The 72,089-nt window shown below is 35.6% G+C and overlaps 1 protein-coding gene and 2 pseudogenes across 1 annotated transcript; 1 reads left to right on the top strand and 2 right to left on the bottom strand.

Moving 5' to 3' along the window:
* The first annotated feature begins 16,809 nt into the window (after nucleotides 1-16,809).
* On the top strand, nucleotides 16,810-17,757 carry LOC119541997 (olfactory receptor 6C6-like). Its single transcript, XM_037846447.1, has one exon. The coding sequence runs from the start codon at nucleotides 16,813-16,815 to the stop codon at nucleotides 17,755-17,757; it is 945 nt and encodes a 314-aa protein (XP_037702375.1). The 5' UTR covers nucleotides 16,810-16,812.
* Nucleotides 17,758-42,331: 24,574 nt separating this feature from the next.
* On the bottom strand, nucleotides 42,332-51,691 carry LOC119542731 (annotated as a pseudogene).
* Nucleotides 51,692-60,091: 8,400 nt separating this feature from the next.
* LOC119542730 lies at nucleotides 60,092-61,066 on the bottom strand (annotated as a pseudogene).
* Nucleotides 61,067-72,089: the final 11,023 nt, after the last annotated feature.

Here is a 72,089-nt window from a genome sequence, read left to right as displayed (position 1 = left end):
ATCACACTAGGTATCTGCTAATTCACTGTTCCATTTAAGTCAAAGTTATCTTTGTAAAAATTTTAAGTTCTTTCTTTCTTCTCCCCATTTTGACTTGAAAGGTAGGATGAACTATGACTGATAATATCTAAATAAGGTGAATTCTGTTTAAATGTTCTAAATAAAGGGAAATAAGTATTATTTGAAATATATTTTCTATGTATGCTTAATAAATTATTGAAATAAATGTTTATAACATACAATTTGCTAGTGCCAATTTTCAATGCTTATTCAAAAATCTGTACCTCCTCAAAAGATTTTTAAAATCTATTAAAATATGGAAATATTGAGTTGTATTTCTTAATAATATAAATGGTACTCTCTAAGATATTGGTAGTAATTATTTTAACTCACTACAGTACTTCATGTTTGTTTATCATATTTCCTTTAATTATAATTTTTTCTGGTTCCAAATATATCAGTCATCTCATAATCAATTGCATTTAATCTCATCATTTGGAAATCTCTTCGAAATATACTTAATATTGTCCCAAGTCTAAATGAATCAGAGAAAGAAATGTAGCTATAGGAAAAAACAAAGCAAAACACAATTATTTTCTGACTTGATCTTAATTTGGGTTTCTGATTCGTAAAATCTTAAACAGTACTTCTTCCTCATTGTGCAGATCACATTAAATAATTCTGTCTTCTTAATATAAGTATCAGGGTGATTTTGAAAACTAGGAATAAAAAATTTAATTAAATCCTTTTGTCAGTCAACTTATATAGAAGTGATACTGAATACACATTTATGATCCTAATTCTATTATTTTGGCACTCAACCTCAAAGTTCTTAAATCTATAAGTAAGACTTTTTGTTTATAGATGAAAAATTCCATTATTCTTTTTAACAAATTGCCAAATAGATGCATTATGTCCATTAGACTATTTCCTTGTACATTGGACTGTGGTAAGAGAGAGAGCTTTTTTCTTCATTTGAATGAACATGTTGAAGTGCTATTCCGGCATTCATTGATTTATGTCAAAATTAATTTTCAGTTTGCATGCAATTTTTAGATGTAGGATATCTGTAAATTGCTTACCTTATTCTGTTTATTGTTCCAATAGGTTATTAATATGCATGTCAAATGAATAATATTATTATTATATATAATAATATTTCTGTAGCTGTGGAAAACACATAGATGTTATATATATTCAAAATGTTGATTAGGGTAAATTTCAATATCAGAAGTTGGGATATTTTTGTTCTATTCCTTGACTACATAAAGCATTTATTTAATATGCCTATCTGCAGTGCCATCTTCATCCCCCAGTGTTATTCTACTCCCAATGGGAAAAAAAACTCTCTGGGTGTCAAACTATTTTTGCTATTTTCATATGACTTCATGACAAAATTAAATGTTGGTTTCTTAAGAATCTGCAGAATAGATACTCACTATTTTTACTTTTCAAAATTTCCTGAAGAAGTACAGTTGCATATAGTAAAAAAGTTGCCAGGATATTCTTTATACTCATTTCTGTATAATCCTGAAGCGTTGAGAACTGCATCTCTAGAAAGATAGAAAATAGATGACAACTCAGATGCCAATGGTAATTACCTGAATTGTACTTGGAGAATTGCCTTCATTTTGATCTAGATATTTATAAACTGTAAGTAACTTACCATATGCAGTTCATATTGTTATCTTTTTTCTCTTAAGAGCATTTTGTTAAAACAAGAATAAAAAAATAAGTGATGATTACCACTTTTATAATACTATAAAATATTTTTTGAATGCAAAATTTAATTTCAATGCTTTTCTTGAGAAAGGTTGAAAGCAGAGGTGCAATCTGGAAATTGTATGCTGCTGTTAATATTTCTCACTTTCACTCACACTCAGTAAAATCATAGGAAACAAATACTATGCCTAATTCAATTAAAATGCTTTTTCATACCAGCTGAGACTTTTTTCTTTTTATCCTTAAGTATTTAAACCTACAAAAATATCATCATTCATAAAAATTCTAAATGAAAATATGATATCCTCAGAGAACACTTGACAAAAGCTTTCAGATGAAAGGAACCCAAATTTTGTAAGAATTACTGTTTCCAATTGTATAATAAAAAAAGCTACAGTTTTATCATTTTGCTTGTAAGAAACCCAAGGGGATTAATTGGAAAAAAAAAGGAAAAAGATAAAGAAATCTCTGGAGACTGGTGTTTTGGAAGTCCAATTATGTACAAAAGAAAAAAGAAAACAAAAGCCACTGTGAATTGCTTTAAATACAAATCTAAAGGGACATTCTCCCAAAAGAGAAATAAAAAGCATTTAAATTCTATGTGGGATGCCAATAAGAATTTCAGGTAGTCCACGACCTTAGTGATATATGAGCAATCCCACTGATAAGAGAATTTACCCCAAACAGGACTCTTTCTCTTCCTTCCATTAAGGAATTATCAGGATTCCATTAACTTGATTGCTGCCCACTCAAGTAAGTAGGAGACAATACATAAATGGTTCCCATTTAATTTTACTTTGAAACAATCTCAACTTAAAGAAAAGTTACATGTATACAGCAAGAGACATTTTTTTTCCAGAACCATATAATTTCCAATCTCCTGCCCAGTACAAGTAGTGTGTAATGCCACAACAAACAGAACATTTAGTACATAACCACAATACAACCATCAATATCAGGTCATTAACATCGATGTATTGCCAGGTTTTGCTAATTGTTCAAAAATTTTATGGGGGATTGGCACTCTGGAATGTCATATCGTACCATCTTGGTTATGACTTTTGCAGTTTTAATGACTCTACTCAGCAGTTTATACATTCTACTTGTTATTACTTATGGTTACCTATCATCCATATATCACGAAATACAATATCATGAGATCACATTCTTCAGAGAGTTTATCTGTGTCTATATTTGAGTACTATTAAGAGGATTGGCATTTGCAATGGCTGAGTAGCTGAGTTCTAATCACAGGCCTCTATAAAATAAATTTTGAATTGCTGGTGTTTAAATTACATGGGAAGTATGGAATCTACTTCCAAATATGTCTAATTGTGGAGTTGCAATAGAAATTTTAAGAGAAGATTTTTTTTTTCTAGCCACATCTAAGGTGAAAGTAAACCAGTGTCTACAAATTTTCTCTTTGGTGCAGATTTTTATATTTTTATTAGGCCTTTGAGGAAAGTAACTTTTCCCTGTACCAGCTTAATATATCTTTATGAAACACATCCAAGCACTATGTTTGGCACAACAATTTTGCTATTTTATGAGGCCTGGTTAAGTCACATACCTTGGCCAACACTTGTTTCATGTCATTTCCTTGCAGTAATTTGTGCCAGGATTAATTGGCACTTTCTATCTTTCACATATTACCAATTTCTCTTTGTTGTCCATCTGCACAGCCATTCATCTACCATTTTTAAAAAATTTCTTTCAGCACTTTTAGGCCTTTTGTATATAGGACAAAGACATTTGACTACCATATATACTTCTCCTTCCTTATTTTATTAAGGCTGGATATTACTGGCACTATAAATATGTATATATTGTCATTGCTTTCCTGTGTCTGGGTGTTATTTTCCTGTGCCTGCTATAACAACTTATCACTAACTGGGTGAGTTGAAACAAGAGAAATTAATTCTCTTATAGTTCAGGAAGTGAGAAGTCTGAAATCACTTTTTTATGAGCCAAAACCAAGGAGTGTCTGGGTGTTATTTTCCTGTGCCTGCTATAACAACTTATCACTAACTGGGTGAGTTGAAACAAGAGAAATTAATTCTCTTATAGTTCAGGAAGTGAGAAGTCTGAAATCACTTTTTTATGAGCCAAAACCAAGGAGTCAGCACATGTTGCACTCCTCCCAGAGGCTTTAGAGGAGAATCCACTACTTGGTTCATCTAGCTTCTCATGGATGCTGGCATTCCTTGGTTTTTGGTTGCATCATTCAATCTCTGCCTACATCGTCACATTGCCTTTGCCAATTCTGTGTCAAATCTCCCTTTGTCTCTGTTTTATGAGGACACCTGTAATTGTATTTAAGGTCCACCTAGATAATCCAGGATAATCACTTCTTGACAAGATCCTTAATTTAATAACATCTGCAAATACGTATTTTTTCCAAATATGGTAACATTTGCCATTTCCAAGGATAGGACCCTGATAACAGGGGCAATTATCTGCCTACCATAGTCATTTGAACAACTTTCAAATATACTACTTCATCCCTAACTAATCTTTAGAAGCTGTATTATCCTCAATATTCATACTACATTTACTAATTAGTGTGCTAACAGGAAATTGATTAATTTGGTGATTAGGATCATGGGAGGATATGAAATTCAAATTCTTTTGGACATTAGCTATGGGAATCACAATATTTTAAAGCAATGTACTCTTATTCATAGCATCAAAATTGTTTTCTTTAATTTTCCAAGTTTATTTCCTTATCTTTATATTCCTTAGAAAATTGTGTGATAAATAAAGTGAAAAATTAAATTATACTATGTAATGACTACTGCTAAGTGCTAAGCACCATACAACTATTATCTCATAATAAACTAAAAACAATTCCCTAATAGAACAAAACTCTTTCTATCTCCTTATAGGAAACTAGAAAATGAATACTGAAATGAATAACTAATTTGGCTATTACTTTACTTTTAAATAGTACAGATGTGGGATTGGATATAGAATTCTCAATATTCTTTTTGAGAAATTTGGTTATATTCATTAATTTTTCAACTATTTAATAGATTTTGTGAAAATGAACAAATATCATGACTATGAAAAGTTAGGGAACAAAGTTGTTTCCACAAAATTATAGGAAATTTCTTTTGGGGTACATCTGCTACCCAGATGGCTATACATAAACCAGGCAAAGTTTATTTTTCACCAAAGCAAATTAATATCTTAAGAATATAGATTTTCTTCCAAATAAGCAAAAGAAAAAAAATGGAATGCTAGATATCCTCTTCAAAATTTAGTGTATTTTAAATTTAATTTATTATGTTTAAAACTAATTGATGATAATTGTAAAAATGTTACTGGATACACTGATTAATGTAGAAAACTTTGACCCTGTTTATTTTGAATACAAATCTATTAGATTCAAATGTTCTATTCATGTGAAATCTGCATCTCTGTCATGAAAATAACTGCTGAGAAGCCAAAGCTTTTCTGGTATGCAAAATGAACTATAAACACATAACATGGGAATAAAGAAACAAAAGGAAGTACAAACTGGCATGTTTATGATTTATAATTTATGTGAATATTTATAATGAATTTCAAACATGAGCATAATCCATTTGTTTAATAAATATGGGAAATTTCCAATTTTCATTTCTTCTACTCTATTCTTTGTCAATTCTTCTATTCACTATATTTGTTTCCTTGAACATTTTAAATTTCTTTTAAAATCTGTTGACACTACAATTTTCATATAACACATGAATATATTTCATATATTCATAATATATTTAATATATATTTACTAATATAATATATGAAGATAATCTATTTTCATATAATATATTATTTTTCAATAATATAATAATACTATTATTTCAATATGAGAAGAATCTGTAGTTTTGTCCTACTTTCATTTCTGTTGTTAGTTAGTTGGCCTTCTTTATTTTCTTTTCCCTTGATCATTGTTCCTAAATTGTTATAAAATTTATTAGTCTTTCCAAAGATTCAATTTAAGCTTGTTTATTTGTAACTCTCTGACAAAAAGAAGAAAAAAGGGAAGATTCTGGGAAGATGGTAGATTACAAAGCTCTGGGAATCAGTCCCTTCATGAAAGCAGCCATTGATTTGACAGGAATTGTCAGAATCAACTATTTTGAAATTCCTGGGTCTACTGGAATAGTGTGCAGCATCCAGAGAAGAAATGGAAGAAGAGGCTAATGAATTGCAGGAAATGTTAGTGCTATTATCACCCAGCCTCCCAACCCCATGGCAAGCAGCAGAGGGTCCTGCAGCCCAGGTTTCTGTATTTGGCAAATTATTTTTCAAAAATGAAGGCTAAATTAAGATACTTACAGATAAATAAATCTAAAAGAATTCTTTATCAGAAGACATTCCCCAGAGGAAATGCTGAAGGAAGTCTTTTCAGCAGAAATAAAAGGTTACTAAAAAGTAACTTGAAGCCATAAGGCAAAATAAAGAGCATTTGTAAATGTGGCTACATGGGTAAACAGAAAATCCTCCATTATTTTATATTTGATCTGTAATAGCTATTTCTTCCCAAACAAATTGACAGACAAGTGTATAAAATAATATTTAAAATTTATGTTAATGTGCATAGAATGTACAATGATTTAAACTAAGATAATAAGAATATAAAGGGAGAGGGATGGAGATATACAGGAGTGGAGTTTTATACCACTGAAACTACATTATTGGTACTAGTCAAACTAGATTGTTACTCATTTAATATGTTAATTGTAATTATAAAGGAAACCACTAAGAAAATAACTAGAAAATAGAGAGAAAAGGAAGTCAAATTAGTAATTGAAAAAAAGGAAGTAAATTAAAAAGGCAGTAATTGAGTAATTTAGGAACATAAAACATAAAAAACATACAGAAAACAAATGGCATAAGTAAGTCCTTCCTTCTAAAGTGAAACATAACCTACAGGGTGAGAGAAAATAATTCCAAACTATGCATCTAATAAGAGCTTAATATACAGTATGTAAACTCCTACAACTCAACTACCAAAAGAAAAACTACCCAAATAAAAAATGGGCCAAGGATTTGAATAGATATTTCCCCAATGAAGATATCCAAATGTCCAGTGGTATATGAAAATATGCTTGATGTAATTAGCCATTAGACAATTAAAACTTTAAAGCACAATGAGATATTATTATTTCATACCCACTAAGATGATGGTTATTATAAAAACTGAAAATAACAAGTACTGGAGAAGTTGCAGAGAAACAGGAAACTCATAATTTGTAGATGTGAGTATAGAATGGTACAGCCACTGTGGAAAACAGTTTGTGGTTCCTCAGAGAGTTAATCATGGTATTACCATATAACCCAGCAATTCAACTCCTAGATATATACCCAAAGTAGTGGTAAGCAGGGACTCAGACAGATGTTTGTAGACAAGTGTCCATCACAGCCTCATTCATAATAGCCAAAGGAAGAAACCCAAGCATCCTTCAACAGATGAATGGATAAAAAAATGTGGTATACACAGACAATAGAATATTATTTAATCATCAGCGGAGGTAAAGTGATGGCACATGCTACAACATGAATAAATCTTGAAAGCATCAAGTTGAGTGAAATAACCCAGATGCAAAAGGGCAAATATTATATGACTTCCTTTATATGAAATACTTAGAATAAGCAAATTCTTAGAGACATAGAGAAGAATGATGGCTACCAGGGGTGCGAGGAGGGTGGGTGGGGACTCATTGCTAAATGAGTATGAGTTTTGGTCTGGGATAATGAAAATAGTCTAGAAATAGATAATGGTGAAAGTTGCACAGTATTGTCACCACTTTAATATCAAACAAGTGCCCACATAAAATGGTTAAAATAATTTTTACATTATGTATAATTTACTGAAATTTAAAATAAAGTATTAAAAAACAAGCAGGGGAACAAAATGACATATTTGAAAATGCAATTAGGAAAATTGAAATCCTAAAAAAATAAAGAAGGCTGCAACCACCAAGTTGAAAATGCCCATTAGTGTCAAGTTCACATGGAATATTTACAAAATTGACCAAAAACTGAGAATAAGGTAACTTCAAACAAACTCCACAGGATTAAATACTTACTGACTATGTTCTTTAACAACAATGTAATTAAGCAAGAAGTAATAACAGCCAAATAAGTAGAAAGTTATTAAATTGTTAGAAATACAGCAATATATTTCTAAGTAGACGATTAATCAAATAAAGAGTCACATAAGACATTAGAGAAAAAATTGAACTATGTGATACTAAAAATGTAGCTTATCAAAATTATGAGTTGCTTGCTAAAGCTGTGTTTGCAGAACATTTGTATTATTAATGTAAATATTAGAAATGACAAAAGCTAAAATCATGTATCAAATCAGTGCTGCCCAATCGAACTTTTGGTAGGGAAGGAAATAACTGTCTTGTCCAATAATATAGCCACTGCCCACAAAAAGTAGTTGAGCACCTGAAATGAGGCTATTGCAAATAAGGAACTGATTATTTAATTTTAATTATTTATTTAAATTTATTTAGCTACTTGTGACTGGTGGCTAATGCATGTCCAGTGCATATATAAATAATCTTATCAACAGCCTACTCAAAAGAGACAAATTGCATCCAAATAATTTCGATGGACAGATTATTGAGGTATAATTTAAGTACAATAAAATTTATTCTTTGAGGGTATATAATGTATGAGCTTTGGCAAAAAAAAATCAAGATATAAAATGTTTTGTCATCACCCTAAAGTGTTCCCTCATCACACTTTGTAGTCAGTCCCTTCTCTTTGCCTTCAACCCTGGAACAGCTGATAAAATTTCAGTTTCCAAAGTTCAGTTTTTTTCCCCCAGAAATATATAAGTGAGGAAGCAGGGCAAGATGGCAATGTAGGGAGGTGTAGAACTTAGTTAGTCCTCTGGAGCAACTAGTAAATAATCAGGAAAAACTAGTAAATAGTCTGGAAGAACTATTTCAGGGACTTTTGTGACTTAACACACATTGTACACCACTCTGAAATGGGCGGAATGGCTGAAATCTTAGCATAGAACTGTAAGTGTAGCCCCTGCATGGCTGGTGCCTCTCTCCCACTAGCATGGCAGGCTAAGTTGGAACATTTCCCTGTGGGAAAAAGAAGCAATCTCTACTAGGAGCAAGGGAAGATAGCTCAACTAAGCTCCAATTACAGTTTTATTAACAAATTTGGACTATTGAATACAAGCTATGAGCATAGATAAACCCAGAGTAAGCAGGAAAGGAAACTTGAGGTCTCTCCCAATTGAGACAAAGTGGGGTTTCTGACTCAACCTCAGTCACTGGCAGGGACAGAGTCCTGAGAATGAAAGGCACCACACCACTTTAAACCAGTGGAGAGCTTTGGGCTGACAATCACCACCTGCTGGGCAGGATAGAAAAAAACACAGAGTTTGGAGGTCTCACAGAAAAGTCTGACAACCTCTAGGTCTCATCCTTATGGAAAAGTGATAATGGTAACCCCCTCATCCCAAAACCTGGGCCTGTCTTGTCTGAGAAAATCTGATTGGAGTAATCAAGGAAACCAGATGGCTAGACAACAAAAAATTACAAGTCACATTAGGAAATATGTGATGAAGATATGGCCCAGTCAAAGGGACAAATTTACACTTCAAATGAGATACAGGAGTGGAAACAAATAATTAAAGATGTTCAAATAAATATGCTAAATCAACTCAAAACTCAAATCAATGAGTTGAGGTGAAATATGGCAAAAAAGATGAAGGATTAAAGAAGATATCAGGTGAATTTATGAAAGAACTTGAAAGTTTGAAAAAACAATCGGCAGAAATTAAGGGAATGAAAGGCACACTAGAAGAGATGAAAAATACAATGAAGACATACAACAACAGACTTGAAGAGGCTGAAGAAAGGATTCATGAACTAGAGGGCAAGACATCTGAAACCCTACACACAAAAGAAGAGATGGGGCAAAGAGTGGGAAAATATGAGCAGTGTCTCAAAGAATTGAAAGACAACATGTGCATGAATATGTGAGTCATGGGTGAACCAGGAGAAAAGAAGAAAAAAGGAGCAGAGAGAATAAAGGAGGAAATAATCACTGAAAATTTCCCATCTCTTATGAAAGACATTAAATTACAAATCCAGGAAGTGCAGCATGCCCCAAACAGAATAAATTTGAATAGACCTACTCCAAGACACTTAAAATCAGAGTATCAAATGTCAAAGACAAAGAGAGAATTCTGAAAGCAGCATGAGAAAGGTGATCCATCACATACGAGGGAAGCTCAATAAGACTATGTACAGATTTCTCAGTGGAAACTATAGAGGTCAGAAGGAAGTGGCATGATATATTCAGCATACTGAAAGAGATAAACTGCCAACCGAGAATTCTATATCTGGCAAAACTGTCCTTCCAAAATCAGGGAGAGTTTAAAATATTTTCAGACAAACAGACACTGAGAGTATTTGTGAAAAAGATACCTGCTCTACAAGAAAAAACTAAAGGGATCGCTAGAGGCAGATAGGAAAAGTCAAGAAAGAGGGGTTTGGAGAAGATTGTAGAAATGAAGGGCAAAAATAGAAAAAAAAAAGGAATATAAAATAAGATATGACATATAAAATTCAAAACACAAATGGTAGAGAGTAAACATTTGGAGTGAAAATAGCCAGAAACAAAAGTAGAAATACTGTGTGGTCTCACTAACATGAACTAAAATTAATGACTGGACCATGAGAGTTAAAGTTGAGAACACAGGTTATAGGACATAGAAAGAGGGTAGAGATTGGGTATTTGAGCTGAAGGAGTATAGAATATTCAACAGGATTGATTGTATAGATCCAGAAATGGATAGCACAATACTGTGTGATGGTAGCACAATATTGTAAGTACTCTGAACAAAGATGAGTGTGAGTACCAGTGAAAGAGGAAGGCTAGGGGCATTTATGATACCAAAAAGAAAGATAGAGGATAAAGACTAGGACTGTGTAACTTTAGTGAAACCTACAGTGGTCAATAATGGTGATTAAGTGTACTAATATAAGAATGTTTTTACATGAGGGAGAACAAATGAATGTCAATTTTGCAAGGTGCTGAAAACTGGATGGTATAGGATAAAAAAGAAAATAAAATCAATGCAAACTAGAGTCTACAGTTAACAGTAACATTGTAATATGCAAATATTACAAAGGCAATAATCAAAAGCTAACTGTCTATATTAGGGACATAAAAGTGAGGGGTATGGGATTCTTGGTGTTGTTAGTTTTTCTTCTATCATTTTTTTCTTCATTATTTTTTCTCCTTTTCCTCTTTGTGTAAGAAATGGAAGTGCTCTCATATACATTATGGTGGTGAATGCATAACTATGTGATTATACTGGGAATCATGGATTGTTTACTTAGGATGGATTATATGGTATGTAAATAAAACTAATTAAAAATAAGCAGAGAGAGACATGTGCTGGAGAAAATGTTGTGAGTGGAATGTGACTATTCACTGTGGGCGAGGAAGTAGAATGATGCTGCCCATCTGGAGGGCAGAGTGGTGGTTCCAAAAGAAGCTAAGAATGGGGTTGCCATATGGTCTTGCAACCCTTTTATTGGGTATATACTTGGAAGAATTGAGAGTAGGGACATGAATGGACACTTGCATTCTGGTGTTTATAGTAGCAATATTCATGAATTTTCAATGGATAGAGGTGGCCTAAAGGCAAATGGACTGATAAATGGAATGGTGATCTGTGGTGTATACATGCAATAGAATATTGAGGGGCAGCAAGAAGGAATGAAGTCACGACATATGCAACTAGGTGAACAGACCTTGAGGGTGGTATATGGAGTGAAATAAGCCAGAAATGAAAAGACAAATATTATAACCCCTCACTAATATGTACTATTGTGTGCAAACTCTGAGAATTGGATCTGAGAGCATATGATATCAGGGGAAGCTTACTGTAAATTTTCCTAAATTGTAAGGTCCTATAGCAGTCATGTCTATTCCTGAGTTGTAATGCTAATTTCTAAACTCTGAGATGCTGAGCTGTTGGTGTATAACCTGGTCTGTCCCTGGAACTTTGGGTATTAGTGTGATACCTGAAACTCAGAGCCTGAGTTCAGCAGCTATGAATGTCAGCATTACCTGACATAGCAGCTGTTAAAGAAGCTGAAAAAGAGATCAGTATGAACGAAATGGACTTGGTTAGGTCTAAGGTAAATCAGACTAAAGGGTAAAGGATGCTACTGACTGTGTCTTAAAACCTCAACTTCTGTGTTAAACCAAAGAAAGAGATGTTTATTTTGTGCAAAATCTATATTTTCTGTAGCATGCTATGTAAGTTCACTTGAATGGTCAGTTTACTCAAACACCATAATTACATGGAGCTTTGAACAGGGAGTGAGATCTGGTTGGTTTGTACAGGTTAGCATGAAGCCCTAATACATCCCAGTGTAATTTGGGCAGAGAATAAAAAGTATTTGCAAAGCCCCCTTGAGGGAATGGGGGGAAATGTGGAAATTTTAAACTTCCCCACCTGGGGAATTCCTGATATTCTCACAAGCATTGGTAACTGTGGAGAGCCGTCTCCCGGGACGGGCATAGCGCATGCGCTGTAAACCTGCTCCAAAGTCCCCCCGCCCATCGAATGAGCCAAGATGGCGCCCATATCCTGCTTCCGCTTATGACGTGCACACTCACTATTCCTATCTGCCAATTGAGTGCATATGCGCGGCGCTAGATCATTGGTTATGAGTAGAGTACTTAAGAGTTTGCCCAAGCGAACCTCGGGGAGACAGCCCACTAGGAGCCGTACCTGACGGCCACATCGAGGCTGCTCTCCCGCGAGGCACTCTGCCCCGCGTGGAAACCTGTAACAGAGAATGCTTATCTAGCTTCAGTAAAAGACTTGCTCTCGCAACCGCCGTGTGGCTCGAGTCGTGACTTCCAGCCAGGTCAGTTTGCGTGGTCTGCATCTCTCTCTCTCTCTCATCCCTTGTTTCTCCCCTCGCCGGCCGGGGAACAGGGGTCGAGCGGGGCGGCGCCGGACAGGTAACTACCAGTTTAGTAGACCAAACCCTCGATCTTGGAGCTTGCCCTTAGGAAACTTGTTACTGCAAAGGAGAAGCTAAGCCTATTTATAATGGTGCCCAAGTTTCACCCCCAGAGAACCTGTTTCATTGCTCAAATATAGCCTCTCTCTCTAAGCCTCTCTCTCCACCTCTCTAAGGTAGGTGGATTGCTGCCCTCCCCCACACATGGGACATGATTCCCAGGGATGTAAATCTCCCTGGCAACATGGAACATCACTCCTGGGGATGAGCCTGGACCTGGCATTTAAGATTGAGAAAGACTTCTGGACCGAAAGCAGGAAGAAAAATGAAACAAGATGAAGTTTTGGTGGCTGAAGCTTTCCAAATAGAGTTGAGAGGTCATTCTGGAGGTTATTCTTAATGAATTACATAGATATCCCTTTTAGTTTTTAGTGTAAAGGAAATACCAGAAATTTTGAACAGTAATCCAGTATCCTTGATTCTTGAAGATGACATAATAACTATATAACTATATATATATATATATATATATATATATATATATATATATAAAATTATATATATATAACTATATAGCTTATACGGTGTAACCATGTGATTACGAAAACCATGTGGCTCACACTCCCTTTATCCAGTGTATGGAGAGATAAGTAGAAAAATGGGGACAAAAATTAAATGAAAACAGTTCTGGAGGAGGGGTATGGGATATTTTGGATGTTCTTCTTTAGTTTTATTTTTATTTTTATTCCTATTTTTGTTTTTTGGAGTAATGAAAATATTCAAAAATTGTGTTGATGAATGTGCAACTGTATGATGATACTGTGAACAACTGCACAATTTGGATGATTGCATGATATGTGAATATATCTCAATAAAATTGCACTAAATATATATATATATTTATATATATAAGTGGAATCAAACAATTAGTGGTCTTTTTTATCTGTGTTCTTGCACTGGACAAAGTGCTTTTAAGATTCATTTGTACTTTTTACATATCAGTAGTTTATTCTATTTTACTACCGAGTGTTATTCCACTATGTGTACATTCCACAAATTTGTTAACCTATTCACCACCTGAATGATTGGTGTTGTTTACAATTGGGGACATTATCATAAAATTTTATTTAACAGATACAACTCAGTGCACTTGAAGAATCAAAGTTTCCACCAATAAACCATTCAGAGTCTCACTTTAAAATGGTTTACAATAAAGTCTAAAATAGATTCTAATGATAATTTGAAGCAAGTCAGTGGTTCTTGGTGCAAATTAGCTGAGAAATTTGTGTTGCTTTCCTGGTGGTGAAACTCCTAATGTTAGTGTTACACAATTTACTGACTTCTCTAAGTCATTTATGTTACTCCTTGTGGATGCTTTCACTTCAGCATTTATTTAAAGTGGATTACAGTGGTATACTTTATTGCAAATAATTAGTACTTTTGGAGCAGCGGTCCCTGAGAAGATTTTTTCTTTCTCTTATTACAATAAATTCCCTTGAGTGTATAGTAAGTGGAGAATGATAAAATTGTAGCATTTGGAAGTGTACAATTGGAATTGCCATATTTATATACTTGGAAGAGTTGCTTACCTTTGATCAGATGATTTCTTTTATTCCAACATTTTTATTTATTTTAAATATATATATCAATATCTAGATTTTGAATGATAGCAATCACAGTTGCAACACATTTCATGGAGGTGATTAAGAACAAAATTTCACAGAATGGAAACTATCTGGCATGGAAGATAGCTGTCCTTTAAAATTACTGACCTGAGTCTCAACTGCATAGTGAGTATGGACTTGAGGGAAGTGGAAAATCTATACAGAAGCACTATACAAACACATTGCCTCTTCCCATAAAAATCATTGCTAATAAATACCCCTATGGTAATAATAAAGTTTCATCTTACAAGTGAATAACACCGTCAATTACGTTAGTACACATCTCTTCCATGCATAAAATGGGGAAGACTCTGTACAATAGATACCAAGAAGGTAATTTTAATGTTATTTCAAAATCAGATTTTAAGGCAGAATACCAGGAATTCAAATCAAGGGAGTTTAATTTGACTACTGACTTTTCATGTTTCATAATTTTAAAGTGATTTTAAAGTGATGTATTAGTAGGTGCTACCATGTATTTTATTCATATAGTACTGCATTTTTGTTTCATTTTCTCAGATGCTGTTTATAAACTAGTTGCTTCATTGAATTTATTGATGTGGATAAAATAGTAAGCAAATTTTCTCTGGAATTGAGATAATATCCCTCTAGAACAGACTGTTAGAACCATATGGTAACAGAAATTGGTTGACTAACTCCTAGAAGTCTCCTTTTCAGATCAGGAGTAGAACAAAATTGGAAGTCTTGAGACAACAAGGGTTGAAATATATATTTATATATTTATACAATAAAAGCTTATGACAACTTGCTTCTGATGTCTGCAACTCTTTAGTAGTTATGAAAAATATTAAAATATTAAAACTATTCACTAATATCTGCTTTAAAAATCACATTAATCATATAAAATCTTATTGCTTTTTGTTCTAAATGAGAAAAAATAATACAAGTAAATGTTAGAAACATTAACAAGGGAAATGCAAAAGAATAAAGATGAGATTATTGGATTTTTCAGAAAATATCGTTAATTATCTATTTCATTTAAAATTCTGCAGATAACACATATAAGAAATAAGATTGGCATGTCCACCATAACAGCGGGATAGGGAAACATGAGGTATAGAGTAGAGAATTCAAATACATGGAAAGGATAAAAATTGGCATTGTTTCTTGGATATTCAGTAATCTTATAAAGAATATAGAGGAAATGAAATGTGCCAAAATTATGTAGCCACTTATAGGAATAAATTTCAAAATAGTTAATTGAAAGTAAGATAAAATATACTGTATTAAAAACATTTGCTTGTTTGTTTCTGTCATGTTTTGCTCTGTATTATTTGTCCTATATTCTGGAAAACAACTGTCTATTTGCATATTGACAATCAAGAAAATTGGTAATAGTTATGGTATACTCTCAGTGATGAGAACGTTTAAAAACTATTGAAATTAGGATTTTTAACTAGTTATTGAAACTCAGTAGTGTTTCAGTCATTGGCCAGCACAAGAATTATAATACCACCCTAAACCTTGGTTTTGAAAAATTGATCTAACAATCATCCTAAGAAGACAAATCAAATTAATGCTGCTTACACAGCTATAATAATAATAATGGAAACTGGCATTAAAATAACCTGAATCTGATCAAAAAAAGAGAACAGGTAAAATAGAATATTTTTTCTATGACTTTGTTAGTTTTCTTCTTTAGTTATTTTGATTTAGAATGTTTCTCAAAAAAGATTACATTGTAATAAGTTTTAAAGGCACTTATTAAATAAATAAATAACAATAAGCAAACATATTTATGTACATGAATATATGCATATAGAAAAATAATTGCTATGAAAGTTTTAAAAAGTTTTTATTCTTGTGAATTAAAATAAATTAGCAACTTTTATATAAAGAAATAGATTTAGAGGAGTGGGTTAAAATGAAAAACATATAGATGTCTAGATATATTATAAACGAAGAAACTATTGAGATTAATTCTGAACAAAGTATCAAAAATGAAACTCTAAATGTTTATAGGTAAAAATAAAATTTATTAAAGTCAACTTTCTCTAAACATACATAGAAAATGCATTTTAAATAATTACTATGCTTCTATCTAGAGTATATATGCAGAGTAATGTTCACTTGGAAATGATTTGTTAAAAGGCATATTGAAAAAAGAAATCAGGTTCTGTGGAATAGTTAAGAGGACCATTATAAGAAGAAGTAAGGATTTGGAAGGGATTTTCCATTGACCAATGGCAAGTATTTTTGTCACCTGCAATTTCAAACTGGAGAAAACATTTGAAAATGGGTATGTTTGAGAATATATATCTTTCTATGTTTTAGGTAAATATATTTGTGTGTGTGTGTGTGTGTGTGTCTGTGTGTGTGGTTGTATATAAATATTTATCATTTTCTTCTCCTTTTTTCAGTATAGATTTGATAAGGATCACAGAAGAGAAATGAAGAACAAATCAGTGGAAATGCAGTTCATTCTGGTAGGTTTGACAGATGACCCACACCTACAAATTGTGATTTTCTTGTTTCTCTTTCTCAACTACACATTGAGCCTGATGGGAAATTTACTGATTATCCTTCTCACCCTGTTGGATCCCCGTCTCAAGACTCCTATGTATTTCTTCCTCCGAAATTTCTCTTTTTTGGAAATCATATTCACAACAGTGTGTATTCCCAGATTCCTGATGACCATTGTGACTAGAGACAAAACCATTTCTTATAATAATTGTGCAGCTCAATTATTTTTTGTCCTTTTACTGGGAGTTACAGAGTTTTACCTTCTGGCTGCCATGTCTTACGACCGCTATGTGGCCATCTGCAAACCGCTGCATTACCCAATCATCATGAACAGCAAGGCTTGCTACCAACTTGTACTCAGCTCTTGGGTAACTGGATTCCTAATCATCTTTCCCCCAATGGTCATGGGACTCAGACTGGATTTCTGTGCTTCCAGAGTCATTGATCACTTTGTGTGTGAAACTTCTCCTGTCCTACAGATATCCTGCACAGATACACATGTTCTAGAATTGATGGCTTTTATCCTAGCTGTGGTGACACTTGTGGTCACATTGCTGTTAGTGATTCTCTCTTACACTTACATCATTAAGACTATTCTGAAATTCCCCTCTGCACAGCAAAGGACTAAAGCTTTTTCCACATGTACTTCCCACATGATTGTTGTCTCCTTGACTTATGGTAGCTGTATCTTCATTTATATTAAACCATCTGCAAAAGAAAGAGTGACTGAATCCAAAGGTGTAGCTTTGCTCTATACCTCAGTTGCCCCTTTACTAAACCCATTCATTTACACTCTAAGGAATCAGCAGGTCAAAGAAGCCTTCAAGGATGTTGTACAAAATATTGTGAATTTTTCAAAAAAATTATTTTAAAAATATGATACAAATTACAACCTTACAGTGAAAACTGAAAACAAATTCATATTTTGTTCTGATTCTGTTTATGTAGCTCATTTGTCTCATACATGAGATTCTTTCAAAGAAGTTTTATAACTCACTTCCAACCTTATGTTCTACTCTTCTTTGTTTAAAAAAAAAAAAAAAATCCACCCTGTTGCAGTAAACTTACTTGCTTCAAATTTTTTAATCCAAATTTTATGTGTCATCTCCTGAAGGCACATTAGTTTCCAGAACCATGATTTAGATGAAAATGTGTTCTGTAAATTTAATATGCTGCATGTAATTTGCCATTTAATTTGCCATATGTTTGTTAAATATCTAGCTTACTCCACATATGGCATGAGGTTCAGTCCTTGCTTTTAACTACTTGGCTTTGCCAAAAGGAGACAAAAACATAAAGCATATGTTGCCATACATTGTGTGTTCTGGTTTGCTAGAACTGGCATTCTGCAAAATACAACAAATGGATTAGCGTTTATAAGGGAATTTATTAGGTTACAAATTTACAGTTCTATGGCCATAAAAGTGCCCAAACTAAGGCATCAACAGGAAGATACCTTAACTGCAGAAAAGCTGATGACATCTGGAACACGTCTATCAGCTGGGAAGTCACGTGGTTGGCATCTGCTGGTCTTTGCTCCCAGGTTGTATTTCAAAGTGGCTTTCTCCAAAGTGTCTCTGGCCTTCTGTCTCTCTTAGCTTCTCTCAGCTGTCTGTTTGGTTCTCCTGGGGTGTTCTTCTCTATCCATCTAGGAATCCTCTCTTGGCTTTTCTGGGGTAAACTCTGGGTTTCATCTCAGCATATCCAAACATCTTTCTGTCTGCATCTCCAAGCATCTGGGTCAGTGTCAGCTCTTACCTTCTCTCCAAAATGTCTCTCTCAGCTTCTCCTCTCCATGACATCCCTTAAAGTACTCCAGTGAACTAATCAAGACTCTCCCTGATTGGGTAGGCTAACACCTCCATGGAAATGATCTAATCAAAAGTTGTCACCTACAGTTGGGTGGGTCAGCTGTCCATGAAAACAACCTAATCAAAAGGTACCACCCTAATCCAAAGTCTAGAAAGTCTGACCCTACAAAACCACATTAAAGAACATGGACTTTATGGGGGCCATAATAGATTCAAACCAGCACAGTGTGTAATTAGGGCTGTAACAAAGGTCTACAAAAATATTATGTAATAGAAAAGAGATTTCTTTTAAGAAATTTTGGAAATCAGAGAGGCCTTCTAAGATAAATTAATAATTATAATGAGGTTAATAATATTCATAAGGAAACAAGACTGACATAGAAACATAAGTAAATCACACAAATGTGTTACATGGAGACAGGCTTATGGAATGATTCTATGCCTGTGGGTATTAAAACAAGGTTTTGAGACATGCAGCCATAGAGTTAGTAAAGGTTTTTGTCCATACACGTTGTGTGACACTGTACAGATTACTCAAAATTTTCATGCCACAGTTTCTGCTTATGTAAAGTAAAATAATATAATCCTGATATCATAGTTCAGTCAATTGGTTTAATGCTGTTAGAACTGTTTACCATTCAGAAAGGAATAAATCTTATTGAGTGGTTCAAGACTTTGATGCAAGTAATGTTTGATGTGTTTGGCAGATTGAAATTTGTACCCAATTTAGACACACTCTTGGTCTTGATCCTCATTTCTCTGGGTGTGAACCCATTGTAAATAGTATCTCTTGCAGAAGTTGTTTCAGTCGATGTGTGGCCCACCTGAATGAGGTTGTGTCTTAATCCAGATTAATGGGAGTCCTTTCAAGCAGAAGAAATTCAGTCACAGAGAGGGAAAGCAATTGAGACAAGTGGAAACTAGAAGTCAACAAAAACTGAAAAGAAAGGCAAGGACATCATCCTGTGACAAAAAAGCCAAAGAAGCCAAAAGTTGCTGTCCAGTCAGAATACTACTGACCCTGGAGGGAGCAAGAAAGTCTTCTAGTCTCAGAAACCATGTGCAATAAATTCCTGTTGTTTAAGCGAAAACCAGTGTGTGGTGTTTATGACTGCAGCTTAACAAAACTAATACAATGTTTGTGTAAAAGTAGAAGGGCCAATAAGTCTGGAGAGGTTTTAGTGCTGAAAATGAGGGGATATGTGTGCCAGAAAAGTATTTTGGGCTTTGGCATACTATCAGTAATTTCCACAGCTTTTTGTTTATAAGAATCACCTAGATAGTTTTATAAATATATTTCAATTTATCATTCCTCTTGCTTCCAAGTCAATGAGTATGGTGTACAAACAATGAATCCCATGTTTAAGATACAGCTAAGTTTATTTTAAGGTACTGCTCATTACCTGGCATTTCCAACAAAGAGAAGTCATGGAAAGTGTGTTTAAGATGGAAACATTAATGTACAGCTTGTATATTTAAGGAGGATGACTCCAGCAATGATTGAAAATGGAAAATGAGCTGCCTTAGACTCAGAGTAACAAGGGGATCATTGTTTAAACTTTTTGGAAATGTTGAGGCTTAGTATATCTATGTGAACATGGGTCTAGAATTGAGTAATAGAGTCAGAGAAATTTAGAAGAAAGAAATGAAAGACTTCATTAAGCTTTTAGATTGTGGTGATAATGGAGTGGGAGGATCTGAGATTATGTTCTCTGGATTATGCACTCTCTACTTCAACCCTCATTAAATATGCATTAAATGACCTTAAGCAAGTGTTTTCAAATCACCTCAAATAATTCTCAGTGACATAGAAATCACAAAGATGCACAGATATCCAAAAACAGGGAGAGATTTTTCAACCAAGTAAGGATTCAAGATAAACCTAGAAGCAGACATTTTAGGATATTTGTTTGTTTTGATTTTAACTTGCAGCCTTTCTTGCTTGATAGATATTAGCATCTGGTTTTGGTATTAATAGGTCACTTTAAAAAAATACTCTTCAGTCATGAATTTATCATTAGGGAATTGAGAAATGTTGTAATACCAGGTTCTTCCTTCAACCTCCCATCCCTCTTTTCCCTCACGGAATATATATGTCATTGCCACAAGCAACACACACACACGCACACACACACACACACACACGTATATATACACACAGTTTACCTGTAATCAAACTCAATCTCAAAAAGTCCAAGAAAGGAAAAAAATATTTTGTTTTTATTTGAGCTTTAGGAATGATACCACAGGTTATACACAGTAACAAATTATGCATGTTTTACTTTACTGCTCCTGAATATTTGATTGACTAATGTAATTAAGTGTATAATCAGAACTGTCTTCCCCTTCTTCCCTAGATATCTGTATATTTGAATATTTTCTCCAAATTGTGGAAACCCTCACTCTAGAAAATGCTAATGTTCTTTTTATCAGGCCCTGGAACTTTGTCCTCCCACTTTCCAAGTAACCCTACATGTAGTCTCCCCAGATGGAATTAAGGAATTAAGTAGGATAGTTATTTTCTCTTATCATACAAAAAGCTCCTCCTTGGTGTACATTTTCAGCTGATCCTCTCAAGAGTATTTTTCCAGTGGAAAGGCAGAAGTGACTGAGCTCTCCAAGCAGTCATCACTTTGACCTGAGGCATGCTGTTCCTCAGTATATAGCAATTTTGACAACTACCTTTGCTTTTGAATTAAGACACTTGTTTTTTTCATTTTCCATGGAGAAACAATTTGCCTCCAAATTTTAATTTTATTAAATTTTTGTAATACTCATGCATCAAGATTGAAACAGGGTGAGGAGAGAGTAGGAGGGGAAAAAAAAGATGACAGAGACAAAGTTGTAGGGTATAGGAAATTCTTTTTTTTCAATAAATCTGAAACAGCCTCATTTTAACATCTGTATTTCTTCTTCATTCCTTATAAAAATCTCTTCTTTTTTATGAAGGTTTGTACTATGTTTTTAAAGTGTAAAATTATAATGTCATTTGATTTTCAGCATGGCAATGCATTTCATGTATTCATTTCTTCCTTGAGGAAATCCAGGCCTAATCCCAGGTAACTTTGTTCAGACCATGTACAAAGTCAATGATTTAAGACTTTCTTCACCAGGAAAACCAACATATCTTCATTTTTATCTCCATCTTCATCTTCATTGTTATTGCCATTATCACATTTCTAAGACATCTTCATGGATAAAATTGATTTAAATTTCTTGTTGCCACAATAAATGTTGTCACAATCTGTACTTATTCAAAATCTGATTTAAAGTATTATAGAAAAGTCAGAAAAATATTCTTGTTTACTATAATACAGTATTAAGATCTAATTTGTGTTCAATTCATTGCTGCTTAGTTTTTACCAGGCACTGATAACACTGGTAACAAATAATTTTTATAATTCTGTTTCAATCCCAGGATCAAATTTATATGTTGATAATTGAAGGCCTGATTCAAAAATCACTGTTAAATCTCACTGATAGTTCCAAGTGTAAACTGTTTTATAGCTAATTCTTAGTTTTTAGAAGGAAGAGTAATTGTAAAATATTATAATTATGGGGATAGACAACAATAGCAGCTATGTAGCTCTCTCTTTTGATCCTTGGTAATACCAGAGGCAGTTTTAACTTAGACCAGACCTCCCTGTAAACATTCAGATTGAACTTGATAACTAGAAAACAACCAAGACCCTCAGGGTTCTACAGATTCTACTCATATTTGAACTTGAAAATGCCTTTAGTGAGGAAAATAGTCTGTTTTGATCACAGCTTCTGAACCTCAATATTATTAAGAATTGGGACCTAAAAATTCTTTGTTTTGGGTGGCTGTGTTTTCAACAAGTAGTGCTGGAAAAGTTGGCCATCAATATGCCGAATTATCTTCCATGATTCATACCATATACCATATAAAATTAACTCAAAATGCATCATTAATACAAATATAAATCTAAAATCATAAAAATTCTGTAAGAAAACATAAAAGAAAATCTTTGTGACCTTGGGTTAGGCAAGGCATAATCCACAAAAGAAAAATGGTAAGTTTAACTCTACCAAAATTATGAACTGCTCTTCAAAAGATATTGATAAATGCATTCATTAAGAACAAGTGTTAGACTAGAGAAAAATATATACAAATCACATATCTTGAAAAAGGATTGGTCTATAAAACAGACAAAAAATGTTAAAAAATATTAAAAAGCAAATAATTCACATAAAAAAATGGCAAATTTTAAATAGTTTACCAGGAAAAAATATACAAATGACAAATAAGCACTAAGAAGATGATCAAATTATTAGTCAACAGGGAAATTAGGTTAAAATTATATGGGATGGGGAAAGTCATCAAAATGCAACATGACAGATACTGAAAACCCCTCCCAAGAGATAAACAACAACAACAACAAAAACAAATAAATAAAAGGACATTTCTCACATGTTCACAACACTGAATCAAAGACAGAGAAAAATATCAGGTAGTAGCCTTGTGTCCTGGAGTGGCAGGTCCTCTGCCCTCTCCCTTACTTGGTCTCACATAGCTCAGAAATTTCCCAGAGGCAGCAACTAGGATACCTCCCATTCCCCACCAGGGACACAGAGTATAAAATCTCTCACAGCAGTGAGACAGATCCTCACCTATAGCCATACACAGAGACCAAACCTACAGGGATCTATGGCAGGACTTAAGCTGCTGGAGAGGACAGAATGTAAAAGAACAACAAGGAAAAGTTTCCAAAATGAACATTAGGGAGGAAATATAAGGATATTTCCCAAAAAGAACAAGTAGGCAGGCAAAAACGGACCAAATCAACTGTTTGGTGACCCAGGAGACAGGGGAGGACATGCCCTTGCCCAGGTCAGTGAGGGATGAAGACACTGAGAAATGTGTACAGAGACTGTAATTCCATCCATGGGTCCTGGTGCCAATCACCCAACACTGTGGGAAACAGCAATGAGTTGCCTGATCCATGCCTGGAGGATGGCTCCAGACTGCAGAGGCTGGGAGAGTCCTCTGCCACAAGTACAGTGGGGTATAAAGTCCCACACTGAGCCAGATTTTGGCCAGTGAAGTGAGAACATAGAACCCTGCATGTTCAGCTCCATTTGGTCAGATACAGAGGCCTCTAAGAGGTAAACTACTTCTGAGGATGATTAAGTCACCAAAAAGTGCTATCTCTTGGGCAGGCTGGAAAATGCAGAGGAAAATTACAGGGCTTTTCATAGCCTCTCCAGACTCTATACCAATCCTATCAGAGCTGATCTATATCCCCTGCATAGGTACTCAACCTTGTTTTGGCAGAGAAACACAGAAAACCCAACTGTCAAAGCAGTGCCCTAAAACAAATCCAGGCAACAACCAAATCCTAGATGAGAGAGAAACTAACTTTCAGAATAGACCCATCAAAATAATCAGATGACCATATATCAGCAAAAAATCACAAGGCATAGTAAAACTCAAGAAGAAAAGACCCAGTCAAAGGAACAGAATAAAAAGTTGGAGGAGACAAAGAATCTGAAGCAACTAATCAAAGATGTGCAAACAAATCTCCTGAATCAATCCAAATAACTGAAGGAAAAATGTGTATGAAGAGATAAAAAATATTAAGAAGACACTAGAAGAGCATAAAGAAGGATTTGAAAGAATACATAGAAAAATAACAGACATGGAAAACAAAGACATTACATTAAAAATACACTGGAGAGGTGCAAAGGCAGATTTGAAGAGTCATAAGAGTCAGCAAGCTAGAAGACAGATTAACTGAATTTGAACAGATAAAAAAACAAATGGAGAAAAAAATGGAAAAATTTGAGCAAGGTCTCAGGAAAATGGTTGACAACACAAAGCATGTAAACATATGTGTCACTGGTGTTCCAGCAAGAAAAGAGAAGGAAAAAGGGCTTGGAAGAATATTCAAAGAAATATTGGCTGAAAATTCTGCAGCCGTTAACAAAGGCATAAATATACAAATCCAAGAAGCCCAACATACTCCACACAGAAAAAATCTGAATATACCCACTGCAAGACACATAGTTATTAGACAGCCAAATGCCAAAGAGAAGGAGAAAATTCTGAAACAGCAAGTGAAAAATGATTCACTACATACAAGGGAAACTAAATAAAACTAAGCACTGATTTCTCATCTGATACATTGGAGGAGGAAGGCAGTTGTATGGTATATTTAAGGTACCAAAAGGGAAAAATTGCCAGTCAATAATTATCTATCCAGAAAAGCTGTCCTTCAAAAATAAGGGAGAGTTTAAAATATTCACAAATAAACAGAAGTTGAGAGAGTTTGTTAATAAGAGACTGGCTCTACAAGAACTACCACTAAAGGGAGTTCTGTTGGCTGAGAAGAGAAGACAAGCTAAAGAGTTCTGGAGTAGGGTAGACAATTGAAAAGTATTGGTAAGATATCTTAAAGGGTAAAAAGAGAGGGAAAAATAGATCTGACAAACAACAAATGATAAGATGGTTGAATTGAGAACTACCTTTATAGTAATAACTTTGCATGTTAATTGATTAAACTCCCCATTCAAAAGACACAGACTGGCAGAATGGATTAAAAAATATGATCCATGTATATACTGTTTGCAAAAACTCATTTTAGAACCAAAGACACAAATAGGTTGAAGGTGAAAAGATAGAAAAAAATATTCCACACAAGCAGTAACCGAAAAAGTGCTGGGGTAACTATACTAATACTGGACAAAGTAGATTTTAAATGCAAAAATGTTATGAGATAAAGAAGGACACTATATATTAACAAAAGGGGCAATTTCCCAGAAGAAAATTAATCATAAATATCTATGCTCCTAATCAAGGTGTCCCAAAGTACATGAGGCAAACACTGGCAAAACTGAAGGGAGTAATAGATGACTCTACCATAATAGTGGGAGACCTCAACACACCACTCTCTCTAATAGATAGGACATATAAACAGAGGAAACAGATAAAGAAACAGAGACCCTAAATAATATGATAAATGAGCTATACCTAACAAATATATATAGAACATTGCACCCCAATACAGCAGGACATACATTCTTCTAAAGTGCTCATGGAACATTCTCTAGGATAGAACATATGCTTGGGCACACAACAGTTCTTAATAAATTTAAAAAGATTGAAATTATATAAATCACCTTCTATGATCATAATGGAATAGAGCTGGAAATCAATAAAAAATGGAGAACCAGAAAATACACAAATACATGGAAGTTAAACAACACACTGTTAAACAATCATTAGGACAAAGAATAAATTTCAAGAAAAATCAGTAAATATCTTGAGATGAATGAAAACAAGAACACAATGTATCCACACTTATTGGGTGCAGTGAAGGCAGTGCTGAGATGGAAATTTATAACCCTAAACACCTTCATTAACAAGGAAGAAAGAGTTAAAAGCAATGACCAAACTAAACAGCTAAAGAAACTGGAGAAAGAACAACAAAGTACTCCCAAATCAAGCAGAAGAAAAGAAATAATACAGATTAGAGATGAAATTAATGAAATGGAGAATTAAAGAAAAAAAAAAACAATAGAGAGAATAAATAAAACCAAAAGTTGGTTCTCTGAGATCAGTAAAATTGACAAAACCTAGCTAGACTGACAGACAAAAAGAGAGATGTTTTAAATAGTAAAATCAGAAACAAGAATGGAGGGGGCATTACCATGGACCATGAAGGAATAAAAAAGATCATAAAAGGTTACCATGGACAATGGTATGCCAACAAACTAAACAACTTAGACAAAATGGACAACTTCCTAAAAACAAACAACCTACACTGACTCAAGAAGAAACAGAAGACCTCAACAAACCAATCACAAGTAAAGACATTGAATCAGTCATCAAAACTTCTGAACAGAATTTGGAAGGAGATGGTGACATAGAGGAGTGGAAGCTAGTTTGTCCCCCTGGAACAACAAATAAACTACCAGGAACAACTAGAAAATAATCTGGAATAACTGCTAGGAGCCAAATATGAGTGTCCACACATCATACACCAACCTGGATTGGCAGGAATGCCCAAGATCACAGCATAAAATCTGTAAGTAAAAACTGCAGACCTGAGCTAAGGGCCCCTCCCCCATGGCAGCCCAAACGGCAAAGTCTCACTGTGCTAGAAAGCAGCACTCTCTGAACAAATGGCTATACCTCAGCCCAGAACCAACTAAGGTTTTAATTAACAAATGTCGATTGCTTAATATGAGCTATGAATCTCCAACAAGCAGACAGAGGCTTTTGGTGATGACTGAAATTGGAGAGTTGGAAGACCTCTCTGGGAGGGAGGGAGAGCCCACAGGACCAGGTGCTAACTCTGGCTGATGGGTGAAACTGAGGGTGACTGTGGACTGGCCCTGAATGGGGGCTTTCTGTCCCTTTTTTGTCTCAGTGGAGAAAGCCTCAGCCATTTTCAGTTCACAGGTCTCTGGCTCAGCCAAGGGTGGAGTTAGCACAGTCAGAGAGACTATTCGAATGCAAATGATATCTCCCCATGGGGGTGTATTTTCCTTAAGAGGAAAATGGTGGTGCCAAGCTCTACTATCCACCTTCCATTCAGAGCCAGCCTCAGAGACTCGGGGAACACAGCCACAGGCCACTCCTCCTTAAACTTACACCAGTCTGGAGTGACAGGCTGACCAGTGCCACCTGCTGGGCAGAAAAGCACAGCAGCCTGAGGCCTCAAAGGGTGTATCAATATTCTAAGACACACCATGAGGGAGACCTGATACTGAATATTGCTCTCTTCTGAGATCTGAGCCCATTCTGGTCTGGAAAAACCTGGTTGGGGTAACCAAGGAAATCAGATACCTAGAAAACAGAAAATTGCAACTCACACTAAGAAAAACAGTTAAGTCCCAGTCAAAGGACCAAACTTACACTTCAACTGAGATACAGGAATTGAAACAACTAATGCTAAATCAATTCAAAAAGTTTAGGGAACTTATGGCAAAAGAGATGAAGCATATAATGAAAACACTGGGTGAACATAAGGTAGAAATTGAAAGTTCTAAAAAACAATTGGTGAAATCTATGTAAATTAAAGGCACAACACAACAGATGAAAGAAACAATGGAGACATACAACTGCAGATCTCAAGAGGCAGAAGGAAACACTCAGGAACTGGAGAACAAGGCATCTGAAAGTCTACACACAAAAGAAAGACAAAGAAAAGAATGGAAAAATATGAACAATGTCTCTGGGAATTGAATGACAACATGAAACACAGGAATGTACATGTCATTGGTGTCCCAGAAGGAGAAGAGAAGGGAAAAGGGGAAGAAGCAATAATAGAGGAAATAATCAATGAAAATTTCCCATCTCTTATGAAAGACATAAAATTACAGATCCAAGAAGTGCAGCATACCCCAAACAGAATAGATCTGAATAGGCCTACACCAAGACACTTAATAATCAGATTATCAAACATCAAAGATAAAGAGAAAATCCTGAAAGCAGCAAGAGAAAAGTGATCCATCACATACAAAGGAAGCTTGATAAGATTGTGTGTGGATTTCTCAGCAGAAACCATGGAGGCAAGAAGGAAGTGGTGTGATATATTTAAGATACTAACAGAGAAAAACCACCAACCAAGAATCCTATGTCTGGAAAATTGTCCTTCAAATATGAAGGAGAGCTTAAAATATTCTCTGACAAATGGACAATGACAGAGTTTTTGAACAAAATACCTGCTCTACAGGAAACATTAAAGGGAGAACTACAAACAGAATGGAAATGACAGGAGGAGTGAAAGGTTTGGAACACAATTTTTGGAGATAGTAGCACAGCAATGTAAGTACAGTGAACAAAGATGACTGTGAGTATGGTTGAAAAAGGAAGGTTAAGAGCATGTGGGACATGAGAAGGAAAGAAGAATGATAAAGGCTGGGACTGTATAACTCAGTGAAACCTAGGGTGCTCAATGATTGTGATAAAAGGTACAAATATGCTTGTACATGAGGTAGAACAAGTGAAAGTCAACATTGCAAGGTGTTAAAAATAGGGTCGGATTGGGGAAAAATACAATCAATGCAAACTAGAGACTATAATTAACAGAAACATTGTATTATACTTCCTTTAATAAAACAAAGGCAATATACCAAAGCTAAATGTATTGGGGGGGGGTCATAAGGGAAGGGTATGGGACCCTTGGCATCAGTGATGTTGTCTGACTCTTTATTCTACTTTAGTTTAATGCTATCTTTCCTTTTGTTGCTTCCTAGCTGTCATGCTTTTGTTGTTGTTGTTTTTGTTTTCTCTTTCTTTTTTCTCTTTCTTTTGTCTCTCTATCTTCTTTGACTCTTCCTCCTTCTTTGTGGAAGAAATGGAGATGGATGTCCTTATATAGACAGTGGTGATGAGGTGAATACATAAACACGTGACTATACAAGGAACCATTGATTGTTTACTTAGGATGGAATGTATGCTGTGTGTTCAAAATCATCTTTAAAAAATGGGTTGATGAAGACACCTTGAGACACTATATTTAGTGAAATAAGACAGACACATAAGGGCAAATATTGCAGGGTCTCACTGAAATGAGTTATAATATGTAAACTCACAGACATGAAATATCAGTTATTAGTATATAGAACAGGGCTCAAGAATGGGGAGCAGTTGCTTATCATGAACAGAATGTTCAACTTGGTTGAACTTAAATGTTTGGAAGTGGACAGAGGTGGTGGCAGCACATTGTGAGAATGACTAGCAGTGCTAAATGGTCTGTGAATGTGGTGGCAAGGGTAAGTTCAGAATCACATATGGCACCAGAAGGAAAGTTGGAGGTTAAAAATTGGGAATGTATAAAACAGTGAATCTTGTGGTGGACAATGTCTGTGATTAACTGTACAAACACTAGAAATCACTTTCATGAACTAGAGCAAGTGTATGACACTATAATTAGAAGTTAATAATAGAGATGGATATAGGAAATAATATGTACCTATTGCAAACTATATACTACAATTATTAGTATTTTAACATTCTTTAATCAACAGTAACTAATGTGCTATACCAATACTATGAATCAATAATGGAGCGGGGAGATAGCTAGGGGCATGGGAGGATTTGAGGTTCTTGTTTTTTTATTTCCATTTTGGAGTAATGCATATTTTCTAAAAACTGAAAAAAAATAATTGTGGTGATGGATGCACAGCTGTATGATGGTACTGTGGGCAACTGATTGTACACTTTGTATCTTTGGATAATTGTATGGGTTGTGAAGAATCTCAATAAAAAAAGAGTGAAAGAGTGAAAGGTCAGACTGTCATGTAATAATTGGGTAGTGTTGGACAAGTAACAACCTCCCTAAGCCCCAGTGTTCTCATCTGTAAAAGGGAAAAATAAACAAAATGAGTTTATTTTTAGGATTAAAGGGATGAATGCCTTTCACACATTTGTAACACCACCTGGCACATGGTATCCCTACCATGTGGGCTATCCCTTAATAAAATTTGAATACCTTTTTGTGGTATAATTGACTTACAATAAACTGCACAATTAGAGGGCACAATTTTGAGATGTATACAAGCATGAGACTATCAGCACAATCAAGGTCAAGAACATGCCCATCACCTGCAAAAGTTTCCCTGTACCCCCTTGTAATCCTTCCCTGCATCACTCTCCCCCACATACTCCAGGCAACCACTGATTTTCTTTCTGTTACTGAACACTAGTTTGCATTTTCCAGAATTTTAAATAAATGGAACCATACGGTATGTACTCTTTCTTGTATGACTTCTTCTACTCAGCATAATTATTTTGAGATTGTTTAGTTGTCTGTCAGTAGTTCACTCCTTTGTGCTGCAGAGTAGTATTCCATTACATGGAATACACCACAATTTGTTTATCCATTCACCTGTTGATTACATTTCTGTTATTTCAAGTTTGTGACTTACTGCCCCAAGTAGCTGTTATAAAGCTCTCATTAACATTTGTGTGCAAAAGTAAACTTCTGGACAAAGAAAATCCCAGGAGCAGATGGCTTCACAGGTGAATTTTACCAGTCATTCCAAGAAGAGTTAATACCATTCCTGCTCAAACTCTACCAAAAAAATTGAAGAAGAGGAAACACTACCTAACTCATTCTATGAATCAAACATCATCCCAATACCAAAGCCAGATAGAGATATTTATAAGAAAAGAAAACTTCAGACCAATCTTTCTAATAAATTTAGAGGCAAAAATACTCAACAAGGTGGAGCCTTAACTTCCACCTTTCCCAGCCTGCCACCACCATGAAACAAGCCATCTTCTTATCTCCCTAGGGAAATCACACCAGCCTGCATTTACCTTCTCTTGGGGAGACCCACAGTGGACTTTTACTGTGTTTCCTGAAGGCTATATACATAGCCTGACCATATGTCATGGTCTTGTGTCAAAGGACTTGGCTAAGTGGAAAAGTCCTACAAGTGTGGAAGATTCACCATCTTGTTCATTGCCATCTTTTAACCTCCAACTTTCCCTCTGGTGACATATGTGACTCTGAGCTTACCTTTTCCACTCTATTTCACTAACCAATAACTCTCTTTAAGGTGCAATGTTTCCCCATGCTACAGATGCTAACACAACTAATGGCTTTCTTGGGATTGTTGGGGTATTGGAGATCTTTATTTCTCACTTAGCCCACATGTTAAAACCTTTGTATGTCTTGATTAGAAAAAGCTATTCCTGGTAATGGACACCTCCCAAAAAGCCATATTTTAAAATGCAAAAGCGGTGATAGCACAGGCACACGCACGGGGGAAGGGGGGTAGATCCAGACCTGCCCTGTGAATTGGATGTAGCTAGTACTAATATTGGCTTTGGGTGGGGTCTGTGGCAGAGGAAAAATTCTAAATGAATGCCCCTTGGCTTGGGTCACAATTATGGAAAGGGCAGAACTCTGATACAAACCCCTAAGAAAAGCAATTTTGTGCTGCATATAATGCCTTATTGCAAGTGGAGGGACTAATGCAAAGATGCCCTCAAACTTTGAAAACAGCCACCCTATTCAGGGGTGGATAACCAACATTGCTTCTAAGCCATGCCCTGACAGTGCCCAACTGAGTACACTTACCAAATGGAAAGCCTACCTGATACAACACACCATGTTCAATACCACCCTCTGAATGCAGAAATGCATGAGATTCTCAGACCAGTGTCGTATAGAGAGGACTCAACAGCTAAAGTTTCTGCACCTGGGGTAGCTGTTGAAATGACAAGAACTGTGAAAATATATCTGGGATGCCTGCCAACGATGAAAGGTAACTATTGCTAGCAGTTGGTGGACATCACTAAAGAGTGCACTTTATGCCATTTGTCGACCTCAGAGGCTACCATGCCAGATGGGATATGTGGACTACCATGGTCACCATCTGTTGTTGAGGTGTGCTTTTACTGCCATGGACATGGCTACAGAACTTTTGTTAGCTTTCCCAGTGGGGAAGACAAAGCAGCAGGCCATTGGCAGTTTTGAAAATGTGTGTACTCTGTATGGTATACCTACACAAATAGTGATCAGGGGACCCCTTTCACTGACAAATGACCCAAGCATGGGCAATGGGCTATAAATCTCTACAAAAAAGGGTTTTATTGGGCCCAAACCCACCTGGACTCCACACTGAAAGCTGCAGCCCTAGCTCTTATTGAAATGCTAATGGTGGGACCAATGCAAGCATTAAAAATCCAAGCTATATAATGGGTGACAAGTGTGATTATGAAAACCTTGTGGATTGTACTCCCTTTATCCAGTGTATGGATGGATGAGTATAAAAATGGGGACAAAAGCTAAATGGAAATTAGGGTGGAATGTGGGATGATTTGGGTGCTCTTTTTTACTTTTATTTTTTATTCCTATTCTTATTCTTTCTGGTATAAGGAAAATGTTCAAAAATAGATTGGGGTGATGAATGCATAGCTATATGATGATACTATGAACAGTTGATTGTACACCATGGATGACTGTATGGTATGTGAATATATCTCAACAAAACTGCATTTAATTAAAAAAAATCCAAGCTAGAGGGCAAGCCACTTCACAGTCTAAGTGAGGAAATAGAAATAATTTGCTGTTGCTATGCCTCAGACCATAAAAAACAGGGAAAATGAAGTCAATTGGCCTTAGTGCTGGCCTATGCAGCCATGTTGGTTAGGTATCCTAAGTCCCTGGGGAATAGGAGTTACCCAAAATATTGTAATAAGACCTAAATGCTTATTAAAAGCTTTTATCTCCAATCCAGGCCCTCCTATTCCCATGGGAACCTTATGCATGACTATGTGGACCTTTCTTATGTCCAGATTAATAATTAATATAATGGTAGAAAACTCTCAAGATTTGCAGAGGGAGAATGTCTGGTAATTAAAACCTTCCCATAATGTTCCTCTGCCTGGCACCTTGTTATCAACCAGTGGAATTCTAGCATGTATATTGTTAAATCAGCAGAAATTTTCCCTTATTGCTCCCCATAAACATCTACCTTTTTTGTCTAGCAAAGACCTTGCAGTGAGCCTCAGCAGTACTCATGCCCACAGTTGAACCCAATGTTGGGTTTTCATGGACTTAGCACCTTTAGGTACTACTGGCCTTTCTTGGACTGTGACCCTATGAATTGGACTCCATGGAATATCCTACTGGCCTGGCAGAAATCAGCAATTATAAGTAGATCCCTTGTCTAAATTGTTTAATTCCCTTTCTTGGCCATGGCAGCATCTCTTTGTGAAGTTTTTATCTCTTGTTGGGGGAAGGGAGGGGGTAGGTTTCTAGTGTTCCATTGTCTATGGATGCAAAGTCTGTCCTATGGTCAATGTAGTCTGCTACATGGGGGGGGGGGGGGTGGATTTTGGAAACCCAGGGCCCAGGCCCTCTCCCCTCCATGGTGATTTCACAGAGCTGCCTGCTTGACCTGAACAGAACTTAAAAATCATCAGACCTCCCTGGCGGAGGAAAAAATGTATGGTTAACAAAGCATTGAACTCCCCTCCCCTAATCACTGTTTATAACAATCTCCACACCCTTGTGTCCATACCCTTCTTATCCTAATCTTTATAAACCAATCCCTGGCACCCACTGCTTTGTGGAATGCTAGCTTCCATTTTTTCCTGGCCTGCCACCACCATGGAACAAGCCATCTCCTATAAGTAACTCCTTTTAAACTCATGTCTAACTCTGTACAAAAAAAAAAAAAACAAACTCAACAAAATACTTGCAAAATACTCAATAGCATATTAAATAATTATACACCATGACCATGTTGGTTTTATTCCAGGTATGCAAGGTTGATTCAACATGAGACTATCAATTAATGTAATACACCATATTAACAAACTAAAAGAGAAAAAAACATATGATCATCTTGACTGATGCAGGGAAGCCATTTGACAAAATAAAGCATCCTTTCACGATAAAAACACTTCAAAAGGTAGGAATCAAAGGAAACTTCCTCAACATGATAAAGGTAATACATGAAAACTCCACAGGTAACATCATACTCAATGATGAGAGACTGAAAACTTTCCCTCTAATATCAGGACAAAGACAAGGATGCCTGCTGTCACCAGTTATCCAACATTGTTCTAGAAGTTCTAGCCAGAGCAATTAGGCAAGAAAAAGAAATAAAAGGCATTCAGATTGAAAAGGAACAAATAAAACTGCTAGTATTTGTGAATCACATGATCCTATATTTTGAAAATCCAGAAAAAAATGACAACAAAGCTACTTGAGCTAATAAACAAGTTCAGCAAAGTAGCAGGATACAAGTTCAACAAGCAAAAATCAATGGTGTTTCTATACACTAATAAAGAGCTGTCTGAGGAGGTAATCAAGAAAAATATTCTATTTCCAACAGCACCTAAAAGAATCAAGTTTGTTCCAAGTAAAGGGCCTGCACACAAAAAACTACAAAACATTGCTAAGAGAAATCAAAGAATACATGAATAAATGGAAAAATATTCTATGTTCATGGATCGGAAGGCTAAATATTGTTAAGATGTCAATTCTAGCCAATGTAATCTACAGATTCAATGCAATACCAATCAAAATTCCAACAGACTACTTTGCAGAAATGGAAAAGCTAATTGTCAATTTTATTTTGAAGGGTAAAGGGCCTGAAATAGTAAAAAAACAACTTGGAAAAGAATAATGAAGTGAGAGGTATCACATTTCCTGACTTTAAAACATATTATAAAATCACAGTTGTCAAAACTGCATGGTACTGGCACAAAGACAGACATAATGATAAATAGAATCAAATTGCAAGAATAGAAATAGACCCTCAGCTCTATGGTCAATTGATTTTTGACAAGGCTCCCAAGTCCACCTGGGACAGAACAGTTTCTTCAATAAACAGTGTTGGGAAAACTGGATATCCATATCCAGAAGAATTAAAGAGGAGTTCTATCTCTTACCCTATTCAAAAATTCACCCAAAATGGACCAAAGACCAAAATATAAGGACCAGAACCATAAAACTCCTAGAAGAAAAAGAACAGAAACACCTTCAAAATCTAGTGATAGGTTGTAGTTTCTCAGACTTTACACTCAAAGAGCAATAAATGAAAGAAACAAATAGATAAATGGGAATTTAAATGTGTGGGAATAGATAGAGGTGATGATAATTCATTAGTGGGATTATAAGTAATAGTGCCATATTGAAAGTGAATATGATTGAAAGGTGTTTAAAGTCATGCATCTCACCAATTAGCACTACAAATATATACAAATTCTTGCCTGAAGTACTTCAAAGTTATACACTTGCACAAAGAGTTAATAATAGAGTGGTACATGGGAAAAACTACCTATTGCATGCTTTGGACTATATTTAATAGGAATACCTCACCAGTGCCACACCAGTACTAAGGTAAATTGGGTTTTCTCTTTGGTGTGTGTGTGTGTGCCTCTTTTACTTATTTCTTTGGAGCAGTGAAAAGTGTCTAAAATTGAAAGTGATGATTCTAGAAACTCAGTGAAGATACTTTGAGATATTGAATATTTATTTTGGATATAATAAATAAACAGAAATATTCAAGCATTAGAGAAAAGGTGGAGAGAGAGGTATAATTATTCAATGTGGTAGATTAGCAGAATGGTGCAGCCCCTCTGGAGGGTAACGTAGCAGATTGACAGGAGACAAAATACAAGGTTATTTTATGATTAGGCAATCCTGTTACTGGGAATATACTTAGAAGAACTGAAAGCAGGGACTTGAGTTGACATTTTCACACTGCTGTTTGTGGAGGCATTATCCATGGTGGCGAACAGATAAAGGTGGTTGAAGGATCCATTGACTGACGAGTGGAAGGCTGAATTGTGATGTATACATATGATAGAATATTGTATGGCTACAGAATGGAATGAAGTTGTGAGGTGTGTAATGAAGTGAACGAACCTTAAGAACATTATGTTGAGCAAAGTAAGCCAGAAACAAAAGTACAAATATTGTATGATCTCATTTAGAAAATACTTAAAAGAAAATTAGGACCTAGATTGTAAGCTCTTACAGCAGTCACATTTATTCCTGTGTTTTAAGTGCTATTTCTAAGTTCTGAGATGTTCTGCTCTATGTGCATAACCTGGTATTTCCCTGGAACTTTGGGTACCTGTGTGACACCTAAGACTCAGAGTTCTGCAGCTCTGAAAGTCAGCATTACTCCACACAGCAACTGTTAAAGAAACAGAAAAAGAGATCAGACTTCAATTAGAGAAATGAATGAAGCTGATTTGGCTGGGACAAAGGTAAATCAGAATACAGGGTAAAGGATGATACTGTCTATATTTTGAAACTTCACCACCTGTGTGAGACAAAGGAAGAGATGTTTATTTTGTACAAAATTTAACTTTTCTTTAACACACAATCTAAATTAACTCATCTGCTCAGTTTATTTAAAAAACCTAAACACATAGAGTCTAGAACAGGGAATGAGATCTTGTAATTCTGTATAGCTTAATGCAATACCCTGATACATTCAGGAGTATGTTGCACAGGTAATAAAAAAGTATTTGCAAAGTCCATGAGGGACTGGAGAAAATACATGGAACTACTAAACTTCCCCACCTGGGAAATTCCTGATGCTCTCTCAAGCATTAGGGAATCCCAATTTAATAAGCCAAGCCCTCAATCTTGAGGCATCACCCTCCCCTCTACATGGGACATGACTTCCAGGGGTGTGTCTCCTTGGCAATGTGGGACATGACTCCAAGGGGTGAGCCTGGCCCTGGCATTGTGTGATTGACAAATCCCTCTTGACCAAAAATTGGAAAAGAAATGCAACAAAATAAGGTTTCACTTGCTACATTTCAAATAGGGTCCAGAGGCTGTTCTGGAGGTTACTCTTATACAAGCTTCAGTGGGACATTGTAAATTGCCACAGTATGCCAAGCCCCAATCAAGTGTTCCTGAAAACCTTAAATAATACCCTGGGCTCTAAGACTCTATAAATGTTTTACCTAGTAAGTTTATCTTTTCAGAAATTTAAGGTCTCAAGATTGTTCCTACACCAAATAATGTCTGAAAACCAGAGGTACCAGTCTCTCCAAGAACATTAACCAGTTGCATCTCCCTACCCCATGATACTGATACCCCTTTTCCACATGAAGAAGTTAGAATGGTCATTGCCAAAATATCCCTGAAGATTGAGAGAATGATCAAATGACAAGGAGGAATTGTAACAGATAATCCAGGATTTAAAAAATGATTATGACTACTGAATCATTATGTAGATATTTCTTTTTAGTCACTGTATTAGTTAGGGTTCTCCTTGGAAACAGAATCAATGAGAGATGTCTCTGATTATCAAATTGTAAAAGTGACTCACGCAACTGCGGGAGCGCATGAGTCCAAATTCTGCAGAGCCGTTAACAAGCTGTCAACTCCAAGGAAGACGTCCGATGAACTCCTCGGGAAACGAACCGACAACTTTGACAAACTCCTCAGGAAACGAACTGGCAACTTCAATGAGCTCCCCAGGAAACGCTTCACTGAGCAGCCGAAGAAGAAGTGAAGGCTCTCTAACCATCCGGCTTATAAGCCTCCAACTGATCACCCGGACCAAATCCAGCCAATTGCATTCTCTCATTGTGGAAGGCACGCCCCTTGATGAGTCATCAGTCAGCTGCAGTCAATTGACTGATGATCCGACAAACCAGCCCATTGGCTTATTAACCAGCCTCAGATATCCTCACAGCAATCGTCAGGCCAGTGCCTGCTTGACCAGACAGCTAGGCCACCTAGCCAAGTTGACACATGAACCCAACCATCACAGTCACTAATGTATTAGAACAGCTAGAAGGAAATACATGAAATTGTGGAACTGTAACCAATGCCATACTTTGAAATTTGATCTTAAAGAGTATTTTGAAATTTATCACTTTTTGGAATATATGTTATATTTCACCATAAAAAATGTTTTAAAAAATGAACTGTCTGTACAGATAATATCATGATTTAATCTCAAAATAAGTCACTGAGTGAAAGAAGTTCAATAAAAAATAATTCTGCATTATTCCATTCATATAAAATTCTAGAAATTGCTAACTAATCTTTAGGAACAGCAAATAGATAAGTGATGGCTGAAGGAGGGTGGCAGAAGGGTGGTAAGAAGATATCATAAATTTGCAAAAGGAACATTTGGTGGTAATGATTTTAGTTTTATACTGATATTTTTATTTTTACGACAGTTTTAGTTTTATGTATGTATTAGAAAATGTGAACTATTTTACACATTTATCAAAGTTTATCACATTTTACACTGTACATTCAGGCAGTTCATAGTAAACCCTACCTCAATAGAGCTTTAAAATATGTATTGACACAAAATGAATTATCTTGGCGAATAAATACCACATAGAATATATGGGATTTCTGTGTAAATGACCCCAAGAGCTTCAATTAATTAACGTATAAAATGAATCAGTGTAGTGCCAATATAGAAATCATGATACAAGATTTGCTCCTCAAACTGAGTCTTTGCCTGCTCCCAGTTCCTTTTTCACCTAGGATAATTACATTAAATGTTTCTGACACCAGGAAATGATGCACAATCTCCTCTTCTTTGTCAGTACTATTATGGGTCTGCAAATTCAGTACTTCAACAAGCATCCAGCCATGAAAGATATATTTTCTTTATGCAGATATTCCAACCATTAACTTGGCATCAGAGAGGTAGAGACAACTACATCTCTACCTTAAACCACTCCTTTGTTCATGATAATAAGAACAATATGCCCACCTTTTTGTAAACTGCATTAAATGCATCTGGCCCATGTTGTTAGTGATTATATTTAGATTATGATATATTATGCATTGTCCATGGGTATTTATAATAAAAGAGAATTCTCACTTAGCTCTGAAATCCATATGCTATTTTTATTTACTACTAAAATAATGATCCTTATTACCAATAAATGAGTCTTCTCAGACTCTTACAAAGTATTTTTGTTCCAGTGATCTGCTATCATCATTCTCTTTTCCATTTCTTTTGATAGTTTCACATTTAAACATATCAGACCCTCAAAAACAGGATTATTGTCTGAATCATGGAAATTGTAACCCTAAATGAAACATTTTAACCATGAACAAAGGTCATAAGGTCACACTCTTCAAACTGGTTTTATGATATCTCTGTAGATTGTAGATTATAAACCTGCCCAGAGATAGTGAACACACCAAACGCCATCCTGGAGTACCAAGTTCAGCTGAGCTTAGCAGAATGATCTACTAGATTGAAAAGGACATTTAACATTTTGGTTATTGAAACAAGTTCCTCCTGGTTAATGGATTTGGCAGACTATAAACTTCTCAGGTTTCCTGTAATATGTTTCAAATCCAGACGTGATCTTCCGTTGTGAAATATGGACTGTATGGATCTTTCTCTCTCTCTGATCATTGAACTCTAAATATTAATATCAAGGAGCATATCTGTCATTCTCACTTTTACAATTGCAAGTCCTTAGAGCTCTGTAATATTTGTTGATGTAATGAATGAATGAACAAATGAACATAAATATTTCTCTTTCCAGGGGTCTTGGATTTGTTGATTCAAAATAATTTTTCCAAGGGCACTTTCTGGTTGAGGTCTTATTCTCCCTAAAACATAAATCTTGAGCTTTAATAGCTAGAGCTGTTCTTGAAGATGAAAAATTAAATTTCTTTTCTAGTGAAATAATTAATTGCCCTAACTATAATATTCTTTCACCATATTCTTTCCTTGATCAGAAGCTTATCCACTATGCTTCACAGAACTATGCTTTCCTATATATGAATGAATTTCAGGATTTGAGCATTCATAACATCCAGAAACTTCAAAGATGGTCCTTTATAATGGGTAGAATGAAAAATAAGGATCACGAGTTCCCCTCATTTCTCCTTATCCTGCTCATAATACTGGCATAATTCTTTGGGGAGGGCCAGTGGAGCCATGAATTGTAATTTCTGAGACCCTGCCTTTGGTTATTTTCTAGGAATCTTTACTGAATTTCCTGTTGTCCACTCAACAGCATCATGATGTTCTCAGTTGTTCTCTAAGTGCAGAACCCCCTTCCCTATATGGTTCCAATTTTCAGTTTGCCAATGAGGGGACTTTGTGTAAAATGTGGAAACTGGAAGAGAAACAGAGGCTATTACTCTGCAGACGTGTTGTTTCCAGACTGTTGAGCAGAGATGAGATTCACAGACTCTGCAAGTCTTTTAGCATTGTCCACTTCACTGCTAAGACTACTGGCAGGAACTTTCTCAGAAATTCCTGAGAGGCCCTGTCATTTCCCTCTAAGCTTTTCTGAGCCATTTTCTTCAAGGCTTCAACCTGAGAGGTTTGATATTAGTTTCCCCAAATTTCTCTCTGGGGCTCAAATATTCTGCAGCCACTTTACTGATTTTGCTCCCACAGCTCTTTGAGCAGTCTTAAAAGCTGTAATTCCTACCTTATACCCATAATTCCCAGAGCACTTAGAGCAGTTTGCTTTCCTGACTGAACCCTGAGTAATACAAGACTAATTAGGCTTATTCACAATGAGGTTACCAAAGACAGAGGGAGATGGAAGACACTGTACTCTACTATAGCATTTTTTTTATGGCTGAAAGTATAAAATACCATAAGAGTTACTAGCACAAAAGAGAAAAGAAGTTGTCTTGTATCCTGCTGCATGAAAATTAGAGTTGGATCAGTCATTTTGGAGCTCAGATGGGGCCCTGGGATATGAAAATTGTTCCTGCACATGTATCCTTTTCCTAAACTTTGCCTAAAACTCATACTAAGAAAATTCCTCTCTGCTTTGAGGGAGGAATAGAGTCACCAATGCATGAGAAAAAAGAACACCTTCTAATTAATAACATTTTGGTAGACAGTTTTTTTGCAAAAGTACATTGTATGATGAGAGAGGAATCCATAGATTGGCATTACAGAATTCAGAATGTTGCAAAGGGAGTAATAGAGTATTCTGGAGAGAATTCTAGGAGGAAAAGAAAACTAAATTTTGTGTGTAGAGGAGGAAAGCTGGCTATGACAAAAAGGGTACCAGTGATTTTTCTAAATCACATGCACAGACAGGAATGCATTGGATGCCTTCAATAGCCATACATATAATTCATGCTGTACAATTTATTTTATAAGAAATTTCAGAGAAGTCAAAATTAATCAGTAGTTACTGAGAGGACATCAGAGTGTCTGGACCTAATAGCAGAGGTGGAAATGGCTGGGAAGAGTCAAAGGGAACTATTTGTGATGGTGTGAATTTATGTTTATTGTCACGGGGGTGTGCATATTTGTTCAAAAGCTTTGTTTACAATTGATTGCATGCTATCATATTCCAGATATACTTTGATAAAATTAAGAAAACAGACAAGTTCAGGATAAGGAAATTTGCATTTTTCAAATTCTTTTAAATATAGGGAACATCACACATCCAAGATATAAATAAATCATGTTTTAAATTTCTGTCATGGGTTACAAAATTTGTAGGCTTAAGAGAATATAAAGCAATGTAAGCAATTACAACAAAAGCCTGGAGTTGAAATGTTTCTACCAAAACCAAAAACTGAAAATGTATACAAGTACCATATTTTTAATTATTATAACTTTCTAGGTGAGACTTCTTCAAGGTACATTCCTCATTCCTTTGCCTATTTTATACCTCTGGTTACATCACTCTTGCAACTTTTTTTTTCCTTGTTCATGTTCAAGGTTCAGCATAAGTGATGGTTACTCTTGGAAGGCTACTTTGATCTTCAAACTTAACCAGATTCATTTCCCCTTTACTATCACAATATTAATTACATAGTACAATAATTATTAGGCTCTGTGATACTCACAGTTTTAGCAATGTAAACTTATTAAAAGCAGACGCAATTAGAAATGCATATTTAGTATTTAAAACTATATATTTAAGTATGTATGTAAATATTGCATAATTATCTAAATAATCTAAGTATATCTAGAAGTTTCATTTTAAAATAGTATTCAGTACATAAAATTGAATCATTTGTAAGAAGATATATTTCTGTTCAACGTTGACATCTTGTATTCTGGGTTGAAAGAGGCAATAAACTGAGTAGAAAGGTCTACTCAGAAAGGAGAAGGGTGAGGAAAGAAGAGGGCAGAAGTGACATCATCTGACTAATACAGCAGGAGCCTGGATTCAGGTATCTCATTCAGTAGCATGTTTAGGTCAAAATTTTGCCTCATTCTTTTGAAAATAACAAAATCTTTGAAGAAAGTCCTTGAGGGCTTTTTTCACCTGCTGGTTCCTTAGGGTGTAAATGAAGGGATTCAGTAAAGGAGCAACAGAGGTATTGAGCACAGCTGCACCTTTCGTTAAAGTCACCCTTTCCTTTGCCGATGGCTTCAGGTACATAGAGATACAACTCCCGTAAGTAATAGAGACGACAACCATGTGTGAGGAACAGGTGGAGAAGCCCTTTGCTCATTGTTGAGTGGAAGGGAATTTTAGAATGGTTTTGATGATGTACGTGTAGGAGGGGACCACTAACAACAACGTGACCACAAGTGTTATCACGGCTAAGGCAAAAGCCATCAATTCAATGACACGAGTGTCTGTGCAAGAGATCTGGAGGATAGGAGAAGAGTCACATAGGAAGTGGTCAATAGTTCTGGGGGCACAGAAATCCAATCTCAGTCCCCAAACCAAAGGGGGAAAGATGAATAGGAATCCAGTTACCCAAGAGCTGAGTACAAGTTGGTAGGAGACTTTACTGTTCATGATGATTGGGTAATGCAGCGGTTTGCAGATGGCCACATAGCGGTGGTAGGACACAGCAGCCAGAAGGTAAAATTCTGTAACTCCTAATAAAAGAAAAAAGAATAATTGAGTTGCACAACCATTATAGGAAACTGTTTTGTCTCCAGTCAGAATGGTTATCAAGAATCATGGAATCCCCAGCATTGTGAATGAAATTTCTAAGAAGGAGAAATTTCGAAGGAGGAAATACATTGGAGTCTTGAGGCGTGGATCCAGCAGAGTGAGCAGGATGATGATGAAGTTCCCCATCAGGCTTATCATGCAGTTGAGAAGGAAAAAGAGGAAAATTACAATTTGCAGCTGGGGGTCTTCTGTCAGTCCAAGCAGAATAAACTCTTCCTCCATTGATTGGTTCTTTATTTTTCTTTTGTCCTATCAAATGTAAAGAAAATAAAAACTACTCTTATACATAAGAAACATTTCATTTTCATTCTCAACCACAGGGATATCCAGATTTTCAAACTTACTTATGGGCAAACATTTTCATCAATCAACTTAGAGTTCAAAATAAACATGTCCTCAAATTCACCCACGGTCTTTGTAGGAATGTTGGCAGATCCTTCCCTTGCCTAGACTTGGATAAATTCCATTTACTACCTAACAGGGAATTTAGCGATATTTGAAATTTAGTGCAGCAATTGCTCTATTGTTCATCTTGCAAGGAGATACCAGATAGATATCTAAATAGATCACATTTTCTGATAGCTGACAAATTTCCAAGTAATTTGTTGATTCCTTTATTTATCTCCAAGTTCCATTTCACATTTCCTTTTCTCACTTTTGAGTCACTTTGATTCAGTTTTTCAAACTATATCTCTTTGCTTATTTTTCCTAACTCCATGCACTGTTTGCTTTACCACAAAACTTTATAATTAGAAAACTTTCCAATATATTATTGTTAATGGTTCAAATCTGTATGGCTTGGAAATGAAACACAGAAACATATCAACTACAATTGACCTCTATGGTTTATTTTCCTTTTTAACTTATTACATTAATAATTGTCTCATTATTTTCTTTATGGTTGTGTAAATTACATTAAGAAACTAAAACTTTTAGTTTGAAAGCAATATGATATTAAGAACTAGTTGCAGTTCTTGCCACTAACTAGTGCTGTAGTAATATGCTGTAGTTAGTAATTACAATTTGTTTTTATTAATCATTTTCTTTGTACATGAACAAGGCTTTTTTGTATTATCCAATTTTTCTGAATTTCCAGGCAATATTAAAAAGGCTTCTTTTATTTTCTTTTTCCTTTTTTCTTTCTATATAAGCAATAATACAGAAAATGAAATGCCATGTAATTGAGTTTTCCTTTTCTCAACTACAATTGCCAAAATAAAAATCTCTGATTTTTTAGATAAGTTGATATTAATCTTTTTTCACACATAATCTTTTAAAAACTACAGGATGTCTAAAATTCTTGAATATATTAGATTGCTTTCCACCAATTTTAATATACATATGTATTCTCTGCATAACATTTTAATTTTTTTATTTCAACATAAAAAAGTCTGTTTTGATTATTCCTTGGGTTTTTTCTATTAATCATTTTTCTCATATTGTAATAAAATATGTATCTACCTTATTTTAAGCATTATGTGTGAAATTTCTATGATGTGATATACTAAATATAACTAGAAAAGACCTTGTGTCTTTATTATTTCATCTTTGTTTTCTATTAATCACAGTCTTCCTAATTTTGTTGAACACTAATTGTCTTTAACCTGAAACTGGGTATAAACTTGTTTGTTTAAAGCAGGATAAGCAGGTATGATTTTTAACATATTCAACAAATGAAGCCATGGATTGCTGTAGCTAGGTTATCACATGACTTATTAATATTACAAGCATTGATTTTAAACATGTACATCTGCTCTTGTCATCTCAAGGACTACTAATTTTGCTTTGCTCCTGATTTGATAGTGAGCTTTTAGAACTTAGCCCAAAATTTTCTGCTAACAAATGTCTGAGGCTCTGGAATTAGATTTCCTCAAAATCTAAAGAAGAGCAACCCTCTAAATTCCCCCCTACAATTCATTCACTACAACTTTTAGTTTTTGGAGATGGAAAAGAAAATGAACTAAAGAGCTATTTTTATATTAAAATAGACATAGTATTATATTTTTACACACACATTTTATACATTATTATGTAAAACTGCAAAAGAATATTTATTTCACCATCAAAAGGAATAAATCAATTAGGACAATTTAAGGGAAAATCTAATTCCCTGACTTGGACTTCAAAACTTTTGCTCTTACCTCTGATTCAGAAATACATAAGTTAAAATTAAAAACTGACTTACCTTCCACAGAGTATATTGGGATTTATTTTTCTGCTATTCAACATGGTAGAATATATGGACTATATAAATTGAGTGATCATAATAATTTGAAGACATTATTCAATATTAAAGGGATGTAATATACCAATGCTTTCTTCAGAAGTATTCAAGTAAAAGATGATTTGTGACAAATATGTAGTTTTCAAATGATTTCCTTCTTTCACTTCATTCCCATTCACTACCTAAAACAAAATCTGGATTAAAAGAATCCTATTGTATCTCATTCTTTCCAGTTTTGTTAAATTTTCCTAAAGTTTTTCTTAATCTTTGACTAGATGTATTATATAAAAGATTCAAAGATTAACACTAGAAAAACATATCTTTACAGAAATATAGCATATCCCATGATTCTATCTAAGGTACAGATTTATCTTTTTGCTCAACAAATACACAAGGGAAACTATTCAAATTGCCAAACAAAAGAAGAAAGAAAAAATAATCCCTGGAGACTAGTATTCTGAAAGTATTAATTATATACCAAAAAAATCAATTTCTCCAAATCATTTAGGAGAAAATTTTGAAGGAACTGTATCCCAAATGACACTCTTTGATTTTTTAATGTAGAAAATATGTAGGAAGAACATCAGTTAATTCACAGTCCTAAGACAATGTGGGAAAATCTGACTGACTTCTTTTCTCCAATAAGAAATTTCACTACTTTCATTAAAAATTATAATTTAGAATGTCTGCCACAGCCATGAATAATACAAAGAGATTCTCTTAAATTGAGAATTTTAATTTGGGGCTATTGTTTGAATAATCAAGTGTAGTGGGTTTGGTTGTTTGTAAGTGCATGTTTCATTTTGGAATATGGAAAAATCTCCAGGGGTGCATTTGGTATGTGACCTATAGGCCTGTGCAGGATGACTTAGATACCTGAAGTAATTGAATTGTACTTTTATGAAAAAATATACCTGAATTTAGTAAAACGGGTTGGTTACAGATAATATCCTCTAAAATATTATTAAATACAGTTCCTTATAAGGTACCACCTTATCATGACCCAAGACAGAAAGTCATCAAATGCAAGTCCAAAAAGGTTATTCGTAGAGTTTGAATTTGAAGGGAACTTGCTTTCTTCCATATATTTTAATGCAATTTTATTGAAATATATTCACATATCATACAATTATCCAAAGTGTACAAAAATTGTTCACAGTATCGTCATATAGTTGTGCATCCATCACCACAATTTTTGAACATTTTCATTACTACAAAAATTAATAATAAAAGTATGAAAGAACACCAAAAACTTCCCATAAACTTCCTCTTTCCCCCCCAATTATTCATTTACTTTTTATCCCCATTTTTCTATTCATTTGTCCATACACCTGGTAAAGGGAGTGTGATCCACAAGGTTTTCACAATCACATGGTCACACCATATAAGCTATATAGTTATATGATTACCTTCAAGAATCAAGGCTACTGGATTGCAGTTCAACAGTTTCAAATAATTCCTTCTAGCTAATCTAATAAACTAAAAACTGAAAAGTGATATCTATATAATGCATGAGTTACCTCCAGAATGACCTCTAAACTCCATTTGAAATCTCTCAGCCACTGAAATTTTATTTTGTTTCATTTATCTTCCTCCTTTTGGTCCAGAAGACTTTCTCAATCCTACGATGGCAGGTCCAGGCTCATCCCCAGGAGTCATGTCCCTTGTTGCCAGGGAGATTTACACCCCTGGGGGTCATGTCCCACTTAGCGGGGAGGGCAGTGGGTTTACCTGCCAAGTGGGCTTAGAGAGAGAGAGGCCACATGTGAGCCTCCATATGATTTTATCACTCACTTCATTCTCTCCTGTTTCTTTTACCTGATTCTGGGAGGAGGGTCCCCCAAGACAGGAGCTGTCCTAGTCATTTTCCCAGAAAAGATAGGTTCAGGACTCATGAAGGGGCTGTAAATCATTATAAAGTTTCCCTGGGATGAGACCCAGCAGGGTGCCTGTCTTTCCTGTGAAGCTTCCTGATTCTGTGCCTTCCCTGTCCTGCTCAGCAGATAGTGCTCTTCAGTCTTCTCCCCACAGGTCTAAGGTGGTGTGCTTTTAATTCCCAGCCAAAACAGTTTGTCCCAGGGCATGGTTGAAAGAGGCTGCAGGGAAAGCAGATTGAAACTGTTTCTAATTTCCTAGCCCACAGGGTCTGAATTCTCTAAATAACAGCCACAGTTTATATTGACTCTTGTCCCCGCTTTTCTTGGGGAGGAGCTGCTCTTCAGCCCCGTATTTTCCCTGCAGGATGGAAAAGTTAGTGACTCTCAGGCAGCACACTTTTGCCCCTGGTAGTGTGTGTTTGAGACAAAGGCTGGGCTCTGCTTTTTGCAGGTTGAAACTGTTTCTGATATCCCAGTCCCAGTGATCTGAATTTTCTAAATAACAGCCACCATTTGCACTGGGCCCTGCCCCCCTCCCCTTTTATTGGGGGAAGATCCATTCTTTAAGGAACTATCTCCACCACCTGAGTGGTTACTGTGTCTCTCAGGCAACTCTACTTCCACCTTTGCCTGGGGCAAGACTGAAAGTGGAGATTACTAACTGCTTTCTTTAATGGGCTCCTTAAAAAAAAAGTAGCTGTTCTCAGAACTGGACCCCAGTACCCCTGGCTTGCCAATGTTGGTGCAGAGCTGTCTTTCAGCAAACTAAGCTCATTCAACTCCAAAACTCTGTCTTTCCGTCAGCCTTGTTTCCTCCCTGCTGTAGCCAGGGCTGAAGCAGATCTCCCAGGTCTTCCTTGGCTGCATTGCAAATGTATCTGTTGGTGGAGCTGGTACCCAGCAGTTTGAATTCATTAATCACATCCAAATTTTGTGCCTGGTGGAGCTCTTCTTCCCTTGCTCCTAGGAGAGAGGACTTCTGTTTCTCACCAGGGAGTGACCCCTGAGTCAGCCTGCCATGAAAGTGGGGGAGGGGCACTGGCCTTCACAGAAAGGAAATATTTAATTATAGCTCTTTCTGAGATTTTTCAGTCTTGCTCTTCTACTCATTCCTGGCTGGTATATGATATGTTTATGGTCTCCAAAGTCCCAAAAGTTGTTGTTTCAGATAGTTTATGGTTATTTACTATCTTCCCTGGAGGACAGACTAAATCCTGGAACTCCCTATGACACCATCTTCCTCTGCCTTCATATTCTTTAAATGACATGCCAGTTAAAGTTTTTGCCTAATTTTAAATGGACTTTCTGCATTTACTTATTAATTTTATGGGCCCTTTATGTATTCTGAATATTGATGCTAGATATTTATTAGCTATATATCTTAACAAATATATTTTCTCAATTCATGGGTTTCCTTTCACTCTCTTTTTGATGTCTTTTTATCAACAGATGTTCTTAATTTAAATATATTCTAATATAAAAACTTTTCTAAAAATCTAGTCTAGTACTATTTGTACAGTTTAAGAAAATATGACCTTCTCAGATCACAAAAATTATTTGTGAAGTTTTATCTAAAATCTTCATTGCCAAACTTTTTACTTTTGTGCAATCATTTTTTTTTTTGCATGGTGTTATCTTAAGAATAGCAAGAAATTTTTCCTTATACGTATCCAAACAGCAAAGTACCTACTATTGCAAAGATCATATTTCCCCACTATACTTCAATGTCATATTTTAAGTGGGTTGACCACATAACTGTGTCTGTTATAGACTTAATATACTTTCCCTCACTAAATATTTGTAACTTTAAACCTATCCAACCGTATGTTAAATAGCATAACTTTGTAATATGCCACCCTATGTGTTAATGCTGTCATTCGGTTGGATTATTTTGTCAAAATTCCCATGGTTATTCTTGTTTTTTTGTTTGATTGTTTTGTTTGGGTCAGTATCTGTGTGTGTTTTACATCTTCATTTGAATTAAATAATTAGACCAACAATTACTTTTAATGCACAAAGAAGAACTAATGGTGTTTTGATCTGTATTTCAGTGACTCCATAGATCATTTTGGAGATGTTACATCCTTTTAATATTGAGTTTTCCAATCTCTAAATATGGTATATTTCCTCCTGGATATGTCTTCTTTAATTCATTTCAATAAAATTGCAAAATTTTCACTATAGATGTCTTGCACATATTTTATTAAATAATTATTTAATGGTTCCATTTTATGCCACTGTAATTATATATTTTAATGACTTTATGCATTTATTTTTGCAAGAATGTAGAAATAAATAAACCCTGAGTTTTTTATATTGACTTTAATCCAAGGAAACCTTCCTAGATATACCTATTGATACTGATAATATATTAATAAATTCTTTTGGAATGTTTTTTGTTTACAACTATTATAGCTCTAAATGATATTTATTTTGGGGGATAGTACTAAATATATAAATTAATTCAGGCAAAAATATTATCTTCTTACATTGCATACTTCTCTCAGAGACCAAACAATATCTTTCAATTTGTCTATTTTGTGTCTTTCAGGAATATTTTAAAAATTTTCTCAATAGGTTTATGCATATTTCTTGCTGTATTTATTAATCTGAATTTTATTTTCTTTGATACTACTGAAAATAGGAATTTGTCCAACACTATATCCTCTAACTTGGTTGCTTACAATTAGGAGTGATTTTGCCTCCAGGGGACATTTGACAAAGTTAACATATTTTTGTTTACCACCCTGGCAGGTGCTATTAGCATATAGTGGGGGTGGGGGTGGGAAGTCAGAGATACTTCCAAACATTTTACAATACACCAAATAGCCCCCCACAACAAAAATTATTAAGATTCAATAGTGCTGTGGTTGAGAAAACTCTGCTTTGATTAGTTTTTGTTTACATAAATGCACTAATATCCTTAAGTTATATTGATCTATATAATTTTCTATTTTTGTACTGCTTTAATGAGTTTGGAATTCAATTACAAATAATTTGACACTCTTTTGTCACTTTTGATAATCCAAATCAATTTGAGCCTACAGGATTGTGGAAGAATAGTTCCTTAAAATGTCTGTACTTCTTCTGCAGAAACAACTCTGTATGAGAGTCATATCTTTATTGGAGTCAATTTTAATAAAACATTATAAAGTCCAATGATCTAGATTTTTAATTTCATTTGCATAGTTTTATAAAAATAACTTTTCTTAACTTTCTCACTTTCCTTTTGAATTTCTACTGATTCCATGGTTATTCCTTATCTGTCATTTCTCATTTGGTGTATTTGTGCTTTCTCCTTTTCTCCATTTTTTGGATATAATTTTATGGTGGCTAGTCAATGTTATTTTTTTTTAAATAAGATTTTGATATTTTTTAGATTTAACATTTTCCTAAAACCTAAGCCTTTAATTTCTATTTTTATGTTTATTATTTCTTTCTCTGACTTTTATTTTGCTTTGCTTTGTAGTTCCACTTCTGTTGCCTGACCTGGCAATTTAGTTTGGTTTATGAGATTTCCTAGTTCAGGAGTGCCACCATACCCAAGGATTGTTTCTTTATTGTGGCTGTTTCTTGGGAGTAGGAGAGGGTAATGGAATGAAGGGCTTTGTGCTTTCTAAGTTTTGCATTTTCTTCTCTCTTGCAGGATCCTAAATATCCCCTCATCTCTTATTTCTTTTCCTTCACAATATGGTTTCCACAGGAGGCATGCATATTCCTTTGTTTCAATCCTTATTTCTTCCATGTGATGATTCCCTTTCTAAGATTGCTCTTCCACTCCCATAAGCACTTTTAAGTCCCTTTCCTGTTGTCAGGGCTATGATCTACAAGTACACGTTATACGCTTAGGGTGTATTTTCTCTTTCTGTTGGTTTTAGATCAAAATAAACTATAACTTGCTTTTCTTTTGTATTCAGTTTTCCCCTAACTGTCCTGTAAATTAATGTGCTAACAGCAAAAGAAGCTTGAAGGATTTCTTTGTTTATTTTTCTATGATAACTAGAGTTTGGGAGTTGTCTGCCTTCTATTTATTCTGAAGGCATGTTTTTGCATAGATTTACTTGTTCCTCTTGCTATTATTTATTGTCTCTGGAGGATACGTTAAAAATTTCAGATAGCAGGGGACCACTAACTCAGATATCCTGAATTCCCACTTCTTTGATTTACTTTTCAAAGTATTGGATGGGCTGAGTTCTCATCTAGGGATTCTATTTGAGGATTAATCTGCTTACAAACTTATCTCTTTTGTTGGCAGTAGTCACTTGCATGCTTCTCCAAGACTGGGATCCTCACTTTTTTTCTGGATGTCAGCTCTAGACTGCCTGCAAAATCTAGAGGCCACCTGCAGATCCTAGTAACCTCCTGTACTTGTTTGCTATGTGAGGTTCTCTTTTCTTCATTGCAACTGCAGGGGGAATCTCTAACTCTGAGTTTGCTTAAATGGAGTGGCTTCCCATCATTTTTATAATATCAAGTACCCTAATTATGAGGGTAATACAACATCACCTTTGCCATATTCAAATAGTTAGAACCATTCAAGGTCATGCCCATAAACAAGGGTGGTGGATTTCACAAAGGGTTAAAAAAGGAGGTAAATAAACTTCGGAGGTTAGCTTAGGGTCTGTCTGCCACAACAGTAAGAAAAAACTGAGGAACAAAAGGACAGATGGAAAAAAAAATAGCTACATACTAGATTTAAACCACAAAATGTCAATAATTGCATTAAATAAAAATGGACTATCCTTCTCCATTAAAAAGATGGATACATAAAATGACTTGGGTGATGAATGTTCATTAATGGGATTATAATTATCAGTGCTGCATTGAAGGTGAACATGATCAAAAGTGGTTGTTTTAAAGGCATGTATCCCACAGATTAGCACTACAAATATAAATGAGTGTTTGCATGATATACTTATAAGGTATGACCCTGGTACAAAGAGTTAACAACACAGTGGTATATGGAAAAACTACCCACTACATATTATAGACTATATTTAATAAGAATACCTTACCAGTTCTTTACTAATACTAGGGATAAATAATTAGTGGCTGATGAGAGCTTTGGGTTGTTTTGTGTTACAGTAATTGTTTAAAATTTAGAGTGATGATGTTTACACAGCTAAATAAAGATAATATGAGATACTGATTGTTTACCTTGGACAGGATATATGCTATGTGACATTAGGAACCCCCTACTTAATAAGTCAAGCCCTCAATCTCGAGGCTTGCTCTTGTGAAACTTATGGCTGTAAAAGAGAGGCTAAGCCTTCCCATAATTATGCCTAAAAGGCACCTCCGGAGACCTCTTTTGTTGCTCAGATGTGGCCTTTCTCTCTATAAGCCCAACTCAACAAATAAATTCATTAAGCTCCCCCCTACATGGGACATGACTCCTAGGGGAAAGAATCTTCCTGGTGACATGGGACATGACTCCCAGGAATAAGCCTGGCCCTGGCCTTGAGGGATTAAAAATGCCTTCTTGACCAAAAGGGGGAAAAGAAGGGTAACAAAATAGGGTTACAGTAGCTAAGGATTTCAAATAGAGTCAAAAGTCTATCCTGGAGGTTTCTCTTATGCAAGCTCTAGCTAGTTTCCCAAATGGCCACAGTAAGCCAAGCCCTAACCAGCAGTAGTCCCAAAATAGCAAAGTCCCTATCTGAGATTCTAAAAAAGTTTCACTCACTAAGTTAATTTTTCAGAAATCCACCAGAGTGTTCCTATGCCAGACAGTTTCTAAAACCCAGAGGCAACAGCTTCTTTAAGAACAACAACTGGATGCAGCCCTCTTCCCCATAAAATTGACAACCCTTTTTAATATGAACAAGTTAGGGTAGTCACTGCCTAGATACCCTGAAGATCTAGAAAGTGATTAAATGAGAGAAAGGGGTAGCAACAGACATGATATGATTTAACAAATGATTATAAATACTGAATCTTTATGGAAATATATATATATATAATGCTAGGTTTTAGAATAGTTAGAATGAATAATTGAAATGGTGGAACTGTAACCCATAACATTCTTCCAAATTTGTACTACAGCTACTCATTAAATTGTACTTTGAAAGCGATCACCTTTCTGTATATATCTTATATTTCACAATAAGGAAATTACTGAAACTGTGGGACTGCAACCCACAACATTCTTTGAAATTACCTGTATAACTACTTGTTAAATTGTACTTTGAAAGTTATCACCTTTCTGAATGTATGTTATATATCACAATAAGGAAATAACTGAAATTGTGGAAGTGTAACTCATAACCTTCTTTGAAATTACCTATATAGCTGCTTGTTAAATCATACTTTGAAATTGTCACTGTTCTTTGTATACATTTTATTTCACAATTAAAAATGTATTTTAAAACTGTGTGGGTGTATCTCACAGACAGTTTACTGAGAAAAGGATACTGGAAACATACATAAAAGTACATAATATACAATCCCATTTATATTAAATACTAGAATAGACATCACTAATGTATATTAAGAGAAAACAACTCTGGTTTGTTGGGATAAGGATATGACACGGTAGACAGATTTGAAATGTGCACAAGGGACTTTATAGGTAAATAGAAATATATCTTTACTGAGGTAGAGGTTACAGGGAAATATACATTTGTCATAGTCATGAACATTGACAACTAAAACCTATATTTTATCTTATGCAAATCATAAATCAAATTATAACTTGATAGTGTCCCCTATTATATTCAATATTTATTCATACGACACATTACTTTTAATATTCACTTTGTGACAAGATCTTGTCTATGCACTAGGAATAAATGGTGGTTAGATAAACCAATGTTCTAATGGGATTCACATTCAATTGATAACAATGAAACAATAAGCAAATCATTAAAACAATAAGGAAAAATAAGTATTAAATGCTACTAAGCAAATTAAAATAGGATAATGTGAAAAACAGAAACACAATATTATATATTTTGTGAAAAAGGAAGTCCTGTCTAAGGAAGTAACATTTAAGATGCATTTTGAATCAACAGAATTAAATACTAACTGGACAATCACTGAGGAGAGGAAAGTAAACCAAAGGAAGAGCTACATCAACAGTTTAACACATGAGAACTTGATTTATTCAAAGAAAAATGGAAAGGATATTGTAAGTAGTGCATAATGGATGGAAGGGAGAAGATTAGGAAATTAAGGCAAAGAAGCAGGCAATGGCAAGTTCAGAGAGGGATGTGTTAACCAAAATAAGGAGTGTGGCCTTTATTTTCAATGAGATGGATAAGAATATTAAATCATTAAGCAAGGAAATGATATAATTTTACAGATTTATTTTAAAATGTTATGAGTGATAAAACACATGTTGTTTTGCCTCAGGATAACAATATGGAGTAGGCTTCAGTAATCCAATCAAGTGATAACTGGAAGTACATGCCCAACAGAAATGAAAACATGATGTCCATACAAAAACTTGTACACAAATGTTTGTAGCACCGTTATTCATAATAGCTACAAAGTGAGAAAAAAGCACTAATACCCCAGCAACTGATGAATGGATAAACAAAGTGTGGTATATCCATACTGCTGAATATTATTCAGCCTTAAAAAGCAATGAAGTACTGATACATGCTACAAATGGATGAACATTGAACACATTATGCAAGTAAATAAGCCAGTCACAAAAGATGACATATTGTATGATTCTATTTATATAAATGTTACAGAATAGTCGAGTAGAGAAAGAGAAAGTTTATTAGTGGTGATCTAGGGCTGGGAGGATGAAAAGATTGGGAGTAACGGCTAAAGACAATGGTGCTCCTTTTTCAGGAGATGAAAATATTCTAAACTTAATCATGGTGTTAATTTAACAATTCAATGAAAAGCACTGTATTGTGCACTTTAAAGGGATGAAATTTTATGGCATGTGAATTATATCTCAATAAACCTGTTGCCAAAGAAAATGAGAAATATTATTCACTAGGGCTTAAGATTGGATTCCATATGAATTTGAAAACTGGACTCAGTAGCCTCGGGTATTGGATTTGAGGCCTAAGAGAAAGACAAAAAACTTAATCCAAGATTCTCGGTTCAAACAAATGGAAGAGTAATGATTCCAAAAACAGGAATGTGGAAAATGAGGGAAGCCTAGCTTTTGATGATAGGATTATATTGTCCTCTTTTGTTTTTTATTTTTGTTATAAATCACATATATATCATTAGGAAAACAAGAGAGTGCAAAGAGAAGGGGGTCAGGTATGGAGATTATTATATTAGGAAACAATCAATAGAGAAACTGTAAAAGAAATTGAGAATGACTGGAAATATGGTCAAAGAAAACCAGATAATTATCTCTCATTGAATGCTTCCAAAGAAATTACATGGAATAGGAATTGGTGGTAAGCAGTGCTAAATATTACTGAGGCTCGTTATGACAACAATGAAGGAGGACTAAGGATTTGGCAATATGGAGTTTGAAAACAAAGGGTTAGTGAACTGATGGCTCAAAGACCAATAAGAGAGTTGAAGAGCTAATGAAAAGTAAAAAAATAGCAATGGTAACAATAGCCAAAAGTAGACAATGGTTGACGATTTCTAAATTCAGATTACAAAACAAGCAAGGAGGCATATTTATTGAGAACAAAATATTTCAAATATTTTGATAGCAGAAGGAAGCCTAATTCAGCTTCTGCTAAATAATATGATGATGTGATATAATAATCTCATTAAGATAAGATGAAAAGTGTAACTAAAAAATTTAAAATTATGACCAAATAATTTTAAAAATGAATAGATTTATAAGAATATCTAAATGTACTGATAATTATATATGTGAAGGAAAGGGAGCACCAAAATTGAGGAAAATACATTTTGAAATGTTTAGATAAAAGACTAGATATTCTTATATGCAAGAATGGCCTAAAGCTTTCAGATTCATGAAATAAATGCTGGCTTGGCTTAACCTCAATATATTATTCAACTTAGTGAAAATATTGAAATTGTCCTTACCTAAAGATTTACACAAAAATATTTATTTGGAGTAGAAATGATTTTATGTTATTGTTCAATGGCCAAATATCTGAGTTATGTTTCTTCAGACATGGCAAGGAAAGCTATAACACTCTTTTGAACGAGAAAGAAGTTTCTTTAAATTTGAGCAAATAATTTGGTAAATAAATAAAATAATGTCTGCACTCATAATCAGATGTATAAATACAATTTTATTAGAATTTCTTTTGAGAAAGCCAATTAAAAACAGCAAATTTTATGGGCAATTCAACTGAAAAATTAAAATGACCGTTAAAGAAAAGAGGCCATTGAGTTATTAAAAAATGATGTATGAAGTTAAACAGAAAATTGAGTGACTGATTCTGCCTTGGTAAATGATAGGTAATATTTTCAAGAAATATGATATTTAAATTGGGTATTTGGAGGGTTTAGGATAAGCATATAACCTTGAAACAAGAAGAAATTAGGAAGGAGAGGAAAGCAGTAAGGGAGCTTCAGGTATGGGTGGCTGCATTACATTATAAAACCAAACTATTCCTACCCATTCAGTCTTCAACGTGGAGTGTTCTGTAAATGCATGTGTACATATGTACATACGTACATAGGATTGTCCTTTACCAAGCCCTTCAGTAATGCCTGGATGTTTAAAGTTTAAAAGCTATTAGGGTGGGATCGGGTGGGATTGTGCAGGTTGGTGTGAGGTAAAGATGCCTCCCGGGGTGATCTGGGCAGAAAACAGAGCTAGGTGTGTGTGTGGTGGGGGGAGGGGGGGTGCTGGGGAGCTGGGGAAAGTGCGGGGGTGTTGGACGTCCCCACCTAGGTTGTTGCTGGTGTTCTGGCAAACATTGAGGACTGACAGTTTGGTGCGCTGAGACCTGGATCTCGGGACATGCTCCTGTGGGGCTTGTTGCTGAAGGGGAAAGGCTGAGCCTACTTGTGGTTGTGCCTGGGAATCTCCCCAAGAGTGCTTCTTTGTTGCTTGAATGTGGCCTCTCTCTCTGGCTGAGCCGGCTTGGTAGGTGAACTCGCTGCCTTCTCTTCTGCGTGGGACCTGACTCCCGGGGGTGTGGATCTCCCTGGCAGCGCAGGATATGGCTCCCCAGGGATGAGTCTGGACCTGGCATCGTGGGATTGTGGAGGGCGGGGGAGGGTGTCTTCTTGACCGGAATGGGGAGGTGAAGCGAGACAGAATGGAGTTTCCGCGGCTGAGGGATTTCGGGTGGAGTTGAAGGGTCACTTTGAAGGGCATTCTTATGCACTGTATAGATGTCCCTTTACAGGTTTTGGTGTGTTGGAATGGCTGGAGGAAAATACCCGAAACTGTCAAACTGTGACCCAGTGGCCTTGGTTCTTGGGGACGGTTGTGTGACTGTGTAGCTCACATAGGGTTATGGTGTAGTTGTGGAGACCTTGTGGCTCACACTCTATTTGTCCAGTGTGTGGATGGATGGGTAGAGGAATGGGAACTAAAATTAGATGAGGAATAGGGTGGGATGTGGGGTGTGGAATGATTTGGGTGTTCTTTTTTACTTTTATTTTTTATTCTTGTTTTTATTCTTTCTGGTGTAAGGAGGGTGTTCAGGAATTGATTAGCTTGATGGGTACACTGCTGTATGGTGGTGCTATGAATGGTTGATTGTGCTCCATGGATGGTTGCGTGGTGTGTGACTATATATCTCAATAAAACTGAATTTAAAAAAAAAGCTTTTAGGTTCCCTATTGGAGCAGTGAAAACTAAGCCTTCCTGAGTTTAAATTTTGATTAGTCTACTTTTTAGCTTTCTGCCTTGTCAAATATTCTTAACCTCTCTGAGCTATCTTTTGATCTTGCATAATGCTAATTATAATTATTTATCACACTGTTGTTTTAAGAATTACATGATTTTTATAAAATGCTTAGCAGTGCCTAGATGTACTGATTATTCAACAAAATATAGGTTTTATTTTTAATATCACAATTGTTGTCCAACCTACCTCACTAAGACAGAAGAGAAGAAAGCATTTGAGGTGGAAGCTCTCTCAAGAAATATATTGTAAATATGTCTAAGAAGTTGTATTACTTGCTAAAGATCCAATTTTAAAAATATGGCAATAGTGAACCACCTGGGGATTCAGGATTCAGGTGCCAATGGTTCTAATACATACAATGTAAGGTGATATGTCTTAGACCAAGTGAAATTTCATAAAGAACAGATGACAAAACATTAATTCTGATTTTGGGTGGGCAAATCTTAGTTTAAAAGGGCTAGACTGATCTTGAGAATTACAGAATATCCTCTCTTGTAAAGATAGGTGATAGATACCTTAAAATGTATAAATAAACCATTTCAGAATATCTCAATGATAAATTAATGATTTCACTTAGGTAATATATTTAAAGCAAACTCATCCTGAATGTGAACCATATCAGTTTCCAAACTACTCAGAATATTGGTAGAACCTTAGCTTTTGTGTTTATCTACTTGTCTCAAAATACAGTATATTTCTAATTTTTTATATTATGTGGTCTTACAATTTTAGAGTTGGTTAATGGGATCATTTCTTCTACCTTGTCAACCAAAAAAAAATGCTTACCTAAATGATCTGGGAATAATGTAATCAATCATTTAAATAATCAGTTTTCTTTTCTGAAATCGTATTCCTCACCCATATTTTCAAGATCCAGTTTATGGTACAAAAGCTACAGAAACCTTCTTTGACCTACTATATGCTCCCAAAAGGCTCACATTTACTTATTATGCACCTATGTTTTATTCTCCTCCTCTAAACAGAATATTTATTAAAATCAAGACTCAAAGTTCAGAAAAAAAGAAAAGAAAATGACATTGTGGTTTTATATACATATATTTCAGAACAGTTTCATGAATTACTATGTATCTATGAGAAAATTATATTTGATTGTTTATCGTTCTGGTTGTGATGCAGATTTTGATTTCAGAGACCTAAATGGATTGTGACCTACAATTAAACAGACAAACAACTTGAAGGACAATGAAGAGCTTGTTTCTTCTAAAATTTGGTTTCTGTTTGGAATGGACATATTAGGCTTAAAAAGTTCCAAAAAAGAAAATGAATTGAGTTACTATATTTCCATACTTAACAGTCATTTACCATAAAGTTTTCAATTAGCTTCAGGAGTATCCCAAATTAATAGAGGTTATTTTACTGGTGTGGATATAGCAATAATAATACATTTGTTTTCTGGTTTATGAATGAGACTGCTAGCTTTTATTATATTAGAAAATGATCATACATTTAAATACATCTCATATAATCTCTCTTATAAACTAAATATATCTAGTTTCTACAGAATATACTTTAAAACAACAATCATTGATTTTTAATAAGTAAAAAATTTCAGAGATGATTGCCAAAAGTGACAACTACACCCTGTGACAAACTTTTAAATTTCTTTGAATGGAATATGCATCTAATATGATAACATTACAAAAAAAGTATATGGAATATTAGTTTTCAAGTTTGTAGCAGATGAAAATGTTATTTATTATTTATATAGAAATGTAATGATCTCTGCATTTTATATTATAATACATAAAATGGAAATGAAACAATATTTTATGATCTTGACGTACTATAATACTTAATGTTATAGACAAAATAGTACGGTTGAAATATTTAAGTCCATTTCATTGAGATATCCTGAAGAAAACAAACTGAAGAGAGAAAAAATTCTCTAATGGAGAATATAAGTAAAATTAACATTTTTGAATAGAAAACTTTTATCTAAAACTAGTTTAATAACAGTGATGGTAGCACAACATTGTGTATAACTCATTGTGCAAGGAATTATATATGTGAATGTAGTTAAAACAGGAAAATCTTAGGTTGTATGTATGTTACTAGAATTTTTTAAAAAGCCTGAAAAAATAAAGGGAAAATCAAATAAATGCAATAAAGGTTGAAACAAGTTATTAGAAGCTTTTAATGGATAATTTGACAATATTCAGTTGCTTTGGTCATTTCCTTTATATAACGCAACTCTATATTCAATGTTTGATAAAGAGACAACCTTGTAAATCATATTCACGAAGGCTTTCTTCACTTGTTGGTTCCTTAAGGTGTAGATAAAAGGATTCAACAGTGGGGCAACTGTGGTATAGAGCACTGCAATTCCTTTGGAAAAAGAAATTCTTTGTTGGACTGAAGGTTTAACATACATGAAGATGCAGCTGCCATAAGAAAAAGAGATAATGATCAACTGGGAAGAACACATGGAAAATGCCTTTTTCCTCTGATTAGCTGATGGGATTTTTAGAATCATCAATGCAAGGTAGGTGTACGATGTTATCACCATTACCAACGTGGCCAATAGTGTCACTGAAGATGAGATGAAACCTATCGCCTCGATAAGCCATGTGTCTGAGCAGGAGATCTGCAGGAGGGTAATAGTGTCACAGAAGAGAGTAATAGTGTCAACAGTGTTGGAAGCACAGAAGTCAAGGTTTAGACCCAAGGTAAGTGGTGGAAAGATGGTTAAGAACCCAGCAAGCCAACAACTGAGGACAAGCTGTGTTCAGACTTTGCTGTTCATGATGGTTGTGTAGTTCAGGGGCTTACAGATGGCAACATAGCGGTCATAGGACATGGCCGCCAGCAGTTAAAATTCAGATGCTCCAAAAAGGATGGCAAAAAACACTTGAGCAATACAACAGTTATAGGCAACGGTTTTGTCCCCAGTTGCCATAATAACCAGTAATTTAGGGATGCGTGTAATAGTAAAAGAGATTTCTAAGATGGAAAAATTCCAAAGGAAAAAATACATGGGAGTCTTGAGGTGAGTGTCCATCAGGGTGAGTGTGATGATGATTAGATTGCCAGTGATGCTGAGCAAGTAGGTGAGAAGCAGGAAGATAAATAACACAACTTTCAATTGTGGGTCATCAGTCAACTGTGTGGTCAGTCTTGTATAGTTTTCCATTACTATTTTCTGAGCCTCTTAAGCCTAAAATGAAATAAAATGGTTTTTATAGAAAGTTTTGGGAATGAGTTCAAGGTACAACAAAAAGGGGATAAAAATTCTGTAAATAAATAAATAGGAAAAGATTTAATAAGTGGGAAAATGCCTTACTTTGAATGTTTTGTTAGTAATACATACTTCTTTGCTCTTTCTCTAAAGTACACAGTGAAAACATGAGCAATTTTGAAGTCAGTGTAGTCTAAAACAGGAAAGATAATTTAGAAAATTTAAAACACATAGTGTATGGTAAGAGCCATGTTGATATGAATTTGGATATCAGAAACTATCAAAATAAGAATATTCAACTATACAGTGAAATGGCAATTAAAGATATAGCAATAATAGATAAACTGAATTTATGGATAAAATATTTGCAAGCATTATTCTCAAATCTTTATGCATTTGATATTAAACACTGTGAGGTAAAAAAAAATAAAACACACACAATGCATTCAGGTTTGCAAACTGGTAAGGCGCAGAGTAAATATTCTGAGTTTATTTTCAGAAAGTGTGACTTTAAAAGCACATTTCTCTTCAAAAACAATCAGTGTTATCATTAGGGAAAAGTTCCTGCTTAGTCGTCTTCATTATATATACATAAAATAAAATAGTTTATTTTTAATGGCCATTATCTACGACAGTGTTTTCTGCCTTAAGAAATCAAGGGAATTATTTCTAACTTCCAAAACATAGGTTATTAGTGGAAAGCAGAACAAACAAATAAAAAGGACCATATAAAGGAGCAAAAACTAACTGACAAAGGAGAGATGTTTCCAGTATTATCTATAGGTGTTCACAGAAGGCTGCATCAGAGAAGGTGGATCCTAAGATGGAGCCTTGAGGGAGGTAAGAGTGGAGACAAGGTGTTTCAGGCAGAGGAAGCTCCATAAGCAGAAGCAAAATGAAAGACACAAAAATGATTTGGTTGCAACCAATGATGAGATTTCTCTTACCAAATTCATATCAGATAAAAATTTAAATATTTCCAAAAGGAAAGAAATGTCCTCCTCCCACAATGGATCTGCTGAGCTACTTATTTTAGAACATTCAAATAGCTGTGAAAGAATCTATTATATTTTTTTCCTCATTTACTCATTACTCAATGGTGACATTGATAGGAATTCATAAAGATAAAACTTCTGAATAAATATCTCATTATATCAAACCATTCTTTGTCCGACTTCAATACTTTCACACACCACACACAAATTATCTCCCCGACACACTCTTTAAAGGAAAACAACAAAATTTACATTATGAAGTCATTAGAACTTGAGAAGAAAAGTGAGACTATACATAGTTTTGTTAGATATTGTGAATGTCAGATACATAAGAAAAATAAAAATCCTTTCAATTATAAATCATCATTGAATTGTATTTTCCATTTCTCATTTTATCGACAAACCAAAATGCGAAAAGTAGAATATAAAAGACTAACCTTATAATACTTAAGAAAAGTACCTTAAGAAAAAACCTTAGAATACCTTATAATACTTAAGAAAAGAAAGAGTACCAAATGGTATTTTATATACATTTACATATATTTATATTTATATAGAAATATATAAATGATGGGATAAACTCTCTTTAAATGTTAAAATTACTATTACTTTTTAATTTGAAGTCATAAAACTACCAAACAACATTTAATTTCCTAAAAAGATTTCTGTTGAAAGGCATATTTAACAATTTCTTCAGGCAAAACCATCTGTGCTTCAATACTTAACTCTTTTATCATCCTTGTGAAAAGCACACACTGCTGCTCCATTCTTCTCCCCCATGCTCTTCACTCTATCCCACAATCTATCATTTTTTTTAATCTAAGTTTTCAAACTACTATATTTTACTATTTTGTTGCAGATATCAAGCTAGTCTGTTGAAATTTCCTCTCTACAACAGTTTACATATTTTAAGTATTGTATACTCTTGCAAGTATTTTGCACAGTGTCATATTAAAATTAATCATGTCTTAATCCCATGGAGGAGTTATGCTTTCTGTGCCCTGCAGGAAATTATCTCACAGGAATGAAGAATTCTCAGGGTGAAACAGACCCCAAAACACCATTTCCCGAAGGATTACCAATTTGTATGTTATACGAATGTCCTCTGCAGGCATTAATAAAAAAAAAAAAAAAAAAAAGTGAAACAAGAAAACCTTCTACTTATTTTAGTTGTCTACAGAGAATTCAGTATAGATTGCCTCCCCAATGGCCCCGCCTCACTGTGCGGTACTAACTACCCCCACCCCAGCTCTGCCTTGGTGGGTTGTGGCCAGGTGAACCTACCACTCAGTCTCCGCTCTAGGCTCCTTTTTTTTTGGGGGGGGGTTACGAAGTAGGTGGCCGACTACACGACTACACACCAGAGCAAGCCTAGGGGGTGATAGTGGTGATGAGACACTGGAAGACGTGCTCTGTATGGACCAGAACCACACATGTCAGAGTCCAACCCAACTCCTTGATCTATAGCAATTCTCTTTTGGGGGATCTTGCTGAGGGCATGTGCCACCCTGGCACCACCTACCGGATCAGCTCCAACCTCAGGAGTGTCAAACATGCTCCCACACCTGCCCCCAAGAAATGTCATGAGAACCACTACACACCACCCAATAAAGAGAATGGGGAGGTGGGGCTGCGGTCGCGGTTACTGCTTCTAGGGGGAGGGGCGGCCGGTAGCTGAGCCCTCAGCTCTCGGGGCTGCTTAAAGGGTACCGGCGGCGGGGGCTCTTTCCCGGAGGCGAGGGCGAGGCGGAGGACTTGGCCGGGTCCTCGGCGGGAGGCGTGCAAGGTGAGGAGGGCGGCGATAAGGACAAGACACTCTTCATCCAGTAGGAATATGCGCCAAAGAGATTTATTCAGGGGTGATTACAGGTTATATAGGTTGGTAAGAAGGGCAGGGCTGGAAAGGAGGTGAAGCAGCCTTAAATGGCAATATTGAAGGGAGAGGGGCTAGGATTGGTTCTGAGAGGACGCAGGAGCCGTTGCAGCGGGGCGGGGGTTGTTCTGGCCACGGTGCATGCGCGCTGGCGGTGGCAGGAGTGGCCTTGGCACAAGGGAGTGTGTGGGTAAGATAAGGAAGTGGGGAAAGGGCAGTTGGGAGAAAGGCGGTTTCCTCCGGCAAGCCTCCCCTGCCAGTGGCATTTTGGGTGAGGAAAGGGGAGCTGCCTTGACCTCGCTCCCCAGGCTCGGGGGGGCTGCAGAGGGCACTCACGCCCGTACCTACTACCCTCCCCAGGGGGTGATCAGGTCCCCTGGCCCAGGCCTGGCAAGCCGAGGTACAAGCTCAGTCACCCGCTGTGGGGCAAGATGGCAGACTGGTGAGCTGTATGTTTTAGTTACTCCTCCAGGAAAGTAGGTAGAAAGCCAGGAACTGCATGGACTAGACACCACAGAGCAATCTGACTTTGGGCATACTTCATATAACATTCATGAAAACGTGGAACTGCTGAGATCAGTGAAATCTGTAAGTTTTTGTGGCCAGGGGACCCACACCCCTCCCTGCCAGGCTCAGTCCCGTGGGAGGAGGGGCTGTCAGCTCCGGGAAGGAGAAGGGAGAACTGCAGTGGCAGCTCTTATCGGAAACTCATTCTACTGATCCAAACTCCAACCATAGATAGACTAAGACCAGACACCAGAGAATCTCAGAGCAGCCACCCCAGCAGAGAGGAGACAGGCATAGAAAAAAACAGCATGAAAAACTCCAAAATAAAAGTGGAGGATTTTTGAAGTTCTGGTGAATATAGAAAGGGGAAGGGCAGAGCTCAGGCCCTGAGGCTCATACGCAAATCCCGAAGAAAAGCTGATCTCTCTGCCCTGTGGACCTTTCCTTAATGGCCCTAATTGCTTTGTCTCTTATCATTTCAATAACCCACTAGATCTGTGAGGAGGGCCCTTTTTTTTTTTAATCCTTTTTTCTTTTTCTAAAACAATTACTCTAAGAAGCCCAATACAGAAAGCTTCAAAGACTTGCAATTTGGGCAGGACAAGACAAGAGCAGAACTAAGAGAGCTCTGAGACAAAAGGCAATAATCCAGTGGCTGAGAAAATTTACTAAACACCACAACTTCCCAAGAAAAGGGGGATGTCCACTCACAGCCATCATCCTAGTGGACAGGAAACACTCCTGCCCATCACCAGCCCCATAGCCCAGAGCTGCCCCAGACAACCCAGTGTGATGGAAGTGCTTCAAATAACAGGCAAACACCACAAAATTGAGCATGGACATTAGCCTTCCCTGAAACCTCAGCTGATTGTCCCAGAGGGAAACATGGAGCAGTGTGAATTAACAAAGCCCCATTCAGCCATCATTTCAGCAGATTGGGAGCCTCCCTACATAGCCCAGCAGCCCAGAACCACCCTGGGGGGGACGGCAGTCACCTGTGACATAGCACAGTCATCCCTCAACAGAGGACCAGGGGGTGCAAGGCCTGGAAGAGGGACCCACTCGCAACTCTCAGGAGCCATATGCCAATACCAAGGACTTGTGGGTCAGTGGAAGAGACAAACTGTGGCAGGACTGAACTGAGGGATTAGATCATTGCAGCAGCTTTAAAACTCCAGGAACACCAGGGAGATTTGATTGTTAGAGCCACCCCCCCTCCCTGACCGCCCAGAAACATGCCCCATATACAGGGAGGGCAACACCAACTACACATTCAAGCTTGGTACACCAATTGGACCCCACAAGACTCACTCCCCCACTCACCACAAAGGCAAAGCAGGGGAGAACTGACTTGTGGAGAACAGGTGGCTCGTGGGCGCCACCTGCTGGTTAGTTAGAGAAAGTGTACTCCAAGAAGCTGTAGATCTGATAAATTAGAGATAAGGACTTCAGCTGGTCTACAAATCCTAAAAGAACCCTATAAAGTTAAGCAAATGCCAAGAGGCCAAAAACAACAGAAAATTATAAAGCATATGAAAAAAGCAGACGATATGGATAACCCAAGCCCAAGCACCCAAATCAAAAGACCAGAAGAGACACAGCACCTAGAGCAGCTACTCAAAGGACTAAAGAACAATGAGACCATAGTACGGAATACAAAGGATATCAAGAAGACCCTAGAAGAGCATAAAGAAGACATTGCAAGACTAAATAAAAAAAAAAAAAATGATCTTATGGAAATTAAAGAAATTGTTGACCAAACTAAAAAGATACTGGACACTCATAGAACAAGACTAGAAGAAGTTGAACAATGAATCAGTGACCTGGAAGATGACAGAATGGAAAATGAAATCATAAAAGAAAGAATGGGGAAAAAAATTGAAAAAATCGAAATGGACTTCAGGGATATGATAGATGATATAAAACATCTGAATATAAGACTCATTGGTGTTCCAGAAGGGGAAGAAAAGGGTAAAGGTCTAGGAAGAGTATTCAAAGAAATTGTTGGGGAAAACTTCCCAAATCTTCTAAACAACATAAATACACAAATCATAAATGCCCAGCGAACTCCAAATAGAATAAATCCAAATAAACCCACTCCGAGACATATTCTGATCACACTGTCAAACACTGAAGAGAAGGAGCAAGTTCTGAAAGCAGCAAGAGAAAAGCAATTCACCACATACAAAGGAAACAGCATAAGACTAAGTAGTGACTACTCAGCAGCCACCATGGAGGTGAGAAGGCAGTGGCATGACATATTTAAAATTCTGAGTGAGAAAAATTTCCAACCAAGAGCACTTTATCCAGCAAAGCTCTCCTTCAAATTTGAGGGAGAGCTTAAATTTTTCACAGACAAACAAATGATGAGAGAATTTGGTAACAAGAGACCTGCCCTACTGTAGATACTAAAGGGAGCCCTACAGACAGAGAAACAAAGAAAGGACAGAGAGACTTGGAGAAAGGTTCAGTACTAATGAGATTCGGTTTGGGTATAATAAAGGATATTAATAGAGAGAGGGGAAAAATATATATGACAAACATAAATGAAAGGATAAGACGGCTGATTCAAGAAATGCCTTCACGGTTATAATGTTGAATGTAAATGGATTAAACTCCCCAATTAAAAGATATAGATTCCAAGAATGGATCAAAAAAAATGAACCATCAATATGCTGCATACAGGAGACTCATCTTAGACACAGGGACACAAAGGAATTGAAAATGAAAGGATGGAAAAAAATATTTCATGCAAGCTAAAGCCAAAAGAAAGCAGGTGGAGCAATATTAATCTCAGATAAAATAGACTTTAAATGCAGGGATGTTTTGAGAGACAAAGAAGGCCACTACATACTAATAAAAGGGGCAATTCAACAAGAAGAAATAACAATTGTAAATGTCTATGCACCCAATCAAGGAGCCACAAAATACATGAGACAAACACTGGCAAAACTAAAGGAAGCAATTGTTGTTTCCACAATAATTGTGGGAGACTGCAACACAATACTCTCTCCTATAGATAGATCAACCAGACAGAAGATCAATAAGGAAACTGAAAATCTAAACAATCTGATAAATGAGTTAGATTTAACAGACATAAACAGAACGTTACATCCCAAATCACCAGGATACACATACTTTTCTAGTGCTCACAGAACTTTCTCCAGAATAGATCATATGCTGGGACATAAAACAAGCCTCAATAAATTTAAAAAGATTGAAATTATTCAAAGCACATTCTCTGATCACAATGGAATACAATTAGAAGTCAATAACCATCAGAGACTTAGAAAATTCACAAATACCTGGAAGTTAAACAACACACTCCTAAACAATCAGTGGGTTAAAGAAGAAATAGCAAGATAAATTGCTAAATATATAGAGACGAATGAAAATGAGAACACAACATACCAAAACCTATGGGATGCAGCAAAAGCAGTACTGAGGGGGAAATTTATAGCACTAAATGCAGATATTAAAAAGGAAGAAAGAGCCAAAATCAAAGAACTAATGGATCAACTGAAGAAGCTAGAAAATGAACAGCAAACCAATCCTAAACCAACTAGAAGAAAAGAAATAACAAGGATTAAAGCAGAAATAAATGACATAGAGAACAAAAAAACAATAGAGAGGATAAATATCATCAAAAGTTGGTTCTTTGAGAAGATCAACAAGATTGACAAGCCCCTAGCTAGACTGACAAAATCAAAAAGAGAGAAGACCCATATAAACAAAATAATGAATGAAAAAGGTGACATAACTGCAGATCCTGAAGAAATTAAAAAATTATAAGGGGATACTATGAACAACTATATGGCAACAAACTGGATAATGTAGAGGAAATGGACAATTTCCTGGAAACATATGAACAACCTAGACTGACCAGAGAAGAAATAGAAGACCTCAATCAACCCATCACAAGGAAAGAGATCCAATCAGTCATCAAAAAGCTTCCCACAAATAAATGCCCAGGGCCAGATGGCTTCACAGGGAAATTCTACCAAAATTTCCAGAAAGAACTGACACCAATCTTACTCAAACTCTTTCAAAACATTGAAGAAAATGGAACACTACCTAACTCATTTTATGAAGCTAACATCAATCTAATACCAAAATCAGGCAAAGATGCTACAAAAAAGGAAAACTACCGGCCAATCTCCCTAATGAATATAGATGCAAAAATCCTCAACAAAATACTTGCAAATCGAATCCAAAGACACATTAAAAAAATCATACACCATGACCAAGTGGGGTTCATTCCAGGCATGCAAGGATGGTTCAACATAAGAAAATCAGTCAATGTATTACAACACATTAAAAATTCGAAAGGGAAAAATGAAATGATCATCTCAATAGATGCTGAAAAAGCATTTGACAAAATCCAACATCCGTTTTTGATAAAAACACTTCAAAAGGTAGGAATTGAAGGAAACTTCCTCAACATGATAAAGAGCATATATGAAAAACCCACAGCCAGCATAGTACTCAATGGTGAGAGACTGAAAGCCTTCCCTCTAAGATCAGGAACAAGACAAGGATGCCCACTGTCACCACTGTTATTCAGCATCATGCTGGAAGTGCTAGCCAGGGCAATCCGGCAAGACAAAGAAATAAAAGTCATCCAAATTGGAAAAGAAGGAGTAAAACTGTCATTGTTTGCAGATGATATGATCTTATATCTGGAAAACCCTGAGAAATTGACGATACAGCTACTAGAGCTAATAAACGAATTTAGCAAAGTAGCGGGATACAAGATTAATGCACATAAGTCAGTAATGTTTCTATATTCTAGAAATGAACAAACTGAAGAGACACTCAAGAAAAAGATACCATTTTCAATAGCAACTAAAAAAATCAACTACCTAGGAATAAACTTAACCAAAGATGTAAAAGACCTATACAAAGAAAACTACATAACTCTACTAAAAGAAATAGAAGGGGACTTTAAAAGATGGAAAAATATTCCATGTTCATGGATAGGAAGGGTAAATGTCATTAAGATGTCAATTCTACCCAAACTCATCTACAGATTCAATGCAATCCCAATCAAAATTCCAACAACCTACTTTGCAGACTTGGAAAAGCTTGTTATCAAATTTATTTGGAAAGGGAAGATGCCTTGAATTGCTAAAGACACTCTAAAAAAGAAAAACGAAGTGGGAGGACTACACTCCCTGACTCTGAAGCTTATTATAAAGCCACAGTAGTCAAAACAGCATGGTACTGGCACAAAGATAGACATACAGATCAATGGAATCGAATTGTGAATTCGGAGATAGACCCCCAGATCTATGGCCGACTGATCTTTGATAAGGCCCCCAAAGTCACTGAACTGGGTCATAATGGTCTTTTCAACAAATGGGGCTGAGAGAGTCGGATATCCATATCCAAAAGAATGAAAGAGGACCCCTACCTCACCCCCTACACAAAAATTAACTCAAAATGGACCAGACATCACAATATAAAAGAAAGTACCGTAAAACTCCTAGAAGATAATGTAGGAAAACATCTTCAAGACCTTGTATTATGTGGCCACTTCCTAGACTTTCACCCAAAGCACAAGCAACAAAAGAAAAAATAGATAAATGGGAACTCCTCAAGCTTAGAAGTTTCTGCACCTCAAAGGAATTTCTCAAAAAGTTAAAGAGGCAGCCAACTCAATGGGAAAAAATGTTTGGAAACCATGTATCTGACAAAAGACTGATATCTTGCATATATAAAGAAGTCCTACAACTCAATGACAATAGTACAGACAGCCCAATTATAAAATGGGCAAAAGATATGAAAAGACAGTTCTCTGAAGAGGAAATACAAATGGCCAAGAAACACATGAAAAAATGTTCAGCTTCACTAGCTATTAGAGAGATGCAAATTAAGACCACAATGAGATACCATCTAACACCAATTAGAATGGCTGCCATTAAACAAACAGGAAACTACAAATGCTAGAGGGGATGTGGAGAAATTGGAACTATTATTCATTGTTGGTGGGACTGTATAACAGTTCAGCCACTCTGGAAGTCAGTCTGGCAGTTCCTTAGAAAACTAGATATAGAGTTACCGTTTGATCCAGTGATTGCACTTCTCGGTATATACCTGGAAGATCGGAGAGCAGTGAGAAGAACAAATATCTGCACGTCAATGTTCTTTTTTACTTCAATTGCTCTTTTTCACTTTAATTATTATTCTTATTTTTGTGTGTGTGCTAATGAAGGTGTCAGGGATTGATTTAGGTGATGAATGTACAACTATGTAATGGTACTGTGAACAATTGAATGTATGATTTGTTTTGTATGACTGCATGGTATGTGAATATATCTCAATAAAATGAAGATAAAAAAGAAAAAAGAAAAAAAAAGAGAATGGACAAAAAAAAAAAAAAATGAGAAATTTGAAATCCCAGAAACATAGATAAGTATTCAGAAGCAGAAAGTGGTAAAAGGTAAAAGTAGGCTAAGTGTGAAATTGGTTACGGGAATATAGCTTGTCATAAACAAAATCAGGTTGGTGAGAAATGTGTCATTATAAATGCTCCAGAAGCACTTAAATGATTTGCATCTTATTCAACCATCACATATAGAGTGCTTAACTTTGATTATTTGGCTATGAAGTGGCCAGGCAGTTTCCATCATTGTAAATTTACTATTTTTTTACCTTTGAAATGAATACGTATCTGTTGGGGAGGCACTATCAGAATATTTAAAATTCTATTACTCCTCAAACATTAACACACTAATTTCAGCATCCGCTGATGATTCTTACAAGAATCAATGAATATTATGATGATAATTGCCTAATGGTCATCCCCAAATTCTCTCCTTTTTTCCTATATTTGTGAGTTGGCATTCTACTATGAAGATGAGTATGTATGTATATATATGCAAGTATGGACTCATTTATTCTTATTTTATCCAGTGGTTTACAATTTTCTTAACCATCACTATTTATTTTCATGCTAACATTGTCTTAGATTTGAGACAGTTTCAGTCCAGTGCGAGAATTCAAACTGGTCCTGTGCCTTTCACCATGTCCTCAGCATCATTTGGGCACTTCCTTAGGTGTAGCTCAGCCAGATAGTTAAGGCTTCTCTTGTACTGCCCTTTCCTTAATATCCTGTTATTATCCTTGAAATAAGCCATCTTGCTGAGGAAACCTGGTTCCTATAAATGGAGAATGAAATTTGAAAACCATGATTGAGAGTGTTCATTGTTACTGTGGTTATGCGTGTATACAAATATATGTTCACAGTCATCCCTATCTACTTCTTTGTCTATTTGACTGACACATGCTTCATACTGATACCTCCAATTCAAATCCGTGCAAGATCTAGTCTATCTCTCTGCTTTTTGGCTTCCATTATTACTATAAATTTACATATTTACTGAATCATAGAAAAAATATATAGAATGAAGTTTTGAATTGCTAGTCATAGTTTTTAAGTGAAGTCTAGTAATTTGATTTAAATAAGCTAGAATTCTGTTTATCTTCAATTTAAAATCATGTACTCCAAACCAATGTAAAAAATGTTATTTGGGTTAGTTCTTTCCATTTTCCTTCTTTAGGGTGGACAAATTATTCATACAAATATTGTTTGGTTCATTTG

The sequence above is a fragment of the Choloepus didactylus genome, chromosome 8 (genome assembly GCF_015220235.1).
Source record: "Choloepus didactylus isolate mChoDid1 chromosome 8, mChoDid1.pri, whole genome shotgun sequence".
Classification (NCBI taxonomy): Eukaryota; Metazoa; Chordata; class Mammalia; order Pilosa; family Megalonychidae; genus Choloepus; species Choloepus didactylus.
This window is presented reverse-complemented; position numbering and strand designations above follow the sequence as displayed.

Excerpts from the sequence above, each read along its gene's own strand:
- LOC119541997 (XM_037846447.1), top strand. The coding sequence starts at position 16,813 with ATGAAGAACAAATCAGTGGAAATGCAGTTCATTCTGGTAGGTTTGACA.